General features: G+C 44.2%; 2 protein-coding genes and 1 long non-coding RNA gene across 3 annotated transcripts; 1 reads left to right on the top strand and 2 right to left on the bottom strand.

Annotated features, from left to right (window-relative positions):
* Positions 1-21542: 21542 nt before the first annotated feature.
* CAV3 (caveolin 3) lies at positions 21543-25594 on the top strand. Its single transcript, XM_074959679.1, has 2 exons — positions 21543-21845; positions 24456-25594. The coding sequence occupies exons 1-2, from the start codon at positions 21732-21734 to the stop codon at positions 24795-24797; spliced, it is 456 nt and encodes a 151-aa protein (XP_074815780.1). The 5' UTR covers positions 21543-21731; the 3' UTR covers positions 24798-25594.
* A 3392-nt stretch (positions 25595-28986) lies between these two features.
* OXTR (oxytocin receptor) lies at positions 28987-41789 on the bottom strand. The gene is made up of 2 exons (XM_074959681.1): positions 40864-41789; positions 28987-31415 (listed from the first exon to the last, which is right to left on the bottom strand). Exons 1-2 carry the CDS (start codon positions 41783-41785, stop codon positions 31168-31170), a joined length of 1170 nt encoding a protein of 389 aa, XP_074815782.1. The 5' UTR covers positions 41786-41789; the 3' UTR covers positions 28987-31167.
* Positions 41790-41932: 143 nt separating this feature from the next.
* LOC141991391 (uncharacterized) lies at positions 41933-42648 on the bottom strand. The gene is made up of 2 exons (XR_012640360.1): positions 42479-42648; positions 41933-42129 (listed from the first exon to the last, which is right to left on the bottom strand). It is a non-coding gene; the product is annotated as an uncharacterized LOC141991391 (long non-coding RNA).
* Between the last annotated feature and the right edge of the window lie 18300 nt (positions 42649-60948).

Raw genomic sequence — 60948 nt, forward strand, 5'->3', positions numbered from 1 at the left:
GGAGGACGGACTTAGACTAGGACTCAAGAGGTGGGTTCAGCTCCAGGCTCTTCCACAGCCTTCCTGTGTGACCTTGGATATTACTTATTTATTGTATGATTGTAGCACCTAAGAACTCCAGTTGTGGACCAGGACCCCATCATGCTACACACTGTACAAACACAAAACAAAAAGACAGGCCCTGCCACAATGGCCTTACAATCTAGGTCTAAGCCAAGAGACAAAAGGTGGATACAGACGTACCAACGGGAGAGTAAAAGGAAACAAAGAGACAGTGTTGGTCAGCATGAATGGCAGTGATCTTAGCACACCAGCTATCTACATGGGGCTAACAGTTCCCTGCTTCTCAGGGGTGTTGTGAGGATAACTTCACTAATGTTTCTAAGGCTCTCAAATCCTGTGATTATGGGGGCCATATCAGTAACGAAATGACTTTGCTTTTAAGGAACTCTAGGGTTCCAAAACTGTATCTTGAATTATTATGGAATAATTTATTCTGTTACAATAGTGGGAGAACACTAGAGGTCTTGGGTGAAATCCTGGCTCTGTTGAAGTCAATGGGAGTTTTGCCACTGATTTCAGCGGAGCCAGGATTTCATCCTTTATCTACAGAAGTCCTCAGCTGCAGGACCTCCCTCAGCAAGACAACCACAGCTAAAAGCTTTTAAAAATAGAGCACACAGGCATGACGTTTTTTGGATATGAGCCAGTTTTGTCGGCCTTTGTATTCCTGAATGAGAGGTAACATGCCTTGTAACCTATTCAAAAATGTTCTGGACCTGCTTATTCACACAGAGTGGAACAATGCAAATGATGTCTAGTCTGCAAAACATTTCTCTTAAAAATGACTGATGAGGCCATGTAAACCCATCACACATATTCCCTTTTGCAAATGTAAATGCAAATACTCGACTGATTTCCATATCTAGCCTAAAGCAAGAACTCCATGGATCAACTAGGTAAGCAAAGCACTACAATTGCATTGCTAAAAAATCAAGTATGTCTATAAATACAGCAGGACATGGGGATAATTGTTGCAATTTATTTTATGTTCGCAACAGAGTAAAATATGAAGAAAGGAAGGCACACCAACAAAAAATGGAGTAACTCTGTGATGGAGTTGGACACGTACTTGTATGCTGAATGCCTAAACAAAAATTTAATTAATATATTTTATTTAAAAAATAGAAAGAAATAGCAAAACGAACTGAACTGAAGCACATCAAAAGCCAATTTGTTACTGTCAACCTAATTCTGCGTGGAACAGAATGAAACAAGGGGTCTTGCTGTTGTTGTTGTTTCTGCTGTTTAACACCATATTCTTTGTTTCTGTGTTTCAAAGACTTTATGGATCAAGAGATCACACAAGGTTCATGGACTTAGGACACACCACTATAGATTTGTTTGGTGAGGGCAGGCAATATTTCTCTGGACAGATGCAGAATTTTCTCTGGCAATATAGTCTGGCTGGGTCAGATGGTACAAACAGTCTCTGGGGCTCATGAAGACATTGCTTTCTTTTTGTGCTACTGTATCTGCGTCTGTCTATGTCTATGGTGCTGTTTAATGTCCATCACTGTAGTAGACCAGAATCTGTGCTGCATCTCCCAGGAGTCACACAGCATAGACATAGCTACTGTTTCATGCCTCCATAATTCTAACTGCTCCAGAGGTTGGTATGGTCCCTGTCATAATTTAGAGCAACCCCAGTGTTGCTCTAATTTATACCAGACTAATCATAATATATAAACTAATCTGGCCATTCCCTGCTCCTTCCCTTATGGTGACCACTCCCACTCCCTGTCCTGCCTGCAGTACACCCCTATACCAGGGGCTATAGAGGAACATGGCATAAAACTGTGCACCTTTGCCCTACATTGCCCCTGTCTTGGGGGAAAATTTCTAGGGGCCAGAGTGGGGCTGAATCTGGCCCAGTATCTAGCCCAGTCATTCCCTGACTGGGAAATAGGTAGTTATAGTAATTCCGAATTAGAAAGTAATAGATGGCAAAAATGAAACCAGGGTCTTAATCCTTGTGTACCTAAAACTCCCAGTGAAGTGAAAAGCTTTTGTGGAATGCTTCGTTAAATCCCAAGTGTGTCTATCAACAGAAAAAACTGCATCCTGAATTAGATACCTGTGTGGTAATCTGTTCAACTGCACCACTTACATATATCTAAAAGATGATCTTATCTGTACGTAGTCTGAGCCTCTGGGCATTCCTCACCTAAGCAATATTCAATAAAACCTTTAATACATGTTGAGAGCAATCTTGCCGCAACATCTTCCAAACATGTATATCGTTCAGTATCTATGATGGGTAAAATGCCTTGCAATCTCCATCTTCAGCCTTGGGCATCCTATTCAGAAACTTCATGGACCTGCTTATTCACACAGAGGGAGACAATGCAAACAGTGGCTGAGTTTGTAACACTGGACAACTCTGAGTTTGTGGGAAGCAGAATTGTGTGGGGTATGTGCATTCACCACTGAGCTATGGAAAACGCACTTTTCCTTGGATTTGTAAAGGGGAATGTTGCTTAACAAGTCTGAAGGAATTCCCAAGGAGGAGTAACGTCAAGGAACAAATCGGCAGTTGGACATACAAACCAAAGAGGCAGTATCAACTAGTTCAGTGGTTTTCAACCTCTGATCCCTGGGAGTCTGCAGACTATGTCTAAGATTTCCAAAGGGGTCCACACCTCCGTTCGAAATCTTTTAGGGGTCCGCAAATGAAAAGAAGGTTGAAAACCACTGGTCTAGTGCTTAGAGGAAGGGAAAGGGACAGTGAGCCAGGACTTCTGGGTACTATTCCCAACTCAGTGTGTGTGACGCTGAATAAATTACATTACCTCTCTGCATTTCTGTTGCCACATTTGTAAAATAATAATAGCTCAAAAAGGTACTGTGAACTCAGACATTCTTTGTAAAGATGTCTAAGGCCCTTTGTAAAGAACAGGTGCTATGTGAATTCACATGATTATAAGCACTGGTGGCTTTATTAAAAATTAAAAAAGAGAGAAGCCCCCGCCCTACCTATTAGCTCAGCATAGAATCCTAGAATTGTAGGACTGGAAGAGACCTCGAGAGGTCAGCTAGTCCAGACCCCTGCACTCATTGCAGGACTAAGTATTATCTAAACCAGTGATCCCCAAACTTTTACCTCATGGCTCCAGAAGGGGGGGTATGCAGATATGGGTCAGGGGGCTAAGGCTGGGGCCACAGCTAGAGGTGGGAGTGGACCCTTGGTCAGGGGCTGAGGCCTGCAGCCATGGCTGGGTGCAGAACCGGCAGCCAGGATGCCAGGCGCGGGGCCAGCAGCGGGGTCCAGAGTCAGGAGTGGAGCTGGGCAGCACTCCCTCCCTGCTCCCTGTGGGGGCTGGTTCAGGCCCCAGCCCTGCCCCTGAATGTTACTTCACACCCCTCAGATTGAAGACCCCTTTTCTCGACCAGCCCTGACGGGTGTTTGTCTAATCAGCTATTAAAAATCTCCAATGACGGCGATTCCACACCCTTGCTGCAATTTCAGCCCATTGCTTCTTGTCCTAGCCTCAGAGGTCAACGAGAACCATTTTTCTCCCTCCTCCTTGTAACAATGTTTTATGTACTTGAAAACTGTTATCATGTCCCCTCTCAGTCTTCTCTTCTCCAGACTAAACAAACCCAGTGTTTTCATTTTTCCCTTATAAGTCTAGACCTTTAATCATTTGTGTTGTTCTTCTCTGGGCTTTCTACAGTTTGTCCCCATCTTTCCTGAAATGTGGTATCCAGAACTGGACACAATACTCCAGATGAGGCTTAATCAGCACAGAGCGGAGCAGAAGAATTACTTCTTGTGGAACTGCGGCCAATGGGAGCTTCGGGGGAGGTACCCGCAGGCGAAGGCACCGCGCAGAGCCCTCTGCCCCCAGCTCCCCCAGGGGGCCGCAGGGGTGTGGTGCCGGCCGCTTCCAGGAGCAGCGTGGGGTCAGGGCAGGCAGAGAGCCTGCCCTGGCCCCACTGTGTGCCACTGCCACCCTGGAGCTGCTCCAGGTAAGCGGCATTGGGCTGGAGCCGGCACCCTGAACCCCTCCTGCACCCCAACTCCCTGCCCTGAGCTCCCTGCCTGTACCCCAAACCCCTGCCACACCCCACACCCCTCCTGCACCCCAACCCCTTGCCCTGAGCCTCCTCCCTGCACCCCTGCCCTGAATCCCCTCCCACACTCCACACCCCCTCCTGCTCCCCAACCCCCTTCTCTGAGCCCCCTTGTACACCCTGCACCCCTCCTCTGCTCCAACCCCTTGCCCTGAGCCCCTTTCTGCACACTGCACCCCCTCGCACACCCTGCACTCCCTCCCGCACCCCAACACCCTGCCCCAGCCCTACATTCATGGCCCTGCATGCAATTTCCCCATCCAGATGTGGCCCTCGGGCCAAAATGTTTGCCCACCCCTCTTCTAGGTGCTATGATAATACAAATAATAAATAATCATTTTTACTGGTATAACTTGAGAGCAAAATTTGATTTAGCCCTAGAATCTTAAAAGGAACATAACAGATTTTTTGCAATTGAAGCAAACTATGCTATAGAATGGAACTGTAATGTAACAAAAGAAAACTTTGTCCCTTAGCCCTGGTTTATCCCAATTGTTAAGAGCTCCTTATGAAATTGTTGCCACCACAGGGAGCTTATTGTAAAGAAGGACTTTGGAACAGCTACTTGTGTTTAGCATTTCCACATTGCAGCTAATGCCAAAATTTTGCAAAGTTAAACAACACAGGAAAGTTTCACACCTTTGAATTGCAAAACAGGCGCTGTTCTGTAAATATAACTGATAGAATCACAGTGTCGGGCACTTTGGGATAAATGAAAGCATCATTTCTACCTCCTGGACTGCCTGTAGGAGACAGGAGCACCTGTCTGCATACTGAGGAGATACACATTCGATTATGGTGGGGGGAAGCAAAGTGAGAAAGACAATGCACTGAAATGCAGGTAACTAGCTGTTTAGGATCTGCTCCGGTCTGCTGCAAAATGCTATGTAGTTGTGGCTGCCTGGAGCCATTGTGTAGGTAGGCCATTAGGGGGCATTAGAGGAAAAGGTAAAAAGACTAGTATAGTACACAAATAAAGATCACTCAGTTGCTCCTTCCTCTGGTGTCCTGAGTCTCTGTACATTCAACAGTCTGGCCTGCTCCAGAGCTCCCACCAGGGAGTTTGTCTCTGGCATGAAGCTCCGGTTGTTAGAATTAATTGTAATTAAGGGCCTAAAGACAGCACAGAAGGTGGACCGCGAACAGAACTCCCCAAGTTTTCACTCTCTTGTTCCAAGTCAAAATAAAGCACCATGACTGGCCCCCAGCTGAATCAGGTATATTGACACCATGTTCAACTGTAATAAGTGTCGTTTCTTCCCTCAATCTCCCCGCACTCCCTATCCCCAAAAAGTCTCATTCTGGATCATATCGAGACACTGATGACTATGACTCAGCATTTCTTCCCACAAAGCCCCACCGTGCTGTCCTGCTCAATCTGTGTGATCTCCATTCCTTGAAAGCCTCCCCATCAGGGATTAAAATAAAGGGAGGCAGGGGAGAATGCAGCCCTGCTGTTAAAAGCAGGACTCCCCTTTCTCCTTGGCTGGTGATGCTAAAAGTATAAAGAACGCTTTCCCCACTCCCTGGCTTGGATGAGCTTCCCACAGCTCCTCGTCCTCTATGGCTGCTGTTATGAGAGCACCCCGTTTGCAGTCTCCTTTAACCACTGCTCCTCCCAGCTTAAAATGGACATCCAGGGCCACATTTCCAAACCAGATAGATGTACAGTTGTGTTTACAACTACCGCAAAAAAGGGAAAAAGGGAAAAAATGTGTTAAAATGTTCACTTTCCCCCACTCCTCCTGTGCTGCAGGGCTTTTGTGGCTTGCTCTTTTATCACCCTGACTCGGCTATTAAGCATAATAAAATTGACTTCTCTTCTGGTTCTCTGACTGCAGCTTGGAAAAAATGGTACTTGTTTTAGGAGTGAATAGAGTCTGCTGCACACTGGTGATAATTTCTTTCATTGTCCTGACTCCTGGTAGAATTAGAGAAATGTAGAGCTGGCAGGGACCTCAAATCCAGCCTCCTGCTTTGAGGCAGGACCAAGTAAACCTAGACCTTCCCTGACAGGTGTTTGTCCAGCCTGTTCTTAAAAACCCCCAATGGTGGGTATTCCACAACCTCCCTTGGAAACCCATTCCAGTATTTAACTACCTTTCTAGTTACAAAGTTTTTTCCAACTATCTAACCTAAATCTCCCTTGCTGGAGATTAAGCAGATTACTTCTTGTCCTACCTTTAGTGAACATGGAGAACAATTGATTACCGTGCTGCTTGTAACAGCTTTCCTGCAGCTTGTGTGTGTGTTTTTTCTTCTCTTGGGAAGAAAGTGTCATTAGTTATTAATTTATTCGTATCATTGTTTAATTAATTTGATTTAATTAATTTATTTATTAGTTTGCTTCATTTTGGCAATGGGGCATGAATGAATAAAAACTAGCTAACCTCCTCCACCCACCCCCAAGATAAATAAGAGCTGATAGTAACACATTGACAATAGTTTTCTAACCAGCAGAGTACAAACTGGTTTAATCTAGTTTAATTACTATCCAATTGGTGAAGTCATAGGTGGTAAATCAACAAAAGGCTCATTCTTAATAAGGAAAAGCCACGGGAGTCTATATTATGAAATGGGGATGTTATAAAATGCAATTCAAGAGAGAAATATATACATAAAGGGGAGATAAGACTGGGCTGAAGACAGATACAAATTCAAGCTAAAAGGCTCTGCTCCAAAACTTCTGTCTTATGCTTTCATCGGGCCAGGGACTTGCTGTGATATTGCAAAAAACTTGATTTATGTTAAAGTAGCCTTTTTAAAATTAGTTTGGCACCACTGTGTGGCAGACCTGGGCACTGCTGCTGCATGAAAAATTCTACAATCTTGATCTAACATCGTGGTTAAAATAATGTCAGCTTTGCTAGATGCCCTCTTGGTGAGCAAATAACGTTCAAAGATTTGAGTGTGAATCAATACTCTTCCCATTCTGGCTTGTCACAAATACATCTGAGATTTTTTGCCTTGTAAATGAAACAATCAGCTAATCAGCCCTGGTTTATATAATTACTCTTCCAGCTAAGACTAATTATTACCTTTTATTATGTTGTTTCACTTAAGTAGCTAGGAAAGGTGTGGCCGGTAACTGGTGCTTGGATTATATAAACAACCAGTAGTGCTTCCATACAGAGCAATACTCATCGGGAATAAGCATATTGGTAGAAAAGAACCAACAACCTAGAGGATATTAAATAAACACCTGCACTCCCCCCATGCTACTGCCTTGAATTCACATTTCACTTTCTGTTACAGTCAAAGATTTTGATTCTGATTTACTTTTTTGTAGTTATTAATAATTTAATCCAGCTGTTTGTGCCTGAAACTGAATGTTTATGATTTAAGCACTGCAGAAGTCACACCAGAGCTGAATATGACCCATGAAATACAGATAACCGTGAAACTTTGCTGCAGGATGTCAGATCATTTCAGAAAAGTTCCTACCTTTAATCATACGCTCTTCTTTAGTGTCTAATTTTTTTTATGATAAAGGGCATAGTTATTTGTTCAATTTTTTTTGGCTTTAGCAGCAACATTAGTGAGATTTAAAAGAAACCAGTAAATATGTGTAACTCTTATTTATAACCCTGATTAGTGTCCTGTGGAAACAGTCCAAATAATAATAGGAAACACAGTTGTATTTGTCTTTGTGTTTTATACAGCACCCAGTTTGTTGTCAACATTAAACAAATAACATTTAATGATAATAACAACTAGGGACTATACAATATCGTAGGTTATCTTTAACCTAATATTGTCTCTATGTACATGCTATTCATCTGCAATAACTCTATGTACATGCTATTCATCTGCCTAACTTCTCTCATTTTTGTAGCAAAGGGCTTCCAGTTCCAACAACTATTTATCAGGGTTTACGACCCCACTTCACAATACTGTCAATCTGAACTATTACAACAATAGATAATGAATAAAACAAAATCACACAAACCAGTATTAACTGGAGAGGTGGAACTTTTGGTAAGAGGTTTCAATTATATAGTGCTTGTCCACCTGTAGAGTCCCATGGCACATCACAAAGATGGGTAAATACCTCATTTGGGTGCTTTAGGTCCACATTTTCAAAAGCAGACTGCAGTTTTGGTGGCCTGCATTTCTGAGTGCCTGGGGCCAGATTGGCCAAGGCGCTGAGCACCCTCAGCTGAGTTTGAAATTCAGACAGGCTTTCCTGAGACAGTCTCCCTGTCCACAGTCCTGAATCTTCCCACAGTAGTCTGTGCTTTCATGCTAGTCCACATTCTGCTTGTGCTTGGATTCAGCTTTAACGTTAATATTGTCCTGTTTTTGTTTTTCCATTCAGCAGCAAATCTATCAGACCCTGCAGTAGTACAAACATCCATGCTATCAGATTCCATTGCAGAACTCGGCATGAAAAACTTTTTCTTAGGTGAGGTACTACTGCTGTGCCTTCATCCATCCACTCTCATCGCACAGCCAAAAACTCTTCTTTCTGATGGCCTCAAATCTGAATAAAGACTATCATTTCGTCTAACATATTCTAGGTTCCTACTATACAGCTCTCATTACTCTCCCCAAATCTCACCTGATTGGAAAAACCATTATAATTTTTGTCCTAAACAATTGCCATCAGTGGAGCTTCAGCATCTGTAAGACATTTCTCTGTAAAGAGGGCTTTATTTAATTTCCTCTCCTAACATAAACATTTCCATAAATGCAAAGAGAACATAAGAATGGCACTATGGGGTCAGACCAAGGGTCCATCGAGCCCAGTATCCTGTCTTCTGACAGTAGCCAATGCCAGGTGCCCCAGAGAGAATGAACAGAACAGGTAATTATCAAGTGATCCATCCCCGATTGCCCATTCCCAGCTTCTGGCAAACAGAGGCTAGGGACACCATCCCTGCCCATACTGGGTAATATCCATTGATGGACCTATCCCCCATGAATTTATCTAGTTCTTTTTTGAACTCTGTTATAGTCTTGGCCTTCACAACATCCTCTGGCAAGGAGTTCCACAGGTTGACTGTGCGTTGTGTGAAAAAATACTTCCTTTTGTTTGTTTTAAACCTGCTGCCTATTAATTTCATTTGGTGACCCCCTAGTTTTTATGTTAAGTGAAGGAGTAAATAACACTTCCTTTTTTACTTTCTCCATACCAGTCATGGTTTTATAGACCTCTGTCATATCCCCCCTTAGTCATCTCTTTTCCAAGCTGAAAGTCCCAGTCTTATTAATCTCTCCTCATATGGCAGCCGTTCCATACCCTAATCATTTTTGTTGCCCTTTTCTGAACCTTTTCCAATTCCAATATATCTTTTTTGAGACGTGACAAGAACTGCACAAAGTATTCAAGATGTGGGCGTACCATGGATTTATATAGAGGCAATATGATATTTTCAGTCTTATTATCTGTCCCTTTCTTAATGATGAGGGGGTTTTGCCACTAGGGCATGGGTTTGATTTTTCAAAGGCTTCTTCTTTCTCTCAAGTCCCAAACTGCTTTAAATTCAAAAGTGCTAAGGAGAAGGTTTAACTTTAATAATAAATAGATGTTTTTGTACCTCCTCCACTGTGAATTTAAAATTTTAATAGATATTAAATACAACAGAGTTTCTCTTTGAGCTTTTTGTTTGCAACATACATTTTCCAGCTCTGTTTAAATGGTAATGATGTTAATGCCCTACTACTCTGAGCAGCTTCAGTCTTCATCAGCACTTGAGGGATCCTTGAATTCAAACTGAGAAAGATGAGGCTGCAAAGACCCCAGGCCTCTCATAAAAGAATATTGTGAGTCAGGGCAGTTTGGCTTCCAAGGCCATTTCTACAATGCTTTGATTGCTGCACCTTCTTGCAAACATTCCTCCAATAGATGTACAGGAAAACTTGATGACAGCTAAGAGTGCCAGTCGCATGGGCATTAGCTGTCTCATCTGAGTGGTCAGATACTAACAAAGCATTGTAGTAAGGTTGGACTTCTCTTCCAGATTAATAGATGCAGTCATTCTGAGAGAAGAGAACGTCCAGACAGACCTTGAAGATGGAGAAGAAAAGTTTTGTGATCAGGATGAGATTTCTGAAGATAAGGTTCCTCTGGTAGAGAACAGGGGTCCCTAAAGGTAGAAAATAAATATTTTTGGTAGGTAAATGGGGAAGATCAATTCCTAAAATTTTCTTTGTAACTTTAAAGCAGGTGTAATTCCCTGAAGCATACTTAAAATGTGTTGCTAGAAAACTGCACAGCAATGGAAACTTTTAACTTGGCACATCTGTTCCCCGTGTGTCTTAAAGCCTGATTTGCTGGCTTGAATGGCATAATTATGTTTTTACTAACTTTTATGGCTAGGGCGACAAATGGTATGGAAGAGCTATCTGAACTTCACTGTGCCTCATTTGGCATGAACAAAATTATCAGCTGCAATACAAAGGGACAGTCTCTCAATCCGGTGAGAAAGACAAAGGCAGAATTCCTGGTTAAGTTTGCAGATTTAGCTGTTGCAAAAGAAAGGCATATTCAGCCCAGGTGCAACTCCTTTGCACCCACTTAACACTGGGTGTTTTGTCACTTTAACATGAGGACCTAATTTATAAGCATCACTTTTCTGCCTGGCTTCCCTTTACCACTCATAACACATCCCAGACTGTTATAGGATGACTCATGTCAAAGGTTTTTAGCTCCCCAAATTCCTTTTCTCTTTATTACCCTCTGTGGCCCTCGGCTCTTGGGTTGCTCATGAGCTTTGATTTTCTGCACATTTGGTTCATTTCTGTCTATTTCTTCTCTAATCTCAAGCAATATGCTTCCCATGCTAGATCTACGGAAACAGGAGTCCTCTAGGTTTATGTTGTAAATAGACCTATCCCATGGAACAATTGAGGGGGCTGATGATGTGTTTACAAATTGGATCCCAGCTGCCTGGTTGGAATTAGGAATGTAATCAGGAGTTCTAATTCATGAGATGAATGCTAGATAGTACTAGTAGAGAGTTTAACTATCAATAGATTTTTAGGCAGGGATTTTCAAAGGAACCTAAACAATTTAGGCACCCATCTCCTATTGAATGTCAGTGTTAGTTGGGCCCCCTCATTCTCTTAGGTGCCATTGAATCCTAACTGTAGTGTCCTGTATTCTCAGCAATACGGGGGAAGGTTTCAATGGTCACAGTAGTCAGCATCCCAGTCTTTATACAACAGACAAAATGGCATTATTTCCCTGAGGGAAAAGTGCAATGGTAATTCCAGGGTCTCAAGTGTCTTTCACTCATGCGTCCTACTCATTGCTGTTTGTTCTGTGTGTCAGCATCGCACAAGTGACCCATAAATATCACCAGCAGAAGTGGGAGTTGGAAATTAGCTCATATTTCCACACCTGCAGGCATCCGTACCCCAACCCCAGAGAATGCTGAAAGAAAAGAGCGAGAAATACCCAGGAACAAGTCAAGAAAGAGCCCAGGTCTTTCTCCCAAAGAGAATAGCGTAGAGTTATTCATTCTAATCAGCCAGGCTAGCAGACAAATGAAGTGGAGAAAATGACCCGACATCTGGGCTGAGATTGGCCTTTTGGAGGTGTGATTTCTCTCCCTGAAATGGCAAGCAGGGGGAGGTGGCGTTGTTGATTCAAATGGATAACTAGAAGTAGTTCTTTGGAAGAACGGATTGGTTTGCATGAGGGACTGATTCATAGGGTTGGGGAGGGGATTGCTCTCCTTTACTTCATTCTCTTCTGGGTAACCTGTGACTTTTCCTGGCTTTCAGTCAGTATTTTCTTAGGGGTTGGGAGACTGAAGAGAATGAGTAGAGAAAAATGTCCAAGGTCTGTAGTGATAATTAATGGGTTGGGGATTTTTTTATGTTTAATATTTCTTTTTTTTTTTTTAAAGAAAAATTGCCCTACAGACCTGGACTCAAAGTCCCACCTATCCTGCAGATGGGCTGAGGGGGAGGGAAGAAGGGAAGATAGTTATAAACCAAAACAGCCCTCAGTGTAACATAGAGCAGTCTTAGGCTGCTTTACCTTCCCCCCACCGAGGAACTGCCAGAGCACAATGTGCTCAGCCCTGCCCTTGGCATGACCCCATCTTGCCCCCAACATGCCCATCATACAGGGTGGAGAGGGATAGGAGTTTGTTACATCAGTTGTGTACCACCAGAGGATTCCCCTCTGATGGATGCATCCTTAGCTGCTCCTTTCTAGCGATTTTTCAGCTTTATTTGTGTGTTGTTGTTGAAAAGGAAGCTAAGGATCAAGGTCATCATTTCTTATAGGAAATCACTGTTATTCCACATTGCAGGGCAGGGGGAATTTTAATGACCTGAGACTGTAGCACACAACACAGAAAGTAGGTATGAATAATACATGTAGCAGATCTATACATTATAAAATGTAATGCAAATGTAATATTTAGAAGATGTTAGACACATACCACAGAGACGTACGTGTAGCCTTCCATCTGCATGCACAAGCCCTGTGTCCTGTTCCATACATCAGACCTAAGTTATATAGCAGGACCTTTAGGATTATACAGCTGTCTATCCCCAAGCATCACCATCCGTTGTGGTCTCCCATGCCAGGCAAGTCCAGTACCAGTACTACAGCTTCCAGGGTGTTTTATTTATTTTGATATTCAATTCAAGAGAGTATCCACCCCGATCTCACCTCCTGCCCCCAATTTTCATTGCTCAGTGTGCTGCAGATTTGAGTATGGACAATAAATAGCCATTGTGGAAGTTGGAAGGGGCGGGAGTAGCTGAAGGTTTGGCCAGCTGGGTAAGCTGGCGCTTTTGGTGCTAAGGAATGTGTGACAAGTGGATTTGGATTTTGGCAACTGGGAGGGTAGGGACAAAGGAGAAAGACCTTCAGTTCTAGATTACGGTTGGCCTTAAGGAAGTCGTCCAGGTGTTCTTCTAGCTCCTACCTTATGTGGAATAGGAAGCACCAATATTAGCCCTTCCACCCCAAAGGGCCCAGAAGTATTTATAAGGCCCCCCCCCCCCGACTATATAGAATCTGAGGTGCTCGTAAACACTAGCAGATTTATCCTCACCCCGCTCTGTGAGGGAAGGACATTTTATTATCCCTTTTTTACAGATGAGGAACTGAGACACAGAGAGAGAGTGATTCGCCCAAGGTCACACCTGGAGTCAGTGGCAGAGCCAGGAATCTCACTCCGACCTTCCCACTCCCAGCCCATTGCCTTTATCACAAAACTATCTGAGTAACTTCCTCTTATTCTGAATTCAAGGAGAGCTCTTTGTGTCTGTGTGTGAATGGGGAGGGGGGCAGGGCGGGATTAAGTTTCCTGGGGCATAAAGACAGTGAATGACTACCACCATTAGACATCCTAGAGAGAGCAGAGTGGGGGCAGGGCACATCCAAAGTAGGGGAGGGTGCGTGCTGCACCCTTTCAAACTATGTTACAGCCTCTGCTCTGACATTCTCATGTCCCCATTGCTCCTAAAGGCATTCTGGCCGAGTCAGCTAGAATCCTTTCTGGGTCTGTTAGTGGGCCGCAGCATCTTCTGACCAGCCCTCTGCCTTCTTTCCCCTCTACCCCACCTCCTAGTGCATTTACTGCTGGTAAAAACCAGAGCAGGGCCCTTAACATTATCATTGCTCAGTGTAAAAGACAGGCTTGCTAGTGGGGAAAATATCCCAGATCACTTCCTTCTCCGTCTGTCAGGAGACGGTATTTCTTGGAACAGCTGTGTTTCCTAATTTCACTGCCTGTTCTCTGGATCCCTGCCAGACAAGCATTGCTCTTCCATGAGATTTATGTTGCTCATAAATTTTCAGCGATCAACTCCACTGCTAGGGGTCTGGAGTGAAATAACTGATTGCACTAGGAAGTGTGTGTCCCAACCGCAGAGCAAGGCAAAAATAGCTTCCTTTGGATAAGGTATGCTTCACGATCTGTCCTAGGTAGCACTGATTTACACAATTTAAAAGCTGCTTCCTTCTCTCCCAGATGTGGTTGCCTTTCAGCAATGGATTTTGTATCTAATTCTTAATCCATGATTTTGTACCTTAATGCATTGCACCCACAGTTCTGTGCCAAGGCTTCATTTGGACATTTTGTTGGCAGTTCATTGCAGCCAAAGAACTGGTGGGGGCACAGTTCATCGCAGGCATCGAACACAAATGGAGGCCCAGCTTGCATGTAGATCTCTAATGAATTTGCCTCAGGTTGCAAAAGGAAGCCTGTGGTAGAGGCAGGAACTTATCTGAAGTATCCCAACTTTGGAGATGTAGGGTCATGTCTCTCCTTTCTATTCCTGTTGCTTTGGTCTCTAGAAGCCTCTTTACTCTCCTGAGTTTTGTACATATTTGTGTGTGACAAAGGGTGATGTCGTGGTGGGAGTCTACTATAGACCACCGGACCAGGGGGATGAAGTGGATGAGGCTTTCTTCCGGCAACTCGCAGAAGTTACAAGATCGCACGCCTTGGTTCTCATGGGAGACTTCAATCACCCTGATATCTGCTGGGAGAGCAATACAGCGGTGCACAGACAATCCAGGAAGTTTTTGGAAAATGTAGGGGACAATTTCCTGGTGCAAGTGCTGGAGGAACCAACTAGGGGCAGAGCTCTTCTTGACCTGCTGCTCACAAACCGGGAAGAATTAGTAGGGGGAGCTAAAGTGGATGGGAACCTGGGAGGCAGTGACCATGAGATGGTCGAGTTCAGGATCCTGACACAAGGAAGAAAGGAAAGCAGCAGAATATGGACCCTGGACTTCAGAAAAACAGACTTTGACTCCCTCGGGGAACTGATGGGCAAGATCCCCTGGGAGAATAACATGAGGGGGAAAGGAGTCCAGGAGAGCTGGCTGTATTTTAAAGAATCCTTATTGAGGTTACAGGGACAAACCATCCCGATGTGTACAAAGAATAGTAAATATGGCAGGCGACCAGCTTGGCTTAACAGTGAAATCCTTGCTCATCTTAAATACAAAAAAGAAGCTTACAAGAAGTGGAAGATTGGACAAATGACCAGGGATGAGTATAAAAATATTGCTCGGGCATGCAGGAGTGAAATCAGGAAGGCCAAATCACACCTGGAGTTGCAGCTAGCAAGAGATGTTGAGAGTAACAAGAAGGGTTTCTTCAGGTATGTTAGCATCATGAAGAAAGTCAAGGAAAGTGTGGGCCCCTTACTGAATGAGGGAGGCAACCTAGTGACAGAGGATGTGGAAAAAGCTAACGTACTCAATGCTTTTTTTTCCTCTGTCTTCACGAACAAGGTCAGCTCCCAGACTACTGCACTGGGCAGCACAGCATGGGGAGGAGGTGACCAGCCCTCTGTGGAGAAAGAAGTGGTTTGGGACTATTTAGAAAAGCTGGACGTGCACAAGTCCATGGGGACGGACGAGTTGCATCCGAGAGTGCTAAAGGAGTTGGCAGATGTGATTGCAGAGCCATTGGCCATTATCTTTGAAAACTCATGGCGATCGGCTGAAGTCACGGACGACTGGAAAAAGGCTAATGTAGTGCCCATCTTTAAAAAAGGGAAGAAGGAGGATCCTGGGAACTACAGGCCGGTCAGCCTCACCTCAGTCCCTGGAAAAATCATGGAGCAGCTCCTCAAGGAATCAATTCTGAAGCACTTAAAGGAGAGGAAAGTGATCAGGAACAGTCAGCATGGATTCACCAAGGGCAAGTCATGCCTGACTAATCTAATTGCCTTCTATGACAAGATAACTTGTTCTGTGGATGAAGGGAAAGCAATGGACATGTTGTTCCTTGACTTTAGCAAAGCTTTTGACACTGTCTCCCACAGTATTCTTGCCAGCAAGTTAAAGAAGTATGGGCTGGATGAATGGACTATAAGGTGGATAGAAAGCTGGCTAGATTGTTGGGCTCAATGGGTAGTGATCAATGGCTCCATGTCTAGTTGGTAGCCGGTATCAAGTGGAGTGCCCCAAGGGTCAGTCCTGGGGCCGGTTTTGTTCAATATCTTCATAAATGATCTGGAGGATGGTGTGGATTGCACCCTCAGCAAGTTTGCAGATGACACTAAACTGGGAGGGGAGGTAGATACGCTGGAGGGTAGGGATAGGATACAGAGGGACCTAGACAAATTGGAGGATTGGGCCAAAAGAAATCTGATGAGGTTCAACAAGGACAAGTGCAGAGTCCTGCACTTAGGACGGGAGAATCCAATGCACCGCTACAGACTAGGGACCGAATGGCTCGGCAGCAGTTCTGCAGAAGAGGACCTAGGGGTAACAGTGGACGAGAAGCTGGATATGAATCAACAGTGTGCCGTTGTTGCCAAGAAGGCCAATGGCATTTTGGGCTGTATAAGTAGGGGCATTGCTAGCAGATCGAGGGACGTGATTGTTCCCCTCTATTCGACACTGGTGAGGCTTCATCTGAAGTACTGTGTCCAGTTTTGGACCCCACACTACAAGAAGGGTGTGAAATGGAAAGAGTCCAGCGGAGGGTAACAAAATGATTAGGGGACTGGAACACATGACTTATGAGGAGAGGCTGAGGGAATTGGGAATGTTTAGTCTACGGAAGAGAAGAATGAGGGGGGATTTGATAGCTGCTTTCAACTACCTGAAAGGGGGTTCCAAAGAGGATGGCTCTAGACTGTTCTCAGTGGTAGCAGATGATGGAACAAGGAGTAATGGTCTCAAGTTGCAGTGGGGGAGATTTAGGTTGGATATTAGGAAAAACTTTTTCACTAGGAGGATGGTGAAACACTGGAATGCGTTACCTAGGGAGGTGGTGGAATCTCCTTCCTTAGAAGTTTTTAAGGTCAGGCTTGACAAAGCCCTGGCTGGGATGATTTAATTGGGGATTGGTCCTGCTTTGAGCAGGGGGTTGGACTAGATGACCTCCTGAGGTCCCTTCCAGCCCTGATATTCTATGATTCTATGATTCTTCCTGTTCATCAACAATCTTCTTTGGGCCCTGATCCAGTAAGTTACCAAGTTACATGCTTAACTTTAAGCACTTGATTAAGCACATGCCAAACTTTATGCATGTGAGCACTGAAGACACTAGGACTACGTATTTGTATACCTTGCTGAATTTGGGCCTGAATTTGTGGGGAGGGGGAGGAGCGGGGCGTTATTTCCATAAAACCCACTGGCCAGTGTGGGTTACAGTCTGCCTTTGTGGCAATCCTGAGATGGTTTGAGTTTGTTACAGCCCCTAGCTATGGGATGGAGGCTCTTTAACTCACACCATAGCATCTCATGCTTATAGCTCTGGTTAGGTCCCTGCTTCAATCCCACGTGTGTTAGCCAAGATGGCGGCTATCACATATGCTTTCATAGGACCACATGGTGATCCCCTTAAACACGTTGAAGATATCTTTTTTCTTGGGTGATTCCATTGACTTTAATATGAAACCCAGTATGGTGCACTCTAGAATTCAAGCAAGCAGAAGGTGGTTGGAGTTCAGTCAGGTCCCTACCAGTACAAAAGGTGCCCTTGTTGGAGAGATGGTTTTAAGAGGCCTGTCACGTTTCAACCAATGAAAGAGAGAATGAAATCCAGTTTTAGTGCTTCATTATATGAACTGTTTTAAAGAGGTAGTTAAGGAGAAAGGGTTTGTACAGAAAATACCTCAGCACTGCTAACCTCAAACATCAAAGACTGTTGTTGATGAAAGCAGCAGAGGCACTGTGTTGGGGGTGTTGAAGCTGAAGGGAAAGTATTTTTTTTGCTATTGTGATGTTTTAGCCCCATTCCAAGAAGCTGCAGTCGTTAGTGGTTTGTTGCTTACATAACAAAATCTTCACTATAAATCACCGACTCTTATTTGGTAGTTGCTTGTGTCTCTAGGCAATGATCATTCCTCTAATGAGTCATATCTCTTTCCTTTTTCCTACTGCTTTCATTATACAGCCTCATCATAACAGCCTCTAAATCAGACTCTCTCTGCATGGCAGATTTTTGACCTGGAAGGAACTTTTTACCAGCAAGATGCTTGTAAAGGAAAGAGACCATAAAACCAGAACGCATTGTCCAGTACTAAATCATAGGCCCAATGGAGCTAATGTTGAAAAGCACCCCCGCCTACGTGTCTATGACCTCAGTAGAACCAGCTGACTGAATTAAAGCTGTATTTTTCACTGCACACAATTTGAATTTGGCCCATTTTGGTCGTTGATGTATGTCACAACACACTGTTTGTGTACAGACCGCATTTGTTTTATATAATCCCACTGGATTGTAATCGGCCAGCCAGACAGCAGCTTTGCTGTGGGAACCTGCTGCTTGTGCGGTTGCTAACTGTCTCTACTCAGTGTTCATTGTGAGAAAGCGTCCAAGACATGAAGGTTTCAGAAAGTTATAACGGGAAGTTATAACGGGAAAATTATAACGGAAAGTTATAACGGGAAGTAAGTTATAACGGGAAGTGAGGCAACTGTCGGATAACCTGCTACCAGTGCTTGCTCAGATCATGCTAGGGATAATCAGCTGGAATGCATAGCAGACAGAGTCTGATTTTCAGAGGTGCAGAGCACCTACTGACTTCAGCTGTAGCTATAGATGTTCCGCACTTCTGCAAATCAGGCCCTGCAACTCTTGTGAGTCTGGGACCTGACTCTGCATTTCTGTAAATGAAGTCAGTGAAGTCAGACTGGTGTACAATCTGAATGAGACCAAAATCAAGTCTATAGGTAACTAGACTTATCATTTACATAGGCACATTAGGACAGGGGCTGTAAACTCTTGCCGTTAATAGTTTCCTCCCTTCACCTGCCATTCCTCACACTTTGTGGACCTACTGAAAACACCCCTTCCAAACTTCCAACACATCCCAAATCTCCCTTCACACACACAACATGCAGACACAAATGTCTCTGTACACACACAGAGACACAAATATCTTTGACTGAAGTATTGCCTCTTGGGAGAAGTCACAGAACGTGTGAAATCTCACATTTTCATTAATGTTTCGGCTTTGGCATCATCTTGCAACGCGGCTTGTCTCAGTTGAGGGAAGAGAATTCTTTCATTAGATCGACATACCCATCCAACATGGCCACCATTGCCTACTATAGAGACTAAAACTATGACATGCTAATAGGTTCCTTTTTTGTATTTAGCCGTGATCTTAGCTTCCTTTGTGTGAAAAATAAATGGAATGGTTCCCAACTAGAAATCTACTAACCCATGTCAATGAAAACATTACTACTCTTCTGACTGAATTGCAGATTCTACAAATCCTTTGCTGAATCCGTTCACCAGTCCAGCCAATAACACTGGCAAATGAATCCCTAATGGCTCAGAAGGGTTTGAAGAGACCATCTTCCAGTCTGACTCCTTGCGTTTTGCAGGACTGTTTACACGCATTTTGCTCCCTCTTCGCTCAGTTGTAATGGTTACACAAGGTACAGAGTACGGGGAGAATCAGGCCCTTTCTTCCTTATATGCCAGCCATTACTATTTGCCTTACTGTACCATCCTCTAACAGTGTGAATCATTCGCTTGCTTTTCACTGTAGACTATTTGAATTTGGCCCGTTTTGGTCGTTGATGTATGTCACAACACACTGTTTGTGAACAGACCGCGTTTTTCTTATCTAACCTCACTGGATTGTAATGGGCCAGCCAGCCAGCAGCTTTGCTGTGGGAACCTGCTGCTTCTGCAGGAGCTAATGTAGGTAATATTGGCAACCCCCGTTAGGGAAAATCTAACACTGAAAAATAACTTTCGTTTAGTTGTTTATTCCACAATAGCACATGATAGCACAGTGAGGGGGACTGGACTAGATGATTTAACGAGGTCTTTCCAATCCCTTCATGTCTATGGCAGGAGAAAATAGTGATTAGTTATTGTCCAGATAGTCTGTGTAATTTCTTCAAATTAAGATGTTTGTAAACATCATTTTTTTCATACTGGAAATTTTTTACACTCTGTTTAGAATAAATGTACTAACTTAGTCACCAGAACCTACAAAGCACTGGAAAGAGATAGCAGATGGATATTTAAATGCAATAAGTGTTCAATGAATCCTAATTAATATAGTTATGATGGCACTTTGCCTAACTTTCTAAGAAGCCAAATATCCGTTAGTATGGGCCCTTCTTGATTTGTGACTTTGATTATTTCTGTTTGTTTGAAATTTTATTTACGTGAAAAAGCTAGAAGACTCCAAGTTCCTTCCCCGAGACTATATATTTTTGGCTGCCTTTTAAAAGGACTCTGGGGATTTGTTCGGCTGTTCCGTGACAGTATAGCTTCTTTGGAGATATTTATAGCCCATGATCTGCCTCCCCTGAGTCACTTATTTTACAGGCTCCAAATAACTCTATTTGCCTCAGCCTCTCATATGGTCTTGCACTCTGATCTATGTATCATTTTTGTTGCTTTCTTCTGTCTCCTTTGGTAATGGGGAGCTGGAAGGATGTTTAAAATACAACCCTTATTGATATGAGGATTGCACAGAGCATAGTTCATCATGGTGCTGCCCGGGGGGTGCTCTTATTTGTGTTGCCTGGCTTTTTGGTAGTTAGTTGATGACTTGTGTTGGGGGAAGTGCAAAGCTGCATAGCTTCAGTGGGAGCAATGGGATGTATCATGCTGCCTCCTGGTAGCACAGGGAAACATTGTGCTCCACCATACAGAGGAGCGCATGCTTGCTACACAATCCCTTAGGAGCAGATTGTGTACGTTTCTCCCTTCCCTCTTCATCACCCAGCCAGTTAGCTAGTGTGTAGGATGCAGGGGCTTCAGCCCACCTCACCTTCCTTACCCTTTTGTGGGGTGCTGTGAGACCCAAGAGTTATTCTCAGGGAGCAGGCTCCACACCTACTCAAAGACTAGCCACTATCTGGCCCATAATGTCTCTTGTATGTTTCTGGGTGGGATTACATCTTGCCATTGGGCACACCGAAGGATGAATGGGTGATGCCATGGTCCAGATTGTGGCTGGCCTTACACAGGTGTACAAGAGGCGAGGAGGCACAAGGAACCTTCAGCCTACTTCCTATCCCCTCCCTCTGCAACAGTAGACATAACTATGGTGATCAGTCCTGACACTGCATTAGTCTAACACAGACACCACTGTTAGACTGTCCCATGTGGGAGTAGGATAGTCCAAGCCCCCCCTGCAGTCACCAGTGAAGCTAAACCAGAAGAGTGCGATCATACTGCACTCTGGAAATGGATGCTAAGCTCCTATTCCAGCATGTACCCCTGCAGCGTCCCTGAAGTTCTCTATTCTATACCTTGAATTAACACCCCGCCAGAGTGCAGTCCCATTAAAGCCTCCAATAATGTATTTTGCATTATTTTCTCTTTAAAATTACTCTTCTTCAATCTCTCTCTGAATCATCCAGGCTAACTCCTTTGAAAAGATAGTATGGTATGAAAGCATAGATGAGTCCAGTGCCCCTTTAAGGAATGCTTTCAGGCCTCAGTGTGAGCTACAATATTAATTTTAGCTTGGAGGTTTGCCACAGGCAGATTTCACAGAGGGTCTTGAAGCTATAGCGAGGCAGCTGTTCACTGGTATCCCGGGTGGGGTTTGCTTAGTAAAGAAGAGCACAACGCTTGAGATATTGAATGCACAACTTTCTTTCGAGGTATTTTGCCAGCAGAGCAAAGGTTCTGGAACTTTTTTTAAATTGACTTGCGCCATTCTATCAAGAAACTATGGCAGAAGAGCAAACTGAACTCGAGGAGCGGATAATAATAAAGGACCAGCACACAAAGGAAATAGACCTGGTGAACAGAGATCCAAAGCACATTAATGAAGATGTTATAAAGGTACATTTTCTGAGCGCCTTTGATTTTATATGTGTCTCTGCATTTTAGTGCAATAAATCTATTGGTATTTTGCTTTTATATCAGGCTCAAATTCTACTGTATGTTTAAATCTCTAAATATAAGGTGTAGCTGGACAATATGCCAGAGGAAGAGGAATTAACGAGGGCAGTAGTTTGAAAATGTGCTGTAGGGAGAAATCCTGCATTGCCAGGGAGATGCATAAACTGACTAGGTGATTTCATGTGGCTTTCCCATCTCTGATGAATGTGCTTGTTTAATTCTTTGAACATACTCACTCCAACTTCCGTGGCTGTAGCTTGCCAATTGACTGACCTTTTCCCATTAGTCTTGGGGAGCAGGAAGCCAAATATAAAACAAAGACTCATGCCCATGTCACTCTAAAGAATTAAAGTGAACCTTTAAAAAAAAAACCTGCCAAAATTCAGGACACTGTGTCAGCAAGTTGTCCCTGTTTGGAGCAGTGGAGAAGTTGATGGGGCAGCTGAATGTGTTCACAGTGTCACAGTCTTATTTAGAATAGAATTGTTTCTCCCTCATGCCGTGATCAACAGAGACACTGAGCGAGGAATACTGGACTGAACCTCAAAAGGGCGTTGTCTCTAACTTTTACCATTGAAGAGTGTGGGCTTGGTGCAACTCTATTCTCTTAAATGGAGTTACACCGAGGGTGAATTTGGCCCCTTGGGGGTAAGAGAGAAGATTGAAAAGGCTCTGTTAAATTATTCTGTTTCCTTGAAGCATCACAGGAATTCAGATGCGATAAATGAGTGTGGATTGAACCTCTTAAAATCAATAGAGGATGTCTTGGAATGTGAGCTTTGGTTTCTGCATTTAGAAAAAGAGCCACTTTTGAAGATAGGTGATGCAAAGGCCAGGTTAGTATTTGAACTAGGAGGCTCACTGATCAGCCACCAAGCGCAACTGCTAGCGTGCTGTAGATGGACATTCAATGAGCAGGGCAAAATGGGATTGGGACAGCTGGGTAGTGATGTTATATCCAGCATATGTTCCCCACCAAACATGCATTCTTGTATCTCTTCTGCACGTCACTATCTGGTTTGTTAATACCTGTAAATATATTGCTCCAGACACAGCACTCAGCTATACCAATGTACACATGGAGTAAGGCTATTTTTGATCAGACACCCATGTGAGTGAGAGCAGTAAGTGTCCATCATATCTAATGAGAATAAAGACTGTCTATGATCCCAAAGTCTTTTTCTGCAGCCACTATGTATCAGATGTGAATCTAATCATAGGACGTGGCTGTGGAACATTAAGGGCAGAAATGTTCCCCGTGCTGTTTGGTGCACACAGGGTGACACAGAAAAATTACTGGAGGCATGAAGATCCTTAAGCCATTAAGCAACCAAGAAAGAAGGAGAGAGAGGTTAAAACACCCTGCATTCAATCATGAGGAGGGAGAGCAGGGGGAGATAGAGAAGATGGAAATCATGGTCTGATTTCTTTTCTCACTTCAAACAGTGTAAATCAGGAGCAACTCCGCTGGAGTCAGCCAGTTTCGGTTGCAGATGAAGTTTGGGTTTGCAAATTTTTGAGTTAAAAACGGAACCAAAACTCTTTGGAGCCATTCAGCCCCTAGTTCTAAGATGTCACCAAATGGCTACCTTGTACATGGGGAGAATGGACCAGCAGCCCCTGGTTGCAAACATCTGAACTGTTCCAGGTCACTTCATCCCATCTCTAGTCCTCCTTTGGCCTTTATATAGCTTTAATGACATGTGAAAAGCATGTAATGTGCTCACTTTCCCCCCTAGTCCACTGTCCTCTCTTTGAAGTAGATTCTGCAAGAACATCCCTCCCCAGACGACCACATTTTATTAAGTAAACCGCTCAGGGCAAAAGCTATCACAGGAGACTGCCGATCTTTCTAATTCCTTCACCTTTGAAGCACCCCAGTGACATCATCTCACACAATAAAAATAAATTCCACTTCACAATATTTTCTTTTCCAATGAGATCTTCAAATATATTTGATCCCTCTTTTTCCTCATGTTCTTCTCCTACTGCAATGATCTGCTGCTGCCCTCTTCTGCAGTGTTGTTGCCTCAGTAACAGAAATCTGACTCCTTTTTATGTCCTCCAAAATACTGGCCTAAAGCACTTTGCTACTGCCACTAACTGCTGTATAAGGGGATAAACATAGGACAGACTGGCTGTGTCTCCATACCTAAATGAAAAACAGAGAGTGTAAAGGTGTAAGGTTGCTACAGATGGAACTATAGAATTTTATCAGAATTATGTCAAGGAATCTCTTTGAAATTTCCAGGAGAAAGATGGTATTAGACTGAAGTGAGATTAAAAGGAGCCTTGTACTGTGGCTGAAAGATCTGTGCTTCTACAGATCTAAAACAATTAACTTGTATGTTAAGATTCCATCTTCAGAAACTTTGGAATCCTCACTACTAGAATAGGAGCATGCCGATGTATGAGAGATCTCAACTGGCCAATAAACAGAAGAGTAATTGTGAGCACTGTTCTTCAGTTGGATGATGATTACCTGCCCTGCTTGAATCCTGTGTGAGTGGCACCCCCCTAACCTGCCCCTCTGTCTTGTCTGCATTTCAGGTGGATTTTGAAGATGTCATTGCTGAGCCAGCAGGTACATACAGTTTTGATGGAGTATGGAAAACCAGCTACACCACCTTCACAGTCAGCAAGTACTGGTGCTACCGGCTGCTTTCGGTTGTGTTGGGAATCCCTCTGGCAGTCATCTGGGGCTTCCTCTTTGCTTTAATCTCCTTTTGTCATATCTGGGCAGTGGTGCCCTGCATCAAAAGCTATGTGATTGAAATCCAGTGTGTCAGCAGAATTTACTCCCTCTGCATCCACACCTTCTGTGACCCACTGTGCAAGGCCCTGGGGCAGATCTTTAGCAGCATCAAACTTGCCCTACGCAAGGAAGTCTAGAGCGATTGGTGGAGAAAACTAGCAGAAACAATCACTCACCCAACAATCACACTTTCGAAGTTTTCCTAAAAGACTGTGCACCATATTCTTCTCTCAGTTACACTGGAGTAACCAGGGATGCCTATGCAGTTACTACGCATTCAATCTAATGTAAAGGAGAGCAGAACTTCCTCTGTAATTATTTCATGGACCACAACCTTAGATTAACACATGCATTTATTAAGTAACAAATAAGGGTGTGAGAAAGCTAAAGTACATTAGGGTACAGTGCAAAATGGTCGGTTTAGTTAGCCATTAGCTCAAAATAGTATCAGGAAGCACAGTTAGGTATTATTGCTGCAAATAGTGGCTGTTGTAAACGCTTTTGTTTTAATTTGCAATATGCCAAAAGTGTATGGATTGATGATGTAAATGACAAAGTTTTGTTTCCAGGTGTGTTTTCATTTAAGCTTTTAAATCCAGGTAACCTTACTGGGTAAATGTTTGACTGCTGGACATGCTTTTCGAGGGGTGCAGTTTGTGTCTGTTGTTTTGTGGCTGCAAGTGCATATCGTGGCATTTAGACCCGCTAACTAACTGTGGGCATAAATCAGGTAGTTAAACATGCAGCTATTACAAGCTGTATCCAGGATTCAATGGCAGGCACAGAAGCCGCAGACATTTGGCCCAATTTTTTTCTCAGACCCAAATTACACTTACAAACCGGACGGTTGGGCCTCCCCACCACATCTGAATATTTACCTCAATGACCGCAAACATATTTGACTAGGTCACTTAAATAATTACCAGATTAGTTTCATAAAAGATTTTGGCTTATTTGCTGAGAAGGTGGGGGGGGGGGGTTATGTTATTTGCTTGTTTGATCTCATGATAAACTAGGGAATTCATTTTCCTCCCTAATGGTGTTTAGTCTTAGCTAATCAGTCCTGTTGCCATGTTTCTATGTTCCCTATAGTTACAGCTGTCTTAACACTGGAGCAAGAATTAGCTAAAATTCCTAGAATTGTGGGGCCCCATTAACATCAATGGTGTTGCACTGGTATAAACAAGGATAGATTTTAGCTCATTGGGCCTAATTCACTCATGCAGTATTTAACACGAGACACCCTAGTGTCTTTAATGCATTTAGTTCAGATATACCACCGTGCAAGCAAGAGGAGAAAGAGACCCTTTGTTTTCAATGGAAGTTGCACATTTCAGGTCAGAGGGGTTTTTGCCCATAAAAATTAGGGATTAAAAAAGGGCCATTATGTCAAGTGCAAAGGTATTTCCTACTTTGTATTCTCAGGTAATTTGTCCAGCCCATTTTTAAGGAATCACACAGTGAGGAACCCATCAATTCCCTAGGGAGATTATTCTGGATGTAAAGCATGTGAGTAATTCCATTACTATCAAGCAAGGCACTTAAACATGTTTAAGGTTAAGCATGTGCTTAAGTGCCTTGTTGAATCAGTGCCTGAGCTAGCTCACTTTTCAGACATTTTCCCTGATTGGGTTAATGGTCCTTTACTCAGTTCAGTGCACTGGCTTCCCGTAAGTACTAAGTCCCAGATCTTCAAAAGGTCTTTAGGTGCCTAACTCCCACTGAAATCAATGGTGCTCCTCCAATGACTATTAAGAGCCAAATTCTCTCCTGGTGCTACTCCAATGATGTCGGGGATTTGTGCTCTCATTTTTGCAAAATAATGGCACTAAACACTCCAATGACACTAATGTTTTTAAAGGATTAATAGAGAAAAAAAGGATGTAGTGATTGAAAAAAGAATAAGGCTTGTTGTTCTATTGATTACACGCTCAACTCAAAAAGCTACACACACACACTTCTTCCCAGCTGTATTCTTGGGCTATTAGTACGTGTGCAGCCTTTACGGTGTTGTTTCTGAGCTCATGTGCCTTTTGAAATGTGTTAATGCAATGCATTTATTCATTTAAGGTGTCTTGTTTCATCTTTTCAATGTTCCAAAGTTAGCCATTTCAAAGCAGGAGGTCTGGAAGTTAAAGGGCAGTTGTCCTGGGCTGCCAACCCATTCAGCTGCATCTTAGGTTATAAGTGCCTTGGGTCAGGGATTCTGCCGTGCAGTGTTTTAGTGAAATCCTTCCAGTGGGCTTACTGGCACCTTGCAGTCCAGTCAGTATGGAGTAGTTACATCAACCCAGAAGCTTCCCTGCTTCCCTCTTGCTTGGTGGAGGAAGTAAGTGGCATCAGACCTTTTCCTGGTACAGTTCACACACTCCTCCATGCTAACTCAGCTGTGCTGCCTGGTACTTGGTGGGGAGGGAGTATCAGAGCCTTGGCTCCACCCTCTCCGCATCTCTGCCCACCCATCATCACTCACCAGGCACAGGAGGAGGAGAAGGAGTGGCTCAGTGGTGGCTGCTCTTCCCCTGCACTCCACACGCAACAGCAATAGCCTAGACGGTGCAACAAAGTTGCTGACTATGCTGTAGGATTGTATCCAGGATCATGACCTGTCCCAAATAATAAAGGTTAAAAAATAGGTAGATTGCAGGGGGGTGGGGACTTTATTTTTTATTATTATGATTTGTTGTTCCCAAGGTTTAAAATATAATCAGTGATCGTGTCTCAAAAACAATTTACTGAGCTTTCTGGTTGTAAACCATTTCTGCAAAAAATCTCATCATTCACTTCCCTTAATATACAGAATGCTGATGCAGCTGCAGGACAAACCATCTTACCTGGATGTTGGTAAGAAGAAAGTGCAGAACTGGACTTTCATAAGAGCATGATCAAGCTCAGTGGACAAAATCTTAAGTCCTTATTCAGGCAAAACTGAAGTTCATTGACGTCAATGGGAGTTTTGCCCAAGTAAGGGTTGAGTAAGAAGGTTACGTGCTGGCCGCCTGTTTCCAGCACACTGTGAAATATAATGCAGTGTACAGTAATCAGTTCCAGAAAGATATGGAATGTACAATGGATGGTAGGAATAACACAAGGAAACCGCAATGGCCCTGGATTCTCCACTGGCTGGCACATTATGGAGACACTTACACCTGTGCAAAGTGGCACTAAAACTTCATCGTAGCAAAACAATAGCATTTAACACCGATTGTAATCATCAATCATCCTGTCCAATCCTAAAGGGCCATACCCTCCTTGCATCTTTAGCACCACCTGGCTCAATCGCTAGGTCAGTCCTCAAGGTGGTCTGGCAGGATACTCAATTTTTGGCCATCATTGGCTATCGTATTAATACCCAGTTTTCCCAGATGCAAATCGGGCCCAGGAGGAGAATCAATTCTACTAGGTTTTATGCAAAAAGTCAGTGTCGTGGGCAATTTGTAGGGATAGGTCCAAGCCACAAAGTTGGGTCTTTGGTTTTGTCCTTTCTCTAGTTTGAATAGGAAACAAGTGCTTTGAAATCTTGCAGTTAACTAAATCAGAATCCCACTCCATCAGGCAGTGCACGCTTCGACTCAGTGGGAGTTGTGCATGATAGAACAGTGCAAGACTGGACATCGTCCAACTGGAGTTTTGTGCATGCTAAGATTGCAGGACTAGCCTGGTGCTCAGCTGTCGGACTGAGTCACAGCTATGCAGGGGTGAAAGTAACATTAAGCACTTACCGGTGGGGGGTGAGGGAGGCAGCTCTGGGCCCCCAGAAGGGGTGGGGCTGGTGGGGCTCCAGCGGCAATTTAAAGGGCCTGGGGCTCTGGCTGCTGCTGCTTCCCCTCCTTCCCCCCGTCGGCAGTGGCCCTGCTGGTAGGGTCCCTGCCGGCAGGGGGTGGGGCAAAAGGGGCAGTGATGTTAAAGTGCTGCCGAAGTAGTACTTTAACGTCGGCTGCGTACGGGCCGGTACCGGTGGCCTCTTCTTACCGGTACGCTGTACCGGCCTACTTTCACCCCTGCAGCTATCTACTTCTGCTTTACACCACCGGAGCGCCACTCAAGGCTGATGGAGGGGAAGAGGGACAATTGCTCCAGGGCCCCAAGCTCAGGGGGCCCCTGAAGTATCTGTAACTGAGGTGAAATGGGAGGGTGGGCAGCACACATGATGTACCAGGGACCCAAGTTACTCTCAACAGGCCTGACTCTACTGTAATCAGTGGAGTTGACCCGCATAAAACAAGAGTAAACAGTGATGAATGAGAACCTGTATTTCTAGCTGTAGATTTTTTCCCATGATCACAATAAAACCTTTAAAATAAAAGTACATTCCTTCCTTTGGGGAGTGCAGAAAGGGGGCAATCTACACATTATCCATTTAAACTCAAGGAAAATGAGAAGAGGATGAAGAAAGTGCAGAACTTCACTGTTCCACCGTTTTAGTGCCTGGGAACAAGCTGGGATCTAAACTCCAAGTTGAACCAATGAGTGTCACGATGCTTAAAAGTCAGTCCCAAGCTACTATTTTAAAAAACTGCCTGAACACCAAAACAAAATCTATAGACCTAAAAGCTGAAAATGGATCAGTTGATGATAATGAAACAGCAAAATTGATAAATATGCAGTATTTATATCCATTGCAAAAATACAGTCAAATCCCTCAGCCCCTCCTTTGTGTGCAGTCATAACTCATGCGTGGTGTCCCATTGCTTTTGGAACTACCTGTGTGAGAAAGGATGATGAACATGAGCAAAGCGTTGGCCACTCAGTCCTGCATGACCTCATCTTGCTGCCACTGAATTCAGTGGGGAAAGTCACACTGACTTCACCAGCAACAGGATCGTGCCATAGCTATTTGCACTTTTCCAAAGCGGTACCACAGTTGTGCTAGCTTTATGTTTATGTAATACAATGTTGTACAGTTCATAAATGTTTGGTGCATTAGTCTAGAAACAAAAGCATTCCATACAATCTAGATATACTTGTATTTTGTGCATGAAGCATTGTTTCCTCCAAGGTTTCCTTCGTATGCTTTTTTTTTTTTCACTGTTCCTCTCTTTTCTTCAAGTTGAATTTATCAAATTTTATTTACCAAAAAAAATAATAATCTTTTAACAAATACTCCATGCCATAACCAAGATCGCGTGAATTACATAGCAAGAAAAGTGTATTGGTGTAATACTTCACTGCCTATGTAAACCAAAGAGTAAAAGCCTGGCCACACTGAAGTTTTGTTATTGACTTTAATGGAGCCAGAAGTTCACCCCAAGTTTTTGCCTTAACTAAAGCTTTTGAACACAATCAGCATACATGTTATTGTACCAGCACCCTGATCTTGTAAGCATTTATGCACATCCTTAAACTGAACCATGTGCATGGTCCCTCTGAAGCCAATGGGACTTACTCACACGCTTCAAGTTAATCATCCGGAGTACGGTGTCCAGTTTTGGGCCCCACACTACAAGAAGGATGTGGAAAAATTGGAAAGAGTCCAGCGGAGGGCAACAAAAATGATTAGGGGACTGGAGCACATGATTTATGAGGAGCGGCTGAGGGAACTGGGATTATTTAGTCTGCAGAAGAGAAGAATGAGGGGGGTTTGACAGCTGCTTTCAACTACCTGAAAGGGGGCTGTTCTCAGTGGTAGCAGATGCCAGAACAAGGAGTAATGGTCTCAAGTTGCAATGGGGGAGGTTTAGGTTGGATATTAGGAAAAACTCTTCCACTAAGAGAGTGGTGAAGCACTGGAATGGGTTACGTAGGGAGGTGGTGGAATCTCCTTTCTTAGAGGTTTTTAAGGTCAGGCTTGACAAAGCCCTGGCTGGGATGATTTGGTTGGGGATTGGTCCTGCTTTGAGCAGGGGGTTGGACTAGATGACCTCCTGATAGTCTATGATTCTATGTGCATACATAGTTTCAGGATCAGGACCAAAATCCTTACTCAGTCAAAACTCTCTTGATGCCAATGGGGCATTATTGCTGAATAAGGACATATTGGAAGGCCTTAAACAAACCTGGAGCCAAACAGAAATCAATGGAACTGCTTCCATGAGTAATACTTTCTTACTTGAGTAAGGCCAGCCCAGGTAGCTTTTACTCTGTGCTATCCCTGTGGTGAAACTCCTCAAAAGTCAATGGAGCTGTACCCACTTATACCAGGGTTGAATTTGGCTCGTCAGCTTCAGTAAGTCTACTCAGCTTTCAGGACAAGCCCCTCAGTTATTATTCAATCGTTATGCAAAACCTCCATTGACTTGAACACGTGAAGGATTCAAGATCTGGTCCATTGACTTGAACTCCATTAAGCTATCCATTCTGAACTGTGCTTTTGACTACAGCAGTTCTTTTCTTATTCTTGCCTCAGTTAAATAAAGAATTCAACACACACACACACATATATATGTATACATATATAAACCCCGGTCGCCTCCCCACCATATTCTTAATCACAGCTTCTTTACAAATACATATTGAAGATGGTCAGAGTGAAGTAGTGATGTAGTCCATGGAGTGCTGGGACAGTTCTCAGGTTGTGAACGGCTGAGTGAAGCTCTTCTGACTTGAGCTCTTGCGACTCAGGACAAATGTGGAGGAGTTGCTTTTTTTGCTGATGCTCAGGTCACATCCTTGCCTGGATTTTAAATAATGTGTGGAGCAGCAGAGGAACCGGTGTATAAGGTCGTGGAAGAGATGGCCTGTGAAAAGCATGTAGATCCACGGGTTGCAACAGCTGTTTAAACTTGCTAGGAGCATGGCGATGATAAATGGGGATGCTGCAAGGTAGAAAGCATAGCAGGAAAACAACGTGAAAATGCCATTTGGTGATCTTTAGGCATAGGCAAGAAAACTTGGGCACGTCCAGTGAGAAGAAATTGTGGCTTTTGGAGATCCTGATCCCAGAATCCACCTACATCCTCCCCAACATCCTGGCCTGACTCCCATGTCCCCAGTTGATCAACACACAAATTTGTGGGCCCAACTCTCACTGATTTAATGCTACCATGAGAAACCAATGGGATTTCCCCCCAAACCCTTCCATAGTCCAGTGCAAAACAAACTATGTCCCTTTAAGCAAAAATAGCTCGAATGCTGCAAGTGGTAAAAAGAAATTGTGAAAAAACAGGGAAAATAAATCAACTTATGTTTAAGGCACATTGTTTTTAAGTCTTCCCCAGGATAGAAGCCAATTTTTTCCCATCTCAGTGAATTTCTTGCTCTTTATTTTGTGTTATGCTGAAAAGCAGAGATAAACCACTACTCAGCTGCCTGATACCCACTTGCCATTGTCTGATTAGGAAGTGAATAAGCTCTAAAGAAGCTGTCATAGCAAAGAGATAGCTGCTTCCTTGCTTTTGCATCCTTCTACCTATCTTTTTCCCTACTAGCCAATTTAGAAATTACCAGCCATTTTGCATGCTCAGGCTGTAGCCTGAAAAGGCCTAGATTGCATTTCTAGATCATCAAGGCCATCCGTTCAGATAGCATTTGCTCACATTCAAGCAACCTAATTAGAGAGAGTCTCTTTTAGAATGTGAAAAATCTGTCATTTTTCTTTGACATTTAATTGAAGATTTTCATACTCAAAGCTTTGCCATTGGAAATTATGGTTATTTCAAATTTATGTAATGAGGTCTAATTGCATAACCACGATTCTTCAATGAACAGTTAAATCAGGGAGTGGGGGGCAAAGCGGATGCAGGTGTCATTGTACTGGACTCATATGCATCTGATTGATTGTCAGTATTGCAAGCACGCAGAATACATGGCTTTCCACCCACAGGTGAGGTTTGTACACTGAAAACACAAGATGAGTGAAGTCTGCCAGTTCAAGAGTGCAAGTTTTTTTCGGGGGGACCCTTTGACAATTATTTTTTAAATGGGGTTCACGCACAGGAATGTTGCTATAAATTACCTACAATGGCTTTCATAATTCATTGGTCTTCCATCCTAATAATATGCCCATACCAAGAAAGACGCTGAAACCAAATCAGTGCCAAAGGAGGCAGTCAGTGTGTTCGGCTACGAATAGCCTCATTGCTGATCTTGCCCTGCCACTTAATATGGAGCAGCTGACAATGATGATGAGAGTAAAAATGTCAATACACCACTCTTCGGTCTTCCTCAGAATGACTTACAAAGCATGTTTACCAAGGAATGCTGCTACATGGTCAGGGATCAATAAAATCACCAGCCATGGACAGGGGTGCCAGAACAGGGCGGGTCAGCGGGCCATGGCCCCACCACTTTTTACCTGCTTTAAGGGTGAGCGACGGGGTGGGGGGGGGCATAGAGCGAGTGGGGCCTTGGGGAAGAGGCAGGATGAGGATCGGATTTTGCGGGGTGGGGCCATGGTTCATGCATGGTGGCCCCCTCCACTTATAGAGAGCTTCTGGTGTTCATGGTTACTGAACATCCAGCCAGACAGTCTTCAGGACACAGCTATAGATTGATCTGGATCTGCAAGGAGGCTACATCCCTGTGGGATTTATTTTGAGAAAGACAAGAACCTACTGTGGCTGAAAGTCATATAACTCTTATGGGGCCTCATCCAAAGCCCAGTGAAGTTAGTGGAAGTCCTTAGATAAGGCCAACAAAGCCCAAGTAGGATGAAATCTACTGCCCAGCCCAGGGCCTGAATATAGGACTGCATAGTAATTCAGTCTCCTTGCTCATTCACCCCTTGGCTTTTGTGCTAAATTGGCAACAAGGTTGGGGGCAGGCTCCACTTTTTGTAAAGGAAACACCAAACAGAAATGGAAATTTAAAAAAAAAAACTAGAGTCACTCTCTGACAGGTGTTTTTTACTCTGCTTAATAACATTTCACTACCACTGTCTTCAATTATGACCTGGGTTGAACCTAAGTCCAATCAGTTCAACGTTTGATCAGACCTTCCTCAGCACCCATAGCAACTGCATGCCAAAATCATCAAGCAACAGCTAACTGGCATCTAGCCACACACCTCCCTGCCATGGAGTTGCACCCCAGCTTTAACGTATTCCCTCGGCACGGTGCATGGCTCTTTTTGGCTAGGTAAAAATGCAGCGTGGGGGGGCCTGATACTGTGAGGAACTGAGCACCTTCCACTCCCAACAGTAGAGCTGGTCAAAAGTTCTGGGGAGACATGTTCTCAAAAAGCTGTTGAAAACCGAGGCGGTTTCATTCCAAAGTTTTCACAGCTTTTTTCCATTTCTCCATGGAAAATATTTTAAATGAAAAATTTCATATTGAATTCTTGATTCCTTTACCCTCTTTTCTCACTTTTTTATCCCCCCCCCCTTCTTTGGGGAACAAAGTAACACAAAGGGAGGAGTGGAGGGAAAATGTTTTTTTTTCCCCCTGTTGGTTACTTGGGGTGGGGGGGAGAGGAAAAAATGGGAAAATTTCCCACCATTCTGAACCAAAGAAAATTTGGCAGGGAAAATGTTCAGAAAATTGTGTTTCAAATTTTAATCCAAAAATGAAAAGGTTTGTCGGCCATGACATTTTGGCAAGAAATTTCAGCATCATAGCAACTCCATTTTTTAACAAAAAAAATTTATTGTAAAAAAAATGTTGATCCGGTCTACATAGTAGGTATTGAGAGTGCTCGACACCCTGTGAATATCTTAGTATATTCCAGGGATCGGCAACTTTTGGCACGCAGCCCCTCAGGGAACGCCGCTGGCGAGCCGGGATGGTTTGTTTACCTGCAGCGTCCGCAGGTTCGGCCGATCGCAGCTCCCACTAGCCGCGGTTCGCCGCTCCAGGCCAATGGGGGCTGCGGGAAGTGGCGCGGGCCCAGGGACGTGCTGGCCACTCCTTCCCGCAGCCCCCATTGGCTTGAAACGACAAACCATGGCCAGTGGGAGCTGCGATCGGCCGAACCTGTGGACGCTGCAGGTAAACAAACCATCCCGGCTCGCCAGCGGCTTTCCCTGATGGGTCGCATGCCAAAGGTTACTGATCCCTGGAATATTCATTCATTTATAAGTGATATAAAGGTCCTCTGGCAAATGAATATCAGGGGACCTGAGCTACAAATATGCTTTAGGAAAGTAGAGGAGGGCCTTGGTCACAAAACAACAAGGCTGCTTCAAGCACATGGAAATCAGTAGCACTGCCCCTGGAAAATCCTTTGGCCAAAAGGCAGTGCCATTTATAGCCACACATGCAAAATCAAAGGGGAATGAGCTCTCACAGAGAAAGGCACAAATTGATCAGAGGTAGAGTTCCATTACCTTGGCTAGGATCTGAGGAAGCTTTGTCAATGAACATGGATTAAAAAAACCCCACACATTTCACAACTATCAACATGAGTGGCCGCGTAACTTCACTGGATATCTGTTTATAACTGAGATCCTTCCTCTATTTCTTTTTGCCTCCATAAAAATCAACTTTTTCTTTTCAACTTAAAAGAAAAAAGTTCACAGTTCACCTTTAACCAAGACATATATAAGTCTTGGCCTTGTGATGTCTAGTCCAAGTGGTCATAAGTTAAAGGATGTGTTAAAAGACAGCCAGAGGGAATTGCTTTTGGGCTCCAAGCACAAGGGATAAGCTCCATCAGCTTCCTGGAACCACTGGTTAGACTCCAGCCATGGCTCAGGGACCTCTGCAACCTTCTGAAGTAGTTAAGTTGAGCTGAGTTTCATGGAGCTCACTGTGTGGCTTAAAGCTTACTTAAAAGTTGATGTCCCCTCCCTTTTGCATGAATGTTAAAGATCTCACAACGTTTTTTTCTAAGAGTTGAGATTTGCATCTTGGTCCTTGGCCAAAATTTCCGCTTCCCTCACTGTTGTGTAGAATACCCTCCACTCCAGAAGTGGGTGCATTCTAGTAGGCCCCGATTCAGCAAAGCAATTAAGCAACAGGTAGGGAAGTGCTTTGGGCTCTTTGATGTGAAAGGCAGTATCTACAGGTAAATTATTATTGATTATCATTAATTATTTACTGGTATGAAGTGTTAAAGGTAGCCCAGTATGTAAGGGCTTTAGTATCCCAATATTAATGGGCCCACTGTACTGGAGACATACTTGTAATTCATTCTTATTTCACTCCAGATTAGGAGTGAAAATACAATGTTGATTAGTTTAAAATGAGTGAGTGACTCACAAACTTCCACACCATAGGGAGTTGGGTCTGTTCAAGTGATGCAGGCTCAGGACCCTTTTAAGCCTCATGACCAATGCAATAAAGCACAGCAAAGCATAGCACACACAGCAGTTGCAGAGGAGCCAAACAGATTGCTTTGATATTGGGGGTCATTCATTCCTATTTACTCTATCAAATTATCAGCAAGGTACTGGAGGGAAGAGCATTGTTTGTTTAATTCAGTGTAAAGGGAAGTCAGTTGAGTTAGCGACAGAGACCCCTGAAAAGTAAAAGAAAATTCTAAACTCTTGCCTTAGATTATAAACTCCTTGGGGCAGGGACTCTCTCTTTTTTCTGTGTTTATATAGTGCCTAGCACAATGGGGTCCTGATCCATGACTGGGGCTCCAAGGTGCTAACACAACACAAATAATTAATAATAATAATAATTGATAAAGTATTAAATCTAGGTTTACATAGGAGAACTGCACCATGATGAAAGGAAAATCTGACTTCAGAGGAAAAGGTTCTCCAACTTCCCCCTGGAGAACAAAGGCAGAGATTTTGACCCTGTGCATTATAGCTGGATCTTATTTATCAAGAACGTGCAATTAATATCCACGCTACCATTCATACTGGACAAGTTTCTAAACAAAGTAGTCCGGTCACATCCTACAGGTGGCAATCTAACTCCATACGCGGCAGCCTGCTCATCTCAATAGGTTTCAGCATCATGCAAAATGACAAATAAATGATTTGCTTCCACGACAAAATTAAAAGTACGCTTCCCCTTCCATAGAGAGGCATCAAGGGGAAACACTAGAAGGTGACAGTGACCGGCTTACATCAATTTAGAGTAACATTGCATACCCCTCACTGTTTACATACAGTGCAAACACACTCAGAGAAGCAGTTGAGGATATTTCCTCTTCCAAGACCAATAACTCATTTATATGTTTGATAATTTCTCAGACAGACTTTTCAAACAGACTGCAGGTTTTGGAGCCCTGGAGACAATTTGCACGTGGACAATTTAGGATTAATTTGGAAAACATTTGACATTTGTTTGTTTGTGGCCCTTTCCAGATCCCATGATGATGGCTTGCCACATGGCGGCTGATAAACATTTTATTCATTAAGAAACAGCGCATCATGCTGCCTTTTTAAACATGTTTCCTTCCCCCAAACATCTGGCCCAATTGTGTGTTCAAGCAGTGGGCTTTGCTCGCTGTTTGTTGACTTCTGCAATTTGCGTACATCATGAAAACCTTGCCAGCTATTTGTGACGTATTCCCTTTCTTTTACTCTTATGCCCCAGAAACCCAGGGACATTGTGCACTGGCACACAGCTCCGTTACATTTTGATTGATTGTTACACCTCTCTGCACACGTCTCTTGAATCCTTCCTTCCAATGAACTACACTCCTCTGCGCAAAGAGGCAAAAATCCAGAAAACGGTGCACAGAACTGCAGAGACAAAACATATGGCAAAACAGACACCTAACCCTTTGGAGCCTAATTCATTCTCAAATAGATATCAGCTAGAACAGGGATCGGCAGCCTTTGGCACGTGGCAAGTCAGGGAAATCCGCTGGCCGGCCGGGATGGTTTGTTTACCTGCAGCATCCACAGGTTCGGCCGATCGCAGCTCCCACTGGTCGTGGTTCATCATTCCAGGCCAATGGGGGCTGCGGGAAGTGGCGCAGGCTGAGGGATGTGTTGGCCACCGCTTCCCGCAGCCCCCATTGGCCTGGAACGGCAAACCGCGGCCAGTGGGAGCTGCGATCAGCCGAACCAGCAGACGCTGAAGGTAAACAAACCATCCCAGACAGCCAGCGGATTTCCCTGAGGGGCTGCATGCCAAAGGTTGCCAATCCCTGAGCTAGAATCTGGGTAATTTCCAAGGACCTGGGGGAAGCCACTAGGGGGTACTATGCGAGAGAGCAGGTAGATTTTTAGAATCAGTTGGAGGTGAGCATGTGTTGGGTTTGCTGAATCTGTCCCACCCCACCACCATCACCTGGTGAAAGCCTTACCTCTACTTTCAGCTCCTGCTGTGCCCCCTCCCCCATTCCTCTTTGCTGACTTTCCAAACTGCTCTATCCGATTTAGACGCAGCAGTAGCAAGGGAAAGGGGCATGAATCAGGAGCTGAGACTAGTGACTAAGAAGTACCCCAAAGGTTCTCTATAGAGAGACAGCACCAGCACCGCAGCCAAGTAGGTTGGAAGCATGAATTACTCTACTCACCCAGCAGTGCTGTTTCAACTGCTGGGACTTGGCAGAGAGTTCAGAAGGGGGGTCTTATTTTGTTTAAGGGAGAAAGCAGAGTGAAAAGGGAGGCAAGGGGCTTGCTTTGTGGTGGAAACATTATATCCACTGGGTTCAAAGTATCCCAGACAGCTAGGTAATGAATCAGTTATGTGTGTTGGGTGCTGTGTCCTCCTTGAGTTACTGCCCCTCATCAAGGCTAAGAGCCTACTACTGCTGCTAGCTAAGGGAGTTATTCCTTTAGCTCAAGTGGTAGAAATGTATGCTTTGGAGAAGGAAGTCACAGGTTCAATTCACAATTTTGACCCTGCTAAGTGTTACTACCATTCACTGTTCCTCATCTAACTCACAAGAGGTTTTCCCCCTGTGCCATTAGATCCTATTATATATTGGATGCTTTTGCTAAAATAACATCCTTTGCTGTAGACATAAAACCTGGCTCCCAGGCCCGATGTGTGAATGAAGGCAGAGCATGTTAATAACTCATCCTGGTTAAAGCCTGCTTCTTCTCAGGTAAAGCACCACAGTACCGATCATTTGACAGAGTGCATGAGAATGAGTGGCACAAACAGGCAGGCTTGGAAAGCAACGTGTAAGCAATCGTCCGTTCTGAATTTGAGTCACAATCTACAATTCTATCCTGTTCTGAAAGGGAGCTCACCAACGTGACAGAGAGTTTTGTTTGCGAGGGCGTCATTAGCAACCCTTCTTAGCAGATGTTTAAAATAAAATGAAAGGAAATAAGGACCCTTCTTATCCCATTAGACAGCTACAAAGCAGATGTAATTACTAGTGTGAAAAACCAAGACAAATGCAATGAGCAGCTGGGCAGGACAAAGTTCCCATGGGATAATCCCTCCACCAGCAATAAGGAGAGTAGAGAGAAGACTGAAGAGCTGCAGATACATACATTGAGGCATAGCCTCTGTTTCAGATTTACTGGGGACATGGGGGGGGGTTCAGTTTTTACACAAAGTAATTTATCATTGAAATGAGCTTGCCCAAAGGAGGGAGAGGAGCATCTTGTGTGAAGGCAGGAGCTGCGTTGCCCTATGGACAGCTATGAAGTCAGCTACCAAGGAGCAGGCTCTTCTCCAGTAGCATTAGAGTGTCCACTTAGCAGTTATTTTTCCATCATGTTTATTTTACACCCCCCAAACCAAGCAAAGGTGCTAGCCCTCAGCGAGGACTCTGGCCAGGCCAAGTTTCTGTTGATCTGGTGAAAAACTGCAGTTCCCAAGACATATTTCTTTCACTCTCCCCTACCTCAAAAAAGGACTGACAGGATTTTCCTCAAACTTTCCAACTCCATTTTAGAGCACAGAGTGAGTATAGGAAGGGTCAGCCCGAAGGGGAAAGTGGTTTTGAAAGTACTGAGAAAACAGGGAGTTATAATGGACTTTATTGCCTGTTATCAGCCTTAGCTACTGCAGCATTCCTGTATGAAAAATGGCACTTCGTCCTTTGAAAAATGTTTTCTTTCCAACTAACTAATAAATCATTAGAACATTAAGGGAAATGTGCTGCCTACAGCCAGCATCAAAGAGCATCGCAGTGAGTGTAGAGAATGGAGAGAAGAGAGAAAGGGAGGGGAGGGAAGAAAGGGAGGAAGGAAGAAAAAAAGAACAGAGTAAAAATGAGAGGAGAGGAGAGAGAAGAAAGGGGCATTGAAAAGGAAGAGAAGATGCTGGGGAATGTGAGAACGAGATATCAAACCAGCTGGTTTCAGGGTTTCTCAACCCCCCCCTCCCGCCCCCCCGCCACTGAGAGCCGATGCTCTGTGCTGTTGATACATTTAACGTTATTCATGGCCAGTACCTGATATTTTTAAAAACCCAGCACTCAGAAGTATATGCCTGCAAAGCACCACAGAAATTAATGCGAAAGCCATCTCTAGGCATTATTATTAATGAAGCTTGATGCCTGTAAATGACCTTGAATTTACACTATGAAGAAGGTGCCCAGTACAGGTGAGCGGGGGACAAATATTCTGTTTTGCAGCAAATTCCGAGGTTTGTATGTTTGTTCCACATTGGAATGACAACCAAACCTCTAAACTATTTTTTTGCAAAAACAGATTTGTGTTGGAACATCTAGCTTTGCACTGAAACTGGAGCTTTTCTGTTTAGGAAAGGGGTGGATTGATGATTAAGGCCCTGGCCTAAGGTGTGGCAGACCCATTTTCAAGTCCCTTGACTGCCCGATTCAGAGCAGAGTTTTTCAGATCATTACCAATCAGGCGATGCTGAGACTTGAACCTGAATCTCTCTGTTAGTGCCCTAATCACCAGGCCATAAAGTGTGAGAGAGTCTCTCCCTGTCTCCCTGCTTAAAACATCATCCAAACCAATGCATCTCCTCAAAATGCTTCAGCTTCGGCTAAATGAAATGTCTCCAGAAAGGTTCCATGTGCCTAGCCCGAGGGCTCCCCAGGTCCCCAGCCTGGCTCCCTGACACACCTAACCCTGCAGGGTGCCATTTCAGCAGACATGCTCAAGCGGCTATAGCTATGCCCTGCTGACAGACAAAAGAGGAAAGTGCACATCGTGTGCGACTGAGAATTGCCTTGGCAAACAGGGAGGGAAACTGTTTTCCAGGTTTCAGTTCAAGACCCCAAGGACCTGATTCTAGTTCCTTATCCCCCAGAAAGCCGGGAGTGACTCGGTGTCAAAACTGCATGCCTTGGATCAGATGCAAGTCATCAGTTTTTCTCCTTTCAGCACCCTAGTGAGCCTTGATTCAGACTGAAATCTCTCTACCGCCCCTATCACCTCTGGAATGGTTGTTTTGAAGCCTACTGATGGATTAATTATTAGTCACCAACACTAACTATTACATACAAATATATATTTTCTATATATGAAATGAGGGAAAACTTTACCTTCTTTGGGAGCATTCTTGTCCCACACAGACCACATCTGCACAAAGAAAAAAGGAGTCCAGCACACTATGAAAGCTAAAACTATGATGAAGGTCATTTTGACTGTCCGGATCTTGGCTTTAGAAATTAGCTTGATGCTGCTGACCCTGGAGAGGGCTGCCCCGCTGGAGGACAGGTTTATGTTGGTCTCGTGGGCTGTTTTTAACTTCACGTTCTGCCAGATTTTGAAGCTGATCAAGCCATAGCAGACGCTCAGCATCAGCACAGGGATAATGTAAACCGTCAGCGTTATCCAGGTGATATATGCTTTGGCTCCCCAGGGCTGGATGAAATCTGCCCAGCAATCATACACCCCATTGCCCACATCCCGCAGGGAAAATATGTGGATCTGGGGGATGCTGACCAGCAGGCATAGCAGCCAGGTGAGGAGGACAGATACCCGGTCAGACCTCCTGTGCAATGACCTCAGGGGCTGACAGATGGCCAGGCACCGGTCCAGGGACATCAGCAGGAGCATGTAGGTGGAAGCAAACATCCCCACCACCTGCAAGTACTTGACCAGCCGGCAGAGGAAATCCGGCCCATAGAACCTGAAGGTGATGTCCCAGATGAGTTGGGGCAGAACCTGGAAAATGGCCACCACCAGGTCAGCGATGCTCAGGTGCTTCATGAAATAGTACATGCGGGAGTGCTTGTGCCGGGTGGTGTGGATGGCCAGCAGCACGCACAGGTTGCCAGTCAGAGCAAGGAAGAGGATGAGGCAGAGCACCGTCACCTCCACCTTGGCCATGTCCTCATTCCTCTTCAGGGGATCAGTGGTGCTGTTGACCCCATAAGTCTGGTTCTCAAGGCTCAGGCTGCAGTTGATCAGTGAGCCGTTGATAGTCCAAAGGTCGGTCCCTTCCAGGGACAGCTTCTCCATGGCCAGCCCCTTCCCATGCAGCACTTTGCACCAACAAGGGTTTCAGTGGGGGTCTCCTGTGCAGTGTCTCCCCTTCACAGCCTCCCCTTGCAGGAGACCATGGTTTTCAGCTCTTCTCTCCTGCCTCTGGAACTCCCCTTCCCCCTATTTCTTTTCTTGTCTCTTCCCAAGTTTTGATTCCTTTCCCTCTCTGTTGATTTCAGTAGTGGTGACCGCTGGCCTGAGAGCTTGTCCTCTCTTCCTTCCGGATGAGCCAAGGGGAGCCAGTCTCAGTGCTCCTGAGGCAGAGATAGTCCTAGCATCCAAATCCACTTGTCCCCTCCGAAGGCATTTGGCGTGTCCTCCTCAAACAGAAACAAATCAAGGGAGGGCACATTACAAGCAAACCAATGTCACTGTCCCATCTCAGTAGCAATATCTCTCCCTCCCCATCCCCTTCAGAGTCACTGCAGGGCCTTCCCAGAGCATTGCTTTTTTCCTACTGAAATCTACATTTCAAGAACCTCTCAATCATTTCCCCCTCATTCACTTCACAGCAACAACCAGCCAGGAGAGTAGGACACGGAATTCCCTCGCCCACTTGCTGTGAGTTTTTCCATCTTCATGTGAAATAGCCACAAGCAGAGCTGGGGACGTGAACCAATCAAAAATACTGCTAACGGAACAGATCAAAATTAAAAGGTGCCTTCTTACCTTCCTCCGCTACCTCCTTTGGCAGCTCCCAGCTTTCCTCCTTGAAGTTGCTGTTTTCTGCTTAAAACACAAGACCAAGGAGTTGCTTTCTCAGAAGAGTTCAGGAGAGAAGCCCCCACTGTGAGACTGTCTGGCTGCTCCACAACTTTGCTCTCAAATGAATCCAGAAGGCGAGAAAGCAGGGAAGTGGGGGAGGAGGAAAGGAGACTGGAGTCAGCCCTTCAGGAGTCACTCATTATGGATCAAGTATGCTGCTGCTGGGGTCGATACATACTGTACAATTGCTTCATTTATAGTTCTATCCCCTAGGTGGCGAAAGAGGCCACTACTTCACCTGCTCATCTAAAGAATAGCTTACAGAATTGGGAACTGGGTGCTGATTTCAGTTACACCGGCATAAATCTGGAGCAACTGCTCTGGGTGTTAGGCTGGATTTACAATGTGGGTAACAAAGGCATTAAAGTAAATGTTAACATTTCCCTCTTTAGTTATAGTTGCTCTGTCTTGTGCTACATTTTAATCAGTTATAAAATAAGGTTATTTCCTCCTCTCCCCAGTCCCCCCCCCCAGGTGTATTTAATTGTTTAGCACAGTGGAACACATCAGAATGTATTATATCTGGGCACACTGTCTTCCAGATAAGTGGTAAAAACAGTTTTAAGTAAATGATCAAATAAAATAACGAATAACATTGGCCGTAACATTTTCCCTGTTATGCAGAGCCCTGGATTGATTGATCCTCACAGCAGCACCCCTGTGACATAGGTAAATCATGTTCTCCTCCTTTTACGTATACATACCGGTATATGTAAATAGCATCCATGCAATGGAGTTGCCCCAAAAAATAACGCTCCAGGTTAAACACAAGTCAGCTGCAGTGTGTAACTTTATTTATCTGCTTTAAACTGTTTGTTTCAAATGATGCCTTGAATGTTTTTGTTGCTTTACTCTTGTTTCTGTCTCTGGCTATCTTTGTTAACTAGGTGTCAGAATTGCTCCCCAGACTTCGGATGGCTGGCAACAGTGAAAAGCATATGGGGAAACTGGAAGTGAAGAGGAGCTGTTGTTTTCTTGAAGTAAAAAATTAGGGCTGTGGTGAAACCTTTGACAAGTACCCCATCTGTTACAACAGGCTGGAGCTGCAGATTAACTATCCTCTCTTGTGCTGATAATCAGACAACATAAATGAATGTCAAACACTAATGAAAAATGCATTTCATAACTACACTGTTTACTGAATATGGGGATAGGGGGTACACTACGGCTCTGGGGATTTATGGTTGCTTTAGAAGCAGATTGCAGTTCAGCTCCCAGAACGGCTGTTTCCAGGTCTCTTTCATTTACTCTGATCTGCAACCACAAGAGGTAGAGTACCAAGTTTAAACATGGAGCTCAGGTCTGGACTATTTGACAATATTATTCAAAAAAATTAAAAACTGGGACCCTTTCGAGCAAGATTTTTAGAGTAATAACTTGCTGCTACAAAATAAGAATGAACACTTTCTTTTTTAATGTCTGCTGGCATCACCACTGCTAGCTTCTGTCTCAATATGAATACTTCACAGAATGGAGGGTTTTTTTCCTCCAGCAAATTAGAGCCAGATGTTTAAATATATTTAGCTACCCAGGTGCTTTTGAAACTCCCACTAGATTCCTATCTGCATCTTTAGGCACCTAAATACCTTTAAAAATCCATCCCATAGGCCCAAATCCTCCAAGACATGTAGGAACCTCACTCCCTTTGATGATCTGGAGTTTGTAAAAGCTATCAGAGATGTTCTTTTGCTCAAAGTGAATGCTAATGACACTTGTTCAAAGTTTCTTGCTGAACTCATCTAGACACTCATTTCTTCTAACTTCTACAGCGTCTTCCCTCCAAGCACTGTTCATTACCCTGAATACTCGTTCCACGGGATTGCTTTTTCCTGATAAAAACATAGTGATTTCTATTTAGAATACACCTAGAATAAACATTTTGTAGTTATCTTACAAAGAAAGTGTTTGGGGGGCCTTTAAGTCCATGAGAGATGTAGAAATTCTAAGTGGGCTAGTATTTTGGCATGCTTTTCCCTTATGTTCTTCCTCCTTATGTAATAATCTCTCTGGCATCATTGAAGAGAGTGTTGTGAGAACCACGCACAATGCTTTTTTCACCGTTCTTCCTTTTCCAGGAGAGTTTTGTAAAGAGGAAATGACATTGGATGAAATCTTGATGTCAATGGGACCTTTGCCATTGACGTCAGTGGGTCCAGGATTTCATCACACGTGTTTTGCTGCTTTACCATTATTTGCAAGATATGGAATGCTGGCAGTCATTGGCTGGTGATGGGATGTGGGTCATTCCAGAACTTATCTAACATTCCTTTGTGTTCTAGTCTAGTTTATTGCACAACCTTTTCCTGTTGAAGGGAAGGTAATTGCATGCTTCCTAGGATTGCATTTTGGGAGGTAAAACACAGCATGATGAGTTTTCATTGTCTCCTTTTCACATAGCAGTTCCTGATCAGTTTTATTTGTGCTGCTTATTTGCCAGGTAGGGAAATGAGGGACCTTTCTTTGTTGGTGGTGAGGAGGGGGAAGTTAAGACATCGCTAATACAGTCAAAACATTCCAATGGCATCATGCAGTGGTGAGCCCGAGATTGATTATAGATGCAAAACACAACCATGTAGTTCATATGAAGAGCAAATTCGGGGTTCGAGCTCTGCTTCCTGAACAGAAAGCGCAGAAGTTTCATTCTTAACAGGCCATCAGAAAGGTACCAGCATTTCAGCGGTAGGTGAGTGGGCCAGGCCGCTATGGGCCAGATTGGGACCTTTCCTGTGTGCCCATAAAGTGCCCCCTTACTCCTTCATTCTAGAGGAGACCAGCCTCTCCATGGAGCTGCTACTCCTCCTCCCATGAATGTGGGTGGATCCAGGTTTCTTCCTCCCCAAGGTACTAACCAGCAGATCTGAGCCAACCAGGTATAGATCTGACAGATTATTTTTACCTGGAACCAGACTGTGACTGAGTCTGCTCCTGGGGCAGCGTAACAACACGGTGCCCCTCACGCAGGGCTTGTGGCAAAGCCGCACGCTAGCTCTACATACACTAGGAGCCCAGATTCTATGGTGATGAGGAGCATATAAGTGAGATAAATTGATATATAGATACGCAGGACCAGAGTCTGTTGCCGAGTACCCCCCATGATAATGGAGGCAATGAAGACACTCAAGATTTACATCCACATAGCTGAGATGAGGATCTGGCCCCCACAAACATGCTTTGGGCTCCTCCAGGATATACACATGTAAGCAGCTGTGATTAATGGAGGGAACAGCTGGAAGAGAAAACTGTGTTTCAAAGTCATTAAGTGACCAAATGGCGGGTGTTATCTTCAAGCCAATAAAAGATAATGCGCTGATCACAGAGGTAATGAGCTCAGGCCTCCCTAGTACAAAATCTAACAACACTTATATAACTCCAAACTGCAATCAGCTGATGGGCTGGAATTAGACAATAACAACTGGGAAGATTCATAAAGGGAACCAGATGGGGAGCACACACAAGGAATTAGAGGTGCCAACTTTCTCATTTCCTGGGGGTGCTCCACCCCCACTCCAGCCCTTCGCCTGAGGCCCCTCCGCCTCTTCCTGCTCTGTTTTGCTCCACCTCTTCCTTCCCCCACTCCTCCCTTGCCTCCCCCTCCCCCCACCTCCTACATGCTGCTGAACAGCTGATCACCGGCAGGCGGGCGGGAGGCGCTGGGGGGAGCAGAGGAGCTGATCGGTGGGGCCGCCGGTGGGTGCTGAGCACCCGCTATTTTTTTCCCACGGGTGCTCCAGCCCCGGAGCGCCCACGGAGTCGGCGCCTATGCAAGGAATATGTTAAAGAAGATTCCACAAAGGGTAGAGGTGCATAAAACAAGAGCAAACCAACTTCACCTCCAGCTAACAGGGGAAAGGAAGAAACTGCTTCAGTGGGCAGATTAGTCCATAATTATCCACTCAGGGGTTTCTGACTCCTGAGTCTGAAGCAGCTGGTCCTGGCCACAGCCCTGGACAGGATACTGAATCAGATGGACCCCCAGATTGGGCAATTCCTATTCTCCTAACAGCCAGTGACTCTTTCTGCTAGGCACTGTACAAACCTATAGCAAGATGGAGAATAAGCTACTCAGGACAAGGACTCTAAGTATATAACACATAAAGGTGGGAGGGGAAACTGAGGCACAGAGAAGGGCTGTGACTTGCCTAAGGTCACATAATAAGATAGTGGCAGAGCCAGGAACAGAACCCAAGTCTGCTGAGGCCCAGTCCAGTGTCCTAGCCATTGAAACACACTACCTCTCAGAGGCTGTGATGGACACACATTATTTATAAATGCCAAAACAAATAAAGTATCCCCTTGATGGGAAGTCTAACATGAATCTAATCTCAGAGCAGTAATTCAGGAAAGCATCAGGATGGAATGAAGCACTGCCACTTATTAGATCCAGCGAGCACCCAAGCTAGCACCTGGATTGCGTGTTTCTCCCTACATATATGTCTTTTCAGTATGTTCATGGCTGGGGATTGCGGCAGTGCCTCCAGTTAGGCCTTCTCACACAATAATTCTCTTTTTCACAGTGGAATTTCAGCTACCTGAGTCTGTCTCAGAGCTACTTTGTACTCCCTGGGTTTTTTGAGCCTGTTAAATCCCTAATTATGTGAGGTCCACCTCTTCTGTACGTCATGTGATAACAACTCCATTTGAGCCAGAGCAGTCTGGGGATAACTGCATTCGATTTAACAAGCAGTGACAGTTCAGGCATGAAAATAAAAAAGAAATCTCTGTTGCACTATCGCGATCCGTAAACCAGGCTCCTGTCAACACTGTGTGCCACCAGCGTGGAATTACTTTCTTCCTGTGCGTGATCAACCGGTGCTCCTCCGCTGCTTTCAAATATCCAACGCGGAGCAGAGCTTCAACTCCGGGCTGAAAACACAGCATGTTTGTTCCTCGTGTGATGGAGGGAGAGAGGGGGCATACTCATATTTCATAATCAGTCTCCTTGCCCTTAACCTTGCCCTTAATCATTTTCTAACCTTTTCCCTGCCCCAGCCAGCTCAGTGGTTTGGACTGACTTGAGGGAAGCTCTGCATGAGGGCAGGACTCCGCACACACATGGAGCCAAATTCAGGGTCAGGATTTGTGTTGTTGCCCTTTCCCAGCACCCTTAATAGGTCACTTGTCCTCTTAGCCAGTCAGCTCTGCAGCCTGGGGATACTGATCAAGATTGTCTCTTGGCTCAGAGATGAGGGTGTGTGGGTGAGGTGTGTTAAGGGTTGATTGCAGCTCCCTGATTCTCAGGGCCAACCTCAACCACACTGCAACTTACAGCTGTAAATTGCACTTAATGGATCCTATGCCAATGGAGGACTGGCATCATGGAGCCCCTCCTTGTGCTCACCTGATTCTAGCATGTCCCCTACACCCAGGTGTAGAGGAGTCATCCTGCACTAAGCAGAGTTCCCTTTTGCCGAAGAAATTCTCTGTTGCTGGGCATCTGTAGCCAGATTAGCCCAGCAGGAAGTATCAAAATACATCAAGGAATTCTGATCTCATTCCAACCCAGCTAGAAGTAGGTCCCCGCAGTCTCATCTCACAAGAGTTACAGCAAATCCCAGGCTTTTCGCAGACCCTAAAAGGTTCAGATGGTTTGAATCAGCATCCAAGCTTTTGTGTGTTTATTACCAGAACTCAAATGCACTTCCAGACATGTGAGGTTCACTCATCATTAAGTCTTGGCATTAAAAGGAGAAAGTTTATTTTTCCCTTTTCCGCTTCTCGGGTAGTAGCAAGAACACAGTGTACCCCTTCCAACAGGAAGAGGATGCAAAGGTCCCAATTCTCAGAGTCAGCCAAGATCTACTTGGCATAGGATCCATTGCTAAGTGGTGTGAAGGTAGTTTTATCCCAACTTTGCAGCAGCTCAGCCCTGGGATCAGACCCTGTTTAGTAACCCTGGATTGCCAGAGCACAGAGATGCTTTGAGATGCTCAGAGTTTAAAGATAACAGAGATTGTGCATGGCCTGAAATTTACGGAGGAACCAGTCACCTTCAGTACTAGGACTTCTGTTGTTAGACTCTGAGATGGGCATTGTTGCTGACTGCTATAGTCTGCACAACTGATTTCCCCCTTTCACCGGATTACACTCCCTGGCCAGGATCTGTACTGGGTGAGTAGTGCCACCAAGAGATTCCTACCACTCCCATTGACTCCTCAGCTGACTGTTTAAGGTGGCTTCATGGTCACTTGACAGTGCCAAGGAGTCACTAAATGGGAAAGGCTCTGAATTACTACAGCGAATTCTATCCCACATGTCTGACTGGTGGGTCTTTCCCACCTGCTCAGGGTCTAACTGATCACCATATTTGGGGTCGGGAAGGAATTTCCCCCCAGGTCAGATTGGCAGAGACCCTGGGTGGGTTTCACCTTCCTCTGCAGTATGGGGCATGGGTCACTTGCAGTTTTAAACAGTGTAAATGGTGGATTCTCTGTAACTTGAAGTCTTTAAATCATGATTTGAGGACTTCAGTAACTCAGCCAGAGGTTAGGGGGTCAATTACAGGAGTGCGTGGGTGAGGTTCTGTGGCCTGCAATATACAAGCAATCAGACTAGATGATCACAACGGTCCCTTTTGACCTTAAAATCTAGGAGTCACAGCAGACTACAGAAACTGACCAGGATTTGAGGGACATTTTTCCCCTTTCCACCTCTAGGAAAGGTGTCAATTAATTAGTATTACTTCAATAGCACAGACTGATGTGTAACAAGGGACAGCATTTATTTAAGCAAGAAGAGTCCCGTACCTCTTGTTTTAATAACAAATACTGTGCTTCAGATTAGAAGATGGAAAAGCCCCATCAAGTCATCCAGTCAATGCAGGATGGTTTCCTCTAGCATATTTTTTCAGAGTTTTCTCCAGTCCAGTTTTAAAAGTCTCAAGTAATGGGGCTTCCATCATTCTGCCTGGGGATGCTACTCCAGCAGATTTTGCATTTCTGACATTTCCCCAGATATTCACTCTTATCATGTGAAAAATCAAGGCAGGTCTGTAGCGATCCCCAAGCTGTTACCCAGCTGTGATGGATCCTCAGGGAATTTTGTGGAATTATTTGTTTGCCTCAGACCAGTTCACGAGAAAATACCACCACGGTTGCTGTTCATCCGGCACCTTTAACAAGCAGTTGAATAATGACCAGAAAATGGGGGATGGCATGTATAGGAAGAGGGTGGTATCTGCTAGTGGCATTCACTCTGGTTTATGAATAACCAGAAAAGCCATCAGAGCTGCAGTATGGAAGTAACTAGGTCCACCATGTGTTTGTACTGTATATTTACTACACTGTTTCTGTGTGCAATTTCTTCATGTTGCATAAAGAGCAAAAGACCCAACAAGCAGGAGATCACAGACATTTTTATGATTTCACTCCCGCCTCGCCCATTTTTTGTTTAAGTGTTGTTTCACAGGAAAATTCCCCATCAACTCTAACAGCCACTAAATTCAATCAAAATAAACTCTCTCCACAAATGCCAGCTGTCATAATAATTAATTGCACTGGGGGCATATAAAAGTTAGTTTTGAGTAAATGAAGATGGGAGGGAAATATGTAAACCAAGAGCATACAGACAATTCATTTAATAGGATTTCTCCTTGTTCGGAGATTTAGCTGGCACATATCAAGGCATCAGCCCTTCACCACTCAGCCAATAACCTTGACGCCAGCCTAAGAAAGGGAGACCAGCTACAGTAAAGGGACTGGTGCGAAGGAAAAGGATCTTGTTACATTCTGTGCATGAAAAACACATTTCGCTACTATTTCTGGTGGTATTGAATCTGTTAGAGAGTTTACCCGCCTGAACTGTAAATACAATACAATTGGAGCTGGGTGAAATCCAAACAGTTTATTTTTAATCATGTTTGCTCAGTCCCGCTTTATGTTTGGTATAGAAGAACAAACAGATTTGATTTGGGATCTTTGGTTAATATTTTAAAAGAATCCAAGTTTGGGGCTTTTTAAATTAGGGGCTGTCATACATGCATGAAAGGCAGATATAAAGTTTCATCAGCTGATTCTGTTCTGGCTAGGACACCAAAGTTATGACATGAATTACAGAGTATGAAATGTAATGCTGATTTCATTAAAAATCAGCTCAGTAAAAATGACTTAGGTAATTGTAGATAGAACCCGATTGTGAGTGCTCAGAATTAATGATACAAGAGATTGGGTACATGCAGACTGAAATTTACCAAGGAACAAGTTACATTCACTGCTAAGAGTGGCTATTGGATTCTGACATTGTCACAGTTGCTGAATGCCAGAGTCTACACAGCCCCAGCAGTTAAAGGATGATCAAGCGCAGCGATTCATGACATAAAAAGGCTCCCTCTAAAAGTTTCTAATAGTCGCTTTCTTTTATTTTCTCTGATGGAAAAGACGTTGCTGCAAATAACAAAAATCCTCACCTATCCTTTAGGGCATCTCAGCTCATTGAACAACATTTAACTGTGAACAGACTGAGTCAAAAGTTATGTTTGATTGTGCTCTTTTCTGCCTAGGATCTTAAACCAAATTTTGGCCTGGTGTAAGCAAGTGCAATTCCAATCCCGCAACTGACATCCCAGTCTTGCAGTCCTTACTCCGGCAATCCTCCTATTGACCTCAAGTGATACTCAATCTTTTTAAAAAATAGATTTTTATGAAAAGAATCTTGCCAGAATAAATGGAGTTTATGAGTCACCTTGGGCTCCTTCCAGCTTTAAAAATTATCTGATTAAGTTGGAAACATTTTTATTTCAAAAACATATTTTAGAAAAATAAAAAAGGAAATTTAATTGCATTTTAATTCACTGCTGGATCTCAAATAGTTCTTTTTTTCTGATAACCATCTTGAATCCCAACTTTGCAGTCCCCATGATACAAGAGGCCCGACAAAGTTACCACTTCAAATCAAGTTCATTTACAGATGGGACCATGGCTGTATATGTGTTCCCTTATATGTATATGTGCAGTAGCAGAGGTTGCAACCTAGGATATCAGAAAGCCAAAATGTTTTATCTGGATGGCTTTTTCTGGGAAATCATTTTTTCTTGGAATCTTTTCCTAGCCCCGACATCCCTCCGTTTTCAGTGAGTCTGCAAAAAGCTAAGCATTCACATTGGAATATACATACACACACACACACTCCAATGCACACAGCTCTCCATGAAAATCATTCATATAGCTGAATCAAAGGCCATTCAAGTAAATGGAGAGGTTCCAGATAACTTCAGTGGGCTTTTAATAGGGCCCTGCAAAAAGAATAATTATAGAGAAATTCATCAATGTTTAGCTATAGTTGCTAGAAGTCTATATGGCTGTTATATATCAAATGCTAGAGATTACTTATTTTTATTTGTATTATTGTAGCATCTAGGAGCCACAGTCACACACCCTATTGTACAGCACCTAACACAAACACATAAGTGCTCCAAAGTGCATAGTTAGGAAGGAGATCTATTTACCTACCTACCTACCTGATATACTTTACTGTAGATATACTTATCTGTATATCAACCAGTGTAAGTATGTATGTGGTACAAATGTATTGCATTTATGCTAAGAGCTACCCGGTAACGTAAGTAATACATAGAAGTATTTGGTACAAAATAGTTATTTTAAATTATCGCATCAACCTACATTCCATTTTCAGCTAAGCAGTAACACTGTACTGAGCTTAAGTATTAAAAGATTTAAAATATATTTTAAAAGTTATGGGTTAAAAAATATTGGTAATAATATTATGGGATCATCTGCTCCCAGGTAGATGCCCAATTGCCCATATTTCATAGAAAATATTATTGGAACAGAATAACCAAACATCATGCTGGAAGAATAAAATATAAATCTGTTTGCATAGCAAAGATTTTCTTTCTATCACCACACATACTGGCTTGTTAATGTAGGGTTGTTCATATTGGGCATAGCTTTTATGTTGGAATAGCATAGATTTTGTTTTGGAAAATATATCATTGGAGCATTTGCTTTGGAAAAAACAGATTAGGAAGAATCTCATTGTCTTGCAAACAGATAAAAGAGGAAGGGCAGATTGGGTTGAATATAGGAACAAGTATGTCTCAGCTGAAAAAAGACGTGGACAAGCAAGTTTCATATATCAAGAACTTTTTGAAAATTAGTATTTATTTTCTTATCAAGGGAAACTTTGCTTTAACTTTGAATGTCTGCCTTTGAGAAATTCAGACTTCTTCACATCAGGTGAATAGGAAGTGGGGGGTTTTACCCACAAAAGCTTATGCCTCAATAAATGTTAGTCTTTAAGGTGCCACCGGAGTCCTCGTTGTTTTCATAGCTTTACATGGTTCAAAAGACTTCCTTCAAAGAAATCCTATTCCATTTGAAGTCTGAAATATCATCCTTAATTCACATGGTTTTGCCTCCTGACTGTGCCATTGCAGAAGTCTAAACAACATCCACTGCCCTTCTACATATGGAGTGTTGGCCATAACTCTGCATTTTCTGGCATTAGGTCAATACCCAAGAGATACGTTTTCCAAGCATTGCGTGGAGTTTTAGCCATCTGGCTGCCGCTAAAAACTCCCACACAGTGTGTCAAAAATGCACCTCTGGGTTTCTAACCAAATGCCAGCAAATAGAGACCTATGGATGAGATTCCAAGGGCCAGAACTTCAGCTGCTGTAAATTAGCATAGCTCCGCTCAAGTCAATGAAGTTGCACTTATTTACAGGAGATGAGGATCTGGATCACTCCACTGGATTTCAGGTATGCAGAAGACTGAGGGCTAAATCCTGACATCCTTAATAAAGTGAAGCTCCATTGCTTTCAACAGGAATACCCAAAAGGGCTTTAGGAATTAACCCCCGGCATGGAACATCAGCGATAGTGTCAAGAGCCCTATGGTGCTCAGGAGCTGAGCTGTGAATGAACAGGATTTTCCTTCTGCAAACAGTGTCAAGATTTGGGAGGGGGGAGAAGTCCTTTACAAATCAGAATGAAAACCCAAAATCTCCACATTTTTCACAAGAAGGAAAAGGACAGAAAAATGCCATTTGGGGGGAAATGAAAGGGAATTGTTTAGCTTGCCAGCTTCCTGCCTGGAAGGCGGGCAAACAGACTGCTCAACTCCCCAGGCTCCATGGCAGCCTGCCTCGCTCCAATGCCGCCCATCACTGGGCCTCAGCCAAAGCCCATTGAAATCAATTAAAGAAATGCCCATGGACTTTAATAGGTTTTGGACCAGGTCACCTGTTTGCAAGCCCATGCCATGCTCTATCATGTGTTATTCAGCCTAGCATCTGTGAGCAACCCTACAATAACGAACCAGTCTGTGAACATGATGTGGGGGAGGGGAGAATTATTTTGTGGTACAAGAACAGATTTCAGTTTCACGATCCCAGGGGATTTTTAATGGCTTTGCCCTCGTTTATTTTTTATTGTGCTTTAATATAACTGAATCATATTTATTTCCGTTGCCCAGCACGGTCATTCGTCAACAGCAAGCACTAGCAACCAAAATAAGTACAATGAGATCACATTGCCTGCCTACATACCTACCCTGAGGTTAACCTGACATGGGCACACACTCACTCACATATATTCCCACAGCCAGTTTCCCACGGTCAATGGCGTAAGGCATAATGGAAGTTTCCAGGCTGTGACCAAGCATGCTGACACTGGGCTGACTGCTTGATGGTTGGGTTTATGCCGTGTGTCTTGTGGTGAGCAACTGATGATCAGGTAACCTTAAACTGGCTATGGATTAGGGCTAAATAGCTTAATATGCATTGGTCATCAAGATCATATTTACTCTATATACCTTTGTGGAGCAATCTAGAGGTACGATGCTCGGTCCTTCTGAGAAGTTCTTCTTTACAAAGCAGTTTCCATAGTACTCAAAGAAGCTGAGACCACAGATGTATTGAGCAAGACAGATCTGCTTCACTTTTCCATGACATTGGTCTGAATACATTAATCAATGGAGTCCAGTGCATAGATGCCACATCTTTTTATTTATAACCTACACCACCAAACATGTAACACACAATGTAAAAAAGCACATGCATGGGGTCATACCCACACAATGTACTGAATATACAGGGTTAGAAGAACTTTGCAAACATCTGAATTTTCTGAAAGACTGCAATTTTTCCTAAATTTTGTAAATAATTTTGCTTCAGACAATTTACATACACATTTTACACACCATATTTGTCTTACTAGTTGGTCAAATGAGTAGTTGCTAGACTTTGCCCATTTGAAGGCTGCATTAATGACTTGCCAGAAAATGCAGCATAATGGCTATGTTTATTTTAATGTGGCCCGTAGAGACTACAGATCCCAGCATCCACTGCTCAGACTTAATCAAAGCTATCATCCCCTATGGATACTACTGGTGGGATAATATTTGATTGCATCAAGCACTAAGGGTATGTCTACACTATGAAATTAGGTTGAATTCATAGAAGTTGATTTTTAGGAAGCGACTTTATACAGTCGATTGTGTGTGTCCCCACTAAGCACATTAAGTCGGCGGAGTGCGTCCACAGTACTGAGGCTAGCATTGACTTTCGGAGCGTTGCACTTTGGGTAGCTATCCCACAGTTCCCACAGTCTCCGTTGCCCATTGGAATTCTGGGTTAAGCTCCCAATGCCTGATGGAGCAAAAACATTGTCTCGGGTGGTTTTGGGTACATGTCATCAGTTGCCCCTCCCTCCGTGAAAGCAATGGCAGAGAATCGTTTTGCGCCTTTTTTCTGTGCAGATGCCATACTGCTGTCAGCAGACGGTGCAGTAGGACTGCTAACCGTCGTCGTCATCCACTGCAACTCTGCTCTCCTGGTGCCATGAATCCACCTCGCAGGTCCTCCTGTCATTCGGTATAAATATCTATTCTCATGGCATCCGTCGTCATCCACCGCTTCCGCTGCAACTCTGCTCTCCTGCAGACGACATACCATGGCAAACATGGAGCCTGCTCAGCTCACCGCTGCTGTTGTGAGCATTGTAAACACCTCACGCATTATCCTGCAGTATGTACAGAACTTGCAAAAGCAGGCAAGGAGGCGACGACAGCGCGATCACAACAGAGATGAGGACATGGACACAGATGTCTCTCAAAGCACGGCCCCTGGCAATTTGGACATCATGGTGCAAATGGGGCAGGTTCATGCAGTGGAACGCCGATTCTGGGCTTGGGAAACAAGCACAGACTGGTGGGACCGCATAGTGTTGCAGGTCTGGGAGAATTCCCAGTGGCTGCGAAACTTTCGCATGCGTAAGGGCACTTTCATGGAATTTTGTGACTTGCTTTCCCCTGCCCTGAGGTGCAATAATACCAAGATGAGAGCAGCCTGCAAAGGTGAGAAGCGAGTGGCAATAGCCCTGTGGAAGCTTACAATGCCAGACAGCTACCGGTCAGTTGGGACTCAATTTGGAGTGGGTAAATCTACTGTGGTGATCCAAGTAGCCAGTGCAATCACTGAGCTGCTGCTATCAAGGGTAGTGACCCTGGGAAATGTGCAGGTCATAGTGGATGGCTTTGCTGCAATGGGATTCCCTAATTGTGGTGGGGCCATAGACAGAACCCATATCCCTATCTTGGCACCGGAGCACCAAGCCAGCGAGTACATAAACCGCAAGGGGTACTTTTCAATAGTGCTGCAAGCACTGGCGGATCACAAGGGACGTTTCTCCAATATCAACGTGGGATGGCCAGGAAAGGTACATGACGCTCACATCTTCAGGAACTCTGGTCTGTTTCAAAAGCTGCAGGAAGGGACTTTATTCCCAGACCAGAAAATTACTGTTGGGGATGTTGAAATGCCTATAGTTATCCTTGGGGACCCAACCTACCCCTTAATGCCATGGCTCATGAAGCCATACACAGGCAGTCTGGACAGCAGTCAGGAGCTGTTCAACTACAGGCTGAGCAAGTGCAGAATGGTGGTAGAATGTGCATTTGGACATTTCAAAGCTCGCTGGCGCTGTTTACTGACTCGGTTAGATCTCAGCACAACCAATATTCCCATTGTTTTTGCTGCTTGCTGTGTGCTCCACAATATCTGTGACAGTAAGGGGGAGACGTTTATGGTGGGGTGGGAGGTTGAGGCAAATCGCCTGGTGGCTGATTACGGGCAGCGAGACACCAGGGCAATTAGAAGAGCACAGCTGGGCACCCTGAGCATCAGAGAAGCTTTGAAAACCAGTTTCATGACTGGCCAAGCTACGGTGTGACAGTTCTGTTTGTTTCTCCTTGATGAAAACCCAGCCCCTTGGTTGACTGTACTTCCCTGTAAGCCAACTGATCTCCCCACTTCGATCACTGCTTTCAGAGGCAATAAAGTCATTATTGTTTCAAAATATGTATTCTTTATTAATTCATCACACAAATAGGGGGAAAACTTGCAAGGTAGCCTGGGAGGGGTGGGTGAGGAGGGAAGCATCGGATGGGGTGCTGGATGAGGGGAGGAGGGCAAGATAAGGCCACACTACAGTTCAAAACTTATTGAATGCCAGCCTTCTGTTGCTTGGGCAATCATCTGGGGTGGAGTGGGTGGGTGCCTGTAGCCTCCTCCCCCCACCGTGTTCTTGGGCATCTGGGTGAGGAGGATATGGAACTTGGGGAGGAGGGCAGGCGGTTATACAGGGGCTGCATTGGAGGTCTGTGCTCTTGCTGCCTTTCCTGCAGCTCCACCAGATGCCTGAGCATGTCAGTTTTTTCCCCCATTAGCCTCAGCATTGCATCCTGCCTCCTCTCAGCGTGCTCCTCCCTCCTCTCATCGCGTTCATTTAAAGCTTTCCTGGACTCTGCCATTGTTTGCCTCTATGCATTCTGCTGAGCTCTTTCAGTGCGGGAGGACTGCATGAGCTCTGAGAACATGTCATCGCGAGTGTGTTTTTTTCACCTTCTAATCTATGCTAGCCTCTGGGATGGAGATGATAGTGGGAGCGTAGAAACATTTGCATCTGTGGGAGGAAAAAAAGGGAAAGTAGTATTTAAAAAGATACATTTTAGAGAACAAAGGGAAGACTATTTCACACTGAATCAAACGATTCACATTACATAGCACATGTGCTTCCCCCCTCCACCCCAACCACGTGGCAAGTATCAGGGAAGATCCCCCTCAACCAAATGTGAACAGCTCAGTATGAACGGGCCTCCCCCCACTGCATGGCAAAGGCCTCTAGAGTACCTCCTGGAGAGCTTCATGGAGATGTCCCTGGTGGATTTCCGCTCCATCCCCAGACATGTTAACAGACTTTTCCAGTAACTATACTGGCCGCAAATGCACCCCAAGTCTCCAGGGCAAATTAATTATTAAACATGCTTGCTTTTAAACCCTGTATTATATTTACAAAGGTAACCTCACCAGAGGTGTCTTCTCCAGCTTCATGGTCCGGGAGCCTGCCTTGGGAGGGTTGGGAGGGTATTGGCTCCAGGGTGATAAACAGTTCCTGGCTGTCAGAGGAAAGGAATTCTCCACTTGTCTGCTGTGCGCTATCCTCAACCTCCTCCTCCTCATCATCTTCCTCATCCCCAAAATCCTCATCCCCGTTGCGTGAGACTCCCCCCTTGCAGGTGTCCATGGACAGTGGTGGGGTAGTGGTAGGGGCCCCCCCCTAGAATTGCATGTAGCTCATCATAGAAGTGGCATGTATGGGGCTCTGACCCACAGCAACCGTTTGCATCCTTTGTTTTTTGGTAGGCTTGCCTCAGCTCCTTAACTTTCATGCGGCACTGCTGTGTGTCCCTGTTGTAGCCTCTGTCCATCACGCCCTTGAAGATTTTGGCAAATATATTGGCAATTTGTCTTTTGGAATGGAGTTCTGCCTATACGGATTCTTCTCCCCATACATCGATCAGATCCAGTACCTCCCGTTCGGTCCATGCTGGAGCTCTTTTGCGATTCTGGGACTCCATGGTCACCTGTGCTGATCAGCTTGCCACGCTGGCCAAACAGGAAATGAAAAACAAAAGTTCCCGGGGCTTTTCCTGTCTACATAGCCAGTGCATCTGAGTTGAGAGTGCTGTCCAGAGCAGTCACAATGGACCACTCTGGGATAGCTCCCAGAGGCCAATACCGTCACATTGCGTCCACACTACCCCAAATTCGACCCAGCGAGGTTGATTTTAGTGCTAAACCCCTCGCCAGGGAGGAGTACAGAAATCAATTTTAAGAGCCCTTTAAGTTGACAAAACAGGCTTGGTCGTGTGGACGGGTGCAGGGTTAAATTGACCTAATGCTGCTAAATCCGACCTAAACTCGTAGTGTGGACCAGGTCTAAGTAATGGGAAAGGTCATTCAAATGAATGCTCTAGGTGAAACATTTTTAGAGATAAAAGCATCAGTGGGCTAGTGCGACATGTACATTGACAATAATAAGATATTAAGTGAGTCCCTTAAAAGGAATATGCATATCAGCAATCACAAGTAGGAGTGGAGAACAAAGGAACATCAAGCAAAATAATGTAAGTTCATCTTAAGTTAACACAGCACAATAAAATCTACTGTAGTCCTCGTCAATCAAGTTTCTAAACTTGTACAATTTCCTGCTAATTGTAAATGATTCAAACCTGGAATTTAATATTTAAATATTTGCAGACAACTAGATGGTAGCATTATCTTCTGATAATAATACTATTCAGCAGGAGGTAACAGATAATTGAAAAAGTGGTACCAGGAGACATCAGTGAATCAGAGAGAAATATTTTTATTTTTAAGGGTGCTTTGAAATGCATAATTATTAGTTAAATGGAGCAGTAAATAAATATGGTTTGAAACATGTATAATTGCAGGGTTGCAATTACACAACCAGAACCTAAGATCTCTGTTAAGATCCATGCACTACAAGCCACACAATAAGCATAAGAACTGAAGAGGTGCTCTTGCAGATCAGTGCCTTCTCTCTTTCTCTTTGGTCACTTTTCCTTTATTTTTCATTTAATCCACTTTTAGACTTGAATGCTGGAAATTGCTGACATGCCTGTCTACAAGCAAAATGTTTAATCCCCACCCTCATCTGCCTGCAAAGTCCCTGTAACTTGAAAAGTTAATTACGTGGGAAGATCTTTTTTGGTAGAAGAATTGGTAAGTTTATGTAACATTTCTACTACAAATAATAAAAGATCCTTTTTCCGGGATGGGGAATGGCTTCAGAAATTTTTTTTTTTTTGGTTAGTCTCCCATTTCTTACACTCAACAGCCTGTATTACACTCAGCCTGTATTCTTACACTCAGCCATATTACTTATTTCTTATTACTCAGCCTGTATTCTTGGGGTATGTCTACATTACGAAATTAGGTCGAATTTATAGAAGTCGGTTTTGTAGAAAGTGTTTTTATACAGTCGATTGTGTGTGTCCCCACACAAATGCTCTAAGTGCATGTAGTCGGCGGAGTGTGTCCACAGTACTGAGGCAACCGTTGACTTCCTCAGCGTTGCACTGTGGGTAACTATCCCACAGTTTCCGCAGTCTCCGCCGCCCGTTTGAATTCTGGGTAGAAATCCCAGTGCCTGATGGGGCTAAAACATTGTTGCGGGTGGTTTTGGGTACATATCATCAGGCCCCCCCTTCCCTCCCTCCTTCCATGAAAGCAAGGGCAGACAATCGTTTTGCGCCTTTTTTCTTGAGTTACCTGGGCAGACACCATACCACGGTAAGCCTGGAGCCCGCTCAGCTAACCATCACCTTATGTCTCCTGGGTGCTGGCAGATGCGGTACTGCATTGCTATACAGCAGCAGTTTATTGCCTTTTGGCAGCAGACAGTGCAGTATGACTGGTAGCCATTGTCGATGTAGTCCCAGGTGCTCTTTTAACCGACCTCGATGAGGTCGGGGCGCCTGGGCAAACATGGCAGTGACTCAGCCAGGTCATTTCCCTTTTAAGTTTCGTCTCATGGTGATTTAGTTCTACCAGCAGTGCACTGTCTTTTAATAAGCAGCCAGCAGAAGATGATGGCCAGCAGTCATACTGCACCGTCTTCTGCTGAGCACCCAGGAGATGACAATGGCTAGTGGTCGTACTGCACAGTCTGCTGCCAGCAAGATGTATAAAGATAGATGAAGTGGCTCAAAACAAGAAATAGACCAGATTTGTTTTGTATTCATTTTCTCCTCCCTCCCTCTGTGAAATCAACGGCCTGCTAAACCCAGTTTTGGGTTCTATCCTTGAGGGGACCATTCAGTTTCTCACAAAGCCACCTCCTTTGTTGATTTTAATTCCCTGTAAGCCAACCCTGTAAGCCATGTCATCAGTTGCCCCTCCCTCCATCAGGGCAACGGCAGACAATCGTTCTGCGCCTTTTTTCTGTGCAGACACCATACCACGGCAAGCATTGAGCCCGCTCAGATCACTTTGGCAATTAGGAGCACATTAAACACCACACGCATTATCCAGCAGTATATGCAGCACCAGAACC

Source organism: Natator depressus, chromosome 7 (genome assembly GCF_965152275.1).
Source record: "Natator depressus isolate rNatDep1 chromosome 7, rNatDep2.hap1, whole genome shotgun sequence".
In the NCBI taxonomy this organism is placed as follows: Eukaryota; Metazoa; Chordata; order Testudines; family Cheloniidae; genus Natator; species Natator depressus.

What these genes read in the sequence shown, in the direction of transcription:
- CAV3 (XM_074959679.1), top strand. Translation starts at nt 21,732, where the DNA reads ATGGCAGAAGAGCAAACTGAACTCGAGGAGCGGATAATAATAAAGGAC. An exon ending in TTAATGAAGATGTTATAAAG is followed by an intron (nt 21,846 to 24,455) that starts GTACATTTTCTG and finishes TCTGCATTTCAG; the next exon opens with GTGGATTTTGAAGATGTCAT.
- OXTR (XM_074959681.1), bottom strand. Translation starts at nt 41,785, where the DNA reads ATGGAGAAGCTGTCCCTGGAAGGGACCGACCTTTGGACTATCAACGGC. An exon ending in CAAGAATGCTCCCAAAGAAG is followed by an intron (nt 31,416 to 40,863) that starts GTAAAGTTTTCC and finishes TCTACCTTGCAG; the next exon opens with CATCCCCATTTATCATCGCC.